General features: G+C 38.8%; 1 protein-coding gene across 2 annotated transcripts; it reads right to left on the bottom strand.

Moving 5' to 3' along the window:
- Positions 1-15,246: 15,246 nt before the first annotated feature.
- On the bottom strand, positions 15,247-69,382 carry TPPP (tubulin polymerization promoting protein). Of its 2 annotated transcripts, XR_003993538.1 has the most exons (5): positions 69,275-69,382; positions 57,373-57,687; positions 31,048-31,201; positions 28,848-29,001; positions 23,722-24,025 (listed from the first exon to the last, which is right to left on the bottom strand). XR_003993538.1 is itself a non-coding variant. In XM_030499830.1 (4 exons), the coding sequence occupies exons 2-4, from the start codon at positions 57,681-57,683 to the stop codon at positions 23,831-23,833; spliced, it is 660 nt and encodes a 219-aa protein (XP_030355690.1). In that variant the 5' UTR covers positions 57,684-57,687; positions 69,275-69,382; the 3' UTR covers positions 15,247-23,830. The 2 variants fall into 2 exon arrangements, 1 of the variants encoding a protein (XP_030355690.1); XM_030499830.1 differs by lacking the exon at positions 28,848-29,001 and having other exon boundaries at positions 15,247-24,025.
- Positions 69,383-72,089: the final 2,707 nt, after the last annotated feature.

The raw sequence follows: 72,089 nt of genomic DNA, 5'->3' as shown, positions 1-72,089 counted from the left end.
TGATGTAACCTTTGTAACTCAATCATAACACAGTAACATTTTTATCCTCTACTTAAATAGTGGAAATATAAATAATGAAAGCTGAAGAAAGCAAGCAACAAACTCTCTTAATCTGATAATTTTAAGTACTTGCTACCACTTTTAAATAAAACGAGATTGTTCAAAAAATCCATCAATAGATGACCTTGAAGTTGCAAGGATGTAGACTTTCAGGGTTAGATTGTAAGTGTGTTCAGCTTTGGCATAAATCCCATTCATATTTTGGGGAGGCTAAACTGGCTTCTGTAAAACGTCAGACTCCATTAATTCTATCAGTTTGGACTGCATCTTGGAAATACAAAATTAGTTCAGAATAAAGTTGTTTTGAAGTAGGGATCAAGGTAAAACTCAGGGAATACAAAACAATACTATATTTTGCACTTCAGCTTATATATTACTGTCCTATGAGGATATGACTTGATTAAATTCACAGGTATGCGCACACCTCATTTGCAGATTAACTGTATACACAAACGTTTGGATAAGATAGCTTATTTCCTTTTTATTTGCATTTGTTCCTTTGAAATGTCTTGATAATAGGTTTATCTTGTACTACAAGGGAAGAAAACTACATTCTATTTCCTCTGGGGAGCTGTGCTGTTTTTACTTTTTTGTGGAGCTACAAAACAAATGGCTATATTATTGCTTTGTGAACTTTGATCTGCCATCCACATTCTCGTTTATTGCTTTGTCATTGATATCAAAGGTCACAGAAAGTGAAGATAGCTACTATTAGAAGTTATTAGTAGAACTGTACTAGCGACTGACTAAACACTACAGCCAGCTGTATATTTTTAAGTGGATGTTAACTGTGAGGCCTTCCTATGTTTTCTGTGACTGTTTAGAATTATTCTGTACTTTTTTTTCATGTAAATGCTATTTGTTCAACTTTTCCCTCCTACCAAATTTCAGGAGTTTCATAGCAGGCAGTTTGCACATTTATCTTGGTATTAATAAAATCACAGCGTTTCAGGTGTAAGACTAAGTTAAAGAATAGTCATACTCAAGTGAAGTATTCAGAAGCTTTCCAATTTCCAGATGAACTTCCAATGCTACTGACAGTCATCACTTTTGGCCACTGATTCTATTGCCAAAAATTCTCATTGTACAATGCCAGCCAAAATTTTCTACATGCCTAACTGTTACCAAAGTTCCACCTTTATATTCCTAAGTAGAAAGAATCATTAACAGAATATCAGCAAGTTTGTTCCTATTGCTTCCTTTACAGCTCTAACATTTTCTATCAATGGGACACGAATGTCAGCAATTGATGTAATATAATGGATAAAATGACAGTAAAGAAGTAACCTTCTCCTGAAATCTGAGTTAAAAAATAAAATAAAACAAAATCCCTTTTCCTATGTAGAATGGTTTGATTTACAAGATTTGTCAAGATTTTGTGTACAGTTGCTGTGTTTGTATGGATTTCATGTCCTACAATGCTATCTTGGGTGCACTTATTTTTTCCATTAACATTTCTTACCTACCTCAGTATTGACACATCACATTAGATTGATAAACTGTCTTTTAATTCAACAATCTTAAAGATTTAGTGGTGCTGCTGACTTACACACTTGTGAAAATCCTAACAATGTAATCAATCAATTTTTGAAACTTTACATGACTGTCCAGTCAGTGTTAGTGAATGAAATGTATCTTTGTTGCATTTTACTAGAGAGCATACATTTAAATGAAGTCTTCCTTAGCAACATAATTAAATATATGAGATTAAAAGGTATAAATGCATTAACTGAAACAGTTGAAATGTTGTCCCGGAAGTTAGAGCTTCATTCAAAAGTGAATAGCATAGTTAGGTGAGGTCAGAAAAATTCACAGTGAAGTCTGGAAACACTTAGAAAATCTACAAGACTTCACTCACCAACTAAATTTTTCTCAAGTATTTTGGAAAGATAATTACACATAATTATAGTACTGCTGCTTCTCAGTGTGGTGAACTGGTATACACACAGCTTCATGCTTCAGTGGCTAGAATGTTCCCGGTACATCGCATGTCTCGCTTAAAAATATCTGTTTTGTAGTATGCTCAACATCATAGACAGGACCTTTGATGCATCTAATAAGCCTTGTCAGTTGCTCGTGCATAAGTTACTTTTCGGGGTGGATACCTTTTCTGTTGGCATCATGTATTTTCAGGTAGTCTCTTGATACTTATTTTTCACTTGCGAACTCATTAAAACATTCAACATCAGCATCCTATGTTGCTTCTACCTTGTTTCTAAACCTGGAATGGATTTGTAAGCATTTTGGTTACATTTGGTTTGTAAGCACTGGTTAGCAAATGAAGAAAGGATTTCTGATGTATTGAGAATGGTTTTGCTGTTTTGAAATACTTGGTTTGAGTGTAGTTCAGTTGCATTTAAATTTCCATTGTGTTGGTTCTTGGTATTCATGTAACTGTATATTGTACCTTTCAGCACTCTTCTGGCAATAATAACAATTTTGTATCATGTTTTGCATGTCAGTTTTGGTACCATTGTTTTGTAATATCAAGATACAGTACTAGATTATAGCAATTACAAGTATAATCATTTTAGTATTTTGTCTTTACATATTTATGTGAAATTTATTTTTATAACTATATCTTTTTTTATATGTATGCTCACATAAACACAGGCATAATGCAATTGATAACTTGCAATGAGTTTTTCAATTTAGCAGTGTTGTGATCTTTGCACTCAGGAAGGGGAAATACAATTGTATGACTACACGTCAAAAATAAACCAAAGCATAAGGAAAGATATAAAAAAGGTGTAGACAAGGCCAAACTAATAATGAAAAGCAATATAATTAGGTAATCTTAGATATATATGTTTTGTGAAATCTCCAGGAAAACTCCCAATAGCTTGGTAAATAAAGTTGTGGATAAAGGGAAGATAGCATAATTTCTCTGGCTTTTGTGAGATTGAGATTTGTGCAGATCATACAATAACAGAATATTGGTTTGGGTTGGAAGGGATCTTAAAGCTCACCTAGTTCCAATCCCCCTGTCACAGTCAGGGAGACTTTAAATTTTAAATTTCTTAAATGAGAATAATGATAATGATGATGATGATGATGATGATAACAGCAACAGTAATAATAATATCTTAAAGTTCTGCATTTGGGTTAATATGTGAGTTGTTTGCTATTTTTATGATTTTACTTTCAAGTGATGAAGGCAGCTGCTGATTATACAGTTGTTTGAGACATAATTTTAAGAAAGACATGCATGTTTGGTACTTACAGTCAATTTATTTTTATGTTTTTAAATTTTCGAATGTTATTTTCTTGGTCTCTACAAAACCGATAGCATAAATGTTAAAGAACTAGAAGTCTGAGATTGGACCCACCTGCCAAGTATGTTAGCAACATGGTAATAAATAAGTTCGTATTGCCATTGGCTTTTTGCAACTAGAGATTTCATAAAGAAACCTTGCACCTGTACAAGTATAGGCTTATAGAAATAACCTTTTTTTGGGTACAGATGAAATGATATTAAATGTCTGAACTTCTTTCTGCAGTATTCACCTTTTTAATGTTGTCAGCCTACTACTTGCTCAGAACTGGGAGCATTTCAGGTTACAACTGAGATACATTGTGCTATTGTTGGAATAATCTTGCCTTGCGTTGTTAGTTTGGCCTTGTCTATACCTTTCTTATCTGTTTCCTTAATGCTTTGGTTTTATTTTTGATGTGGAGTCATAAAATTTTTTCCCACTGTTAATGGTAGCTACAACGGTATTTACAAAGCTGGGATCAGCTGAATTGATGACATCTCTCTCATGACTTTTGCAAGTTTAACTTGTAACATAGGGCACAATTGAACTGAGCAGCCTGACACCACCTGCTTTGCCAGAACTAAAAACCAAAATAGGCTCTTCTTTCAAATACTTATTTCCAGGTGAATCTTCTTTTACTTGTCAAACATGTACAGGGCTTTTCTTTTTTTTTATTGCTTGAAGGTCAGCAGCTTCATACTATTTGGGATCAAAGTGTTTCTACTACCAGCTTTTTCTTTACTATTTTAGATAGTAGAACTGACATTTCCATTGCTAATAAATGAAGTAGAATTGCATGGAAAAGGAGACCAGTGCAGAAAGTGTTTCACAGTTGGCATACCAAGGTCTTCTTATATATCTGCTTTGCCAGTTAATGATAGAATCATAGAATGGTTAGAGTTGAAAGGTAGCTTAAAGATCATCTAGTTCCAAACCCCTTGCATGGGCATAGACATTTTCCACTAGACCAGCTTGCTCAACACCCCGTCCAATCTGGTTTTGAACACTTCCAGGGATGGGGTAGCCACAGCTTCTCTGGGCAAAACTGTAAGTTGAAGATGATTGGGTCCTGAATTTTTAGCAATCCTCTTGATTTTTTTCCTGATACTTCCTATCTCTGTAAGGAGAGAGATTGAGGTTTCATTGCAATAGATGATAGACTTGCATGGAGACTGTGCTGTTCTCTGTGAGTTTTTGGGCAGAGATAGAGTAAGTTTGTGTACTGGCTTTAGAGAGTTACAGTTCAAAGCAAAAGTTTGAAAGAAGAGGTTGCAAGAGCACTTAAAGATTCTTATTAGTCCATGATAAATATCAAAGATGACAGCAAAAAGATCTGTGATCTTGAAAGAACTTTCTTATAGAATTTATTTCCTAGCATTTTGTACCATTTCATTGGCAAAAGGGTATACAGTCTTGCTTACTAAACACATGTCCTTATAGTTATGGGATCTAAGATGAAACACTGCAAAAATGCTGGCATCTTCAGAATTCTAGAATTTTCCTCTGGGGAAAAAGAAATAAAAAAAGGAGTGGGGGAAAGAAATCATTTTAACCAGCATGTTTCTGAACACAATTTGTTAGATATATCCATACCTTTGCAATAGGAATTTCAGCTAATGTTAGGAAAAGATTACCTTTCGTAACACTTCCTATGCAACTGTAAATACTAGGATCTTGATTCCTTAAAGAATGCAAGCTTTCAAGTTCCATTGATTAGAATGATATATGTAATACCTTGTAAGAATTAGCTCTTGGTGCTTAACAAATAAAACCCCCAGACGGCATGAGATATTAGCATTTTATTTAGTCACCTGTATTTGGAACTTGTTTGGAATTTTGCATTAAATCCTTATGCCTAGAATACGAAATATCAGTGTAGTAGAAACTGCTGAAGATTATATTAGTGTTTTACCATGAGTACAGTATACTTATGCTCTGAATCAACAGAAAGCATTTTTTAACAGCAGTAATGCTAACACTACATGCTGTAAGAAAATAATGCAACGCACTCTGTTGGTAGTCTATGGAGAAATGGAAAAAGACAGTGTAGTATAAAATTAGAAAATTATCAGTCTGTTATCACCTAGTTTTCTTGTAATCCCAAACAATCAATAAACATGGAATACTTGGTCAGTCTCTCAAGTTTGAAAAGCCAAATGTTAGTCCTATTAAAAAAAAATGCCACATTTTATTTTGCCATGCTTGGAAAATGCAGATTGACTCTGTGATTTAGCATTCTTGTCTCTTACATATTCTATTGTATATCCATATATTATATTCTCTGTAGTTATTTGATAGCAAATCTATCTTTCTTTTTTCCTTTGCTACAGTATAAATATTTGTCTAACGTTTCACCAGCTAAACATCTTAACAGTAAACAAGGCCTGAAAAAGAAGTAGCAAATTTATATTTTCAGAAAGTAAGACTAAGGATTTGTCTAAAAAAGACCCAAATCTAAAACTTGAAGATGAATATGAAGCTTATAATTAAATTTCTGTTCAGACTAATTTTACAACCCATCCAGATATTAATTTTAGCACTTTCATTCTTTTGCTTACTTTGTCTAAGGTGTTGATTACCATGGTACCAATTATTCTTCTATCTTCTATATAAGAAATATGTGTTTATGGCTGTTTATGGTTGTTTTCTACTTCATTTATTATTCTGCGTCTGTCAGTATTTCTAGGAGATATGGAAATAAAATTCAGCCTTCTAGTAGATGGATTTTTTGAGCTTTCTAATTGGTGTCTTTACTGAAGAATAGATTGCAGTCTTTAGCCATTACATATACCTCTTGTGGCTGGCTCTGAGTTGCATACAGACTGGCCAAAAAGTGCCTCTCGCTTAGCAGGTATTGTGCCTGAGAGTACTTCAGCATCATAGCGAGGTAATGGATTAGGTGAATATTAAGTAATTTGGCTAATAACTGGAGATAGTGTTGTGGAAGAGATGCACATGGGCTGCATGAAAAAGGATCCTGAGCTAATACTGTGCTGAATGCATGAATAAAAAGAACATATAACAAAACTATAGATAGAAGGGGTCATACAGTCTGCTAGATATTGATTCACAGTTCAGTTAAGATTGCTAAATCCCTTCTACTCCACAGTCCTCAGGGACATAATGGACACACATCTTGCAGGGGAAATGACACAGAACAAGCCCCTGTGCTTCCTTCCTCCTGTGTGATAGGAGAAATGGATGTGACCTTTGAGTTCCAGCTCAATGGCATATGTCAGATATTTGGCAGTTCACACGCTCCCTGCTCTTCTTTAGGAGAAAAATCCTTTTGTCTATTTAGCAGATTCTTTTTTCCTCTATGCCTTATGCACCACCTAGTGGACTCTTTAACTCTCCCTCCAAAGATTCAGCTTTTCACAGGTCCATGAAATACAGTATTTGCTTGTTTTTGAAAAGATAACTCACACTCCAGGTACTTTGTCTAGCAACAAAATACGTCTTAATTCATACCTTTCTGTTTAACTTCCAGTTGTTTTTAGCAACATCATAAAGAGTTCTTACTTTAACATATGGTATCAATAATCATTAGTGGCAATCTAGTTTAGATTTAGCTTTCACCAATTTAGAGAATCAGGAAGAATAGTACAGTTGAAAGTCTTAAATATTGTTTGCATGAAACCATGTGAAAAGAACTCACTAAGACTTGGCAGTGAAGATATTTTATACAGTTGAAACTAAGTCTTGATATTCTTTCTCCCCCTTGCTAAGCCCCTCGATAGCTTGATGGCATGAAGGTACACTATGCACCAGTGTCAACTAGAGCCTTTATACTCTGGTGGGACTGATATGCCAGGCCATCTGATCCACACAATCCAGTAAACCCAGTTGTCCTTCTCCTCAACATGTCTGGAGGCAGGGCCCCTATAATAGTGATCATAAGATTCTTCACTTACTTCTTGTAAAAAGGGATTAGAATTCCTGTTCATAGGAATTGGAGTAAAATCACCTCTTCCACTATATCTGGGAAACTGCCCACCAGAGTTTGGAGCAGCAGTTTTCCTGGGAGGATTCCCAGGAGGGGGGATCCTTGCAATTCACGTACTTGTTCCTCTAGAATTAAGGTAGGTTTTCAATCCCACTTCGTCATGTCCTCTCTGTGATCCTGCAGATAAAACCACAGGGTACTCTGTGGCGTGTACCTTCTATATCCTCCCTCTTGATGACAGGTGCCTATATAGCTGAGATGCGGGTCTGTACAAGTGGGGAGCAGGATATATCATCTCTAAATTGCTGGAACTCCCAGCGCAGTTTTTCCACAGCTGAAATGACGGAGGGGGAAAGATTGTCTTCAAACTCCCAGAGTTGATCATCAGTTGGTCATACAGTGCTTGTTGTGGAGACTGAAGTGGCTGAAATCCTTGTTGCCAGGGCTTGAGTAGCTGCAGTGCTTGTCACTGGAGTTTGAGTCCCTCTTCTTCTTCTTGGAGCCACAGTGCTTATCACGGTGGGGTGGAGTAGCAACAGGTAGCTGATTAACCCTAAGCAAGGTCTGAACCATGTTCAATAGCATGCTGGTTCCTAGCAAAAGAACCAGGCTGGTTTCATGGGTATTCAAAGGATATTAAAAATATTTAAAATTCACAGATACTACTGTAATTATCCTGGAGGAGAAGAAGGATATTGGAAGGAAGGAAGGGGGAAAGAAAGGACAGAACAAAGGCAAAAAGGAAGCTATAGGAAATATTTCTGTTACCGGTTGGCACAGCAAGGAGAAAAGGCCAAAGGTGTAATTGTTAATAGTTCCCAACAGATGGCTCCCGAGGGACAAAGGTGACGACAATACCGAGTGCACATACCACATAGTCTCATGACCAGCGATTCTTAGTCTTATCATAGCCCAGCACTACGAAGTACAACAAAATTATAAACTTGGCCCAAGCCCCATGGATATCACCACAGGGAGCACTTAGGACAAGAACAGTATTACCAAGGAGCACACGCACATGAACTCTGAGAACAAATGAGGCAACATTGTGACCAATGACTATTACAATACAATGAATGCTTACAACAAATTTATTTTAACATGCTTTGGTCAATTCCATTGTTATCTCAACCCTCTGGGTCCCAAGTTGGGCGGCAAAAAAGGACTATTGTGGTTTAAACCCCCGTGTGGGATGGGAACAAGAATCAGAAGAATATATAACCCGTAAGTTGAGATAAGAGCAGTTCAATAATTGAAATTAAGTAAAATATAATGATAATAGAAATCATACTAGCTATAACAATACTGACAATAATAGCGAACAACGACAACAATAACAAAAAGAAATGAAAGCTCAGAAAACACAAGTGATGCACAATACAATTACTCACCATCTGCTGACCAATACCCAGTCTGACCCGAGATCGGTCCCTTCTGGGTAAATCCCCACAATTTCTATACTGGGCATGATGTGCTGTGGTATGGAATACCCCTTTGCCTAGCTCTGGTCAGATGTCCTGTTTCTGCTCTCTCCTGGCATCTTGTGCCCCTCCTCACTGGCAGATCATGAGAGACTGAAGAGTCCTTGGTTGGGGTAAGCTAAAACAACTAAAACATCGGCATGTCATCAGCATTGTTCTCAGACTAAAGCCAAATCACAGCACTGTACCACCTAGTAAGAAGAAATATAACTCTCCCAGCTGAAACCAGGACAATCGTGAATACAATTGTATTTAGCTAGTGTCTTTTCACTTCTGTAAATTTAAATTATTCAATGAGTTCATACATGCATTGTTTTCTTTAAGCAAAAATCATTTACATTTAGTAACTTGTACACAAGGTGATGGAACTGTTTGCAGTTGTGAAGAATATATAAAGTACTCTAGAGCGAGCAAAATTTACTGGAAGAATTAAGCATTTTTCAAAATAAAAAACCTAGCTACCCCAGAACTGGTCTGGAAGTACTTTTATCATCTCCAGACCCAGTTTCAAAAACTAAGTGGATTTTCATAGTCTTAAAAAAAAAAAAAAACAAAACCACAACAATATAGACTTTATTTTTGAAAGTAATTTTAAACTGAGGATATTCTGTTAACATGACAGTGTCTTTTTTTCTTTTCCAGACTCACTAGAAATAGATGTATTATCCACTTCTTCAGAGGAGCACATGCAAGCTCAGGAGACTTCAAACACACTCTTCGCATCTGAATTGCTCAGCAATAGAAAATTGTGCAACAAAACAAACTGACCTGCTGAGAATCAAAAACTTCACAGCTTTGCAGAAAAATAATGAACAACCTAATCCTTGCAACATCAATGCCTAAGCAGAAATTACTTGTCGCCTCTATGGAAACTGTATGTGAAGAGCAAAGAATAAAACTGACAGACAGGTAAGCACTAGAAAAAAGATCTGATAAGATCTGATTATTGTGTATTATATATCTCAAATGTTAAAATGGACTTTTAATGAAGATTCCCTTTTCTTAGATTGCTTGTCAGAAATTAATATTGTTCTGTTACTCAGTACCTTTTTGGCTTGCAAAAATAAGATCTGCTGAACCCTGTTCTCTGCAATGCTAGGCTTAGGACTTTCCAATGTTTTCATTCATTTGGTAAGCAGTCAGAAGACTGTGGTGATGGTGTGCCAGTCCTACATGGAAAGATCCACCATTTGCTGGGATCTTACTCAGCATCTGCCTCTCACTGTTCTGCTGTCAGGTGAAAGCGTCCTCTGCTCAGGTAGGCTGGATAAGAAGAAGGGACAGGAAGATAGAAAATTCCTTAGGTGAGAAGGCTGGAATATAATAAGCCATAAAAATCAGAGGAGAAAACAGCCTTGTTTACTGTAGCTTTTTTTCTAGATTTAAACCTGTGTAAATTTAGTATTTTAAGGCCAAGTGTAATTCCTGTAGTTCTGGAATAAATCAGATCTAAATAGATGGGATTTTTCCATGGAATGTAGGTACTTCTATCTTCATATGAAGTGATATTGGAGGGTTTTCCTAATAGAGATTTCTGTCAAGGAGATTGTAGATCAAGTGTTTTACAAAAAAAACCAAGCACAAATTCTTGCTTAGTTTTGTATTTCTGCTGGAAATAGGTTCTTCTTTTTTATCCATCTGGTGATGGTCAACAGGGCAACTGTCTCGGAAGACTGAGCAGCTCATTTGATAAAGTGAATACCATTCTTCCAGGTGCCAGCACATCTGTCCTTGCAATTAAAAAAACCTAACCCCTTAACTCTGTACTTGTTTACACATTTCCTTTTTCACTGATGCATTCAGCAGTAGTTGCAAATTAGCCAATTCTTGTGTTGCAGGAGTTCTGTCTTTTCAGAAAGACTACTGTGTTTTGTATGTTATAGACAAGCTTTTAAACCTCTTAAGGCTTTCTAGCCTTTGAACTTTATGCTGATTCAAACCAGTAACAGACATTTTGTGACAAGTTTCTAAGTGCTTATGGAAACATCTCACTTTATTCCATCAAAAAGTTAGCTTCAGGCATGTACAGATGGCCTTTCTATTAAATGCGTAGTCCTCAGGCTGGTTCTTGTATGCCTTCTCTAACTTTGCTGTGACCAGCTTTCTCTGCTACTCTTTTCTCTGAAGTTTCCACTATTTTGCTTATTTTTGGTTTTGTTGTTGTCCTTCAATCCCTTATTTACTCCATTAAAACTAATCTTAACTTTCTATAAGCATATTATATTTGCCAATCCAAGAGTAAAGCACAATAGAAATACAGCATTAGCTTTTGGCATCTGCCTCAGTCTCATGGGGAGCAAAAATGTGATGATTGAATGAATGAATGTCCCACTGAAGTCAATAAAAATCACAGCTTTACATTGTAATAGCTTTGAATGAGGCTTCAGCAAAGCTCCAGAGGATGCATCTAACTTTATCTCTCATTGATGGTAATCACACAGAATCTAGTTTAAGCCAGGCCACTACTTGCCTTTCCACTTCTGGGGTTAAAACACACCCAAACCCTAAGTCACTTAACCCATCCAAGCATTAAGTCATACAGTTTATCTCCATCTGTGCAGTATTTAATACTGCAAAATACTACTTAGTATCTGACATCACCAACATCACTTTCTATCTATCTTGCCTCTTAAAGGCTGTTACCCCCCAGTTATACTCTTCTCTAGACACTTATAAGTCAGAAGGAGCTCCAGGCTTATCTTCACTGCAAAGGCTTGTAGTCAGAATCTCCTGCGAGGGTAACAATTTGTTCAACTTTTAATGGCAAGGCTGGTGTAAGATGGCTATGGGCTTTGTTAGGTACCTACTGAGATCTGCGGTACTCATGTAGCATTCAGAAGGGTGTAGCATTCTCACAAATACTCTGCAGATCTGAGGCTAATTTATGTCCAAAGTTCAACTTCCTTTGCTGTTTCTTCAATACTCCCTTTGTAGAGCAGGAGAAGTTTGGAGAAGCAAGACAACTAGCAATCACTTCACGCTGGTGACAGTGCCTTGGAGCAAAGCCAGAACTTCAAATAATGGAAAACATACATTTTAAAAAATATATATTTATATATACTAATACATATAATTATAGTTTAAGAAACACTATATTTAAATTTAAACATTATATATATAAATTTCATATTTATATTTTTTATATTTTATACTGCATTTGGTTTAGCGACTTCAACAAGTGGAACCTACTCTTATTGGATAGATATCACTGTATGACTAAGTAATTTATAAGAAATGTGCCTTTAAAGAGTTTGCTTTGAAGTAGAAGTTCAAATTATTAGTACTAAAATAGACTAAACTGACCAAAATAGTACTAAAATCGACTAAACTGACCAAAATACTACTAAAAGGAAACATTAAAAAGATCATTTAATTTAGCTGGGGAAATGAGCAAAATTGGTTGCCTGTTTTTTTTTAATTTACAGAACTTTAATTTCTACCAAGACTTAGCAGACATGCACATGCCACATGACTCAAGTTGAGCAGTTTAACTGGAGTTATTGTCAGTTAAGAAACACAATGAATCAGCTTTTTCATAACAATATGGCAACAAGAGATGTTAGTAACACTGCAAAGAAGGCAAAGTTTCATGCCAGTAGTGTTGATCAATGTAGCCAGAAACACTCAACAGTTATAAAAACAAAGCCAACAACAACAAAACCAAAATCAGCACCAATAGCCTGTCTCTGGCTGATCAGGATGAAGACTTGTAAGTGAGAAAAATGCATATATTCAATGTAGTTCCTCCCAGAAAGTTTATGAAAAGCTATCACCTGGATCCCTCTTTTCCCTTGCTGCTGGCACCTGTACATGCAAGCCTAGGAGGGCCACAGCTACACTTCAGCTGCTGGTACGGTTCTCTCTCACTCTTACACACACCAGCATACACTGTGGATCTCTTGAGTAACTGGGCTTAGATGTGCAGCCAGCTCAGTAACCTGCCTTTGGATTCTAACATCTCCAGTTGCCTCCTGCTTTGAGACACACACCTTCAGACCTTGTGATCTCCCCAGTAGTTGGACTGGACTGCCTGATCCCTCTAGTATGCTCTTCTAGTTGTCTCAGAGACATACACATATCTGGCCCAGTCTTACAGCTGCTTTGGTAACTGAGGCTAAAGCCTCTTCGCCTACTTGCTGAGTAGGTTCAGCTTGATATTTGCTAGTAGTCACATGGTAGTATACATCCCCGCACTGGATCCAGTTTCTGACACAAAGCCTCACGCACTCTTGGTTGCTGGCACCACAGGTACCATTGGCGATTGTGACCCATGGTCTGACTTCAGTTGATGGCAATTAGACGTTCGTATGCACTTAGATGTCCATATGCACATATGTACACAGGAGTATCTAGTCTTACCCATTACAATAAAAGCACTTAATTAGACGATCCCAGGTACCCAAGCAGTTTAGGTGGCTGACTCAGACAAAATATTCCATGCTAGCCAGTTTCTGTTCCGCATACAAAATTATCCTTGTTATTACAGTGGTCATGGAACTCAAGTAAAAATGGGATTAAAACCTGTATTTTATTTTCTATAGTATAATGTAGTATCAGGGATCGTTACAGAAAAAAAAAAAAGCCTTGTTGCTACAGTAATGATACAATAGATGATAACAGTTTTTTGTTTTCATTCCAATGAGGGGGTAAAACCGATGCTCCATTTGACTAGCTTGTCTCCACTGAAGAGGAAAGACACTCTTGCACTAGCTGGAAGCAAGATTCATTCCAGCAGCCCCAGTTGGCTGTTCTTTCCTACTATCCCTGCCACTCCTTATATTCCTGTATTCATTCCTGAAAACCCCTGCAGCCCTTAAGTGACCCACGGATAGTTGTGTAATCTCTGGAGTTCACAGTTTTGGAAATAAAGTGATGGAGACCTGGAATGAACTTCAGGTTGGAATATGAACCAAAGCAGTAAATTTCAATGAGCCTGGATTAGTTTACATTATTAATAAAGCAGTGCAGCGAGTTAAATGCGAAGCTGAGGAAACAATAAAAAGTCTAACTAGAAAACTAGGTTTTATGAGTCCCCTGAAGGCTTTCATTTGGCAGAGATAGCTTTTTTTCCCCCCACCTTTCCCTGCTCTGCCTTTCTCCATGCAGTCCTGGCTGTGGTAGATACCTGGTAGAACTGGGAGAGGTCAGCTGCATTTGGCATGGACGTGATAGTAGTAGACCTAGCTGATGCTGATTTGAGTAGTCAGTCCTGAATGCTTGGAACAGAAAGCCAGCAATAGTTAGGTGGCACTGTGTCAGTCCCATCTCAATAGGACTACCTTTACATGCACAATCTACAGTATGCAACAGTAGCTATACATAGACAAAAGTGAGCCTAAATAATTCTATTCCTGGAGTAAAGAGAATACATCCTGGCAGATGTTTTTTTATTTTTTATTTTAAGGTCATGATGCTTAAGTGGTGTTTAGGGTTCAGTGGGCATTTCTAAAGGCTCTACAGGAAGATAATAAAACCTCAACTCTTTTGAAAATACAGATTTTAGTGTCTTATATTCTTATAGGACAGAAGGGGTACTATCTCCCCCTCCTTAAAGGCTTTTTGAATGGAAAAAAAAAAATCTTTGACTTATCCTTCAGTAATCCCTGAAGATTCTGTTTCATTCGGGTTTTTTTACAGTTTCAGTAACCATACATGCTCAGAGATAGAAGGGGCTTTATCTGGCAGTCATACTACAAACAGTATGTGGTCTCCATGCAAGAAGAAAAGCTACCTCAGGACACAACTCTATTAAATTTCACTTAAAAAGCATTTCTAAAGAAGGTTGTCTGGTGTGTTAGCACAGAGACCACCACTTCCAGTTAGAACCATTAAAGGAGAGACAGTGTAGCTGTGAGTTGTTTAGTTATGTTCCCTTGTAGTTGCTAATCCAGTACCTCTACATCTCTAGGGCAGCACTGTGCTTGAGTTATTGTCACATTATTAATTATGTTATTATGATGTTCTGAGTTTAATTAAGTAACTTCAGTCTTCTGCTTCTTGAAAAATCTTGGTGTTACTGCTACTGGAAAGCTGAAGAATACTGTTATTTATGAATAAAAGGTCTATATTTTCTTTTGAAAGTAACATCCTTAAAACAATGTTCATTGTAGCAAATAACTTTCCTTGGAAGTAGAACATTTTCAACTCCACTGGGAAGGTAAGAGAAGTAAACTCAGGTTTTTGAGACTGAGGACAAACATATGTTAACTAATTAGTTAGGAATAAATGGTTTCATCCCTGACAGATCTCATTTAGTGGATCATCATCATGGATCATACTAGAGTTCTCAAAATGTTAATGGTCAGCTTTACTCATTATTACAACTAGCTGAATAAATGGTGAAGAAGAAATATATTCTGCCCAGAACCAGAGGGACAGTGGTTCAGAGAGTATTTTGTGTAATTTATACATTCATTAAGAATTGCTTAACATCTGAAGTGTAAAATAACTGTTGGTAACAAAGTTTATCAGCAATACCATTTACTTCAAGAAATCCAGGAACTGATGTAGTAACACATTTATTGATCACTTTACCAACTAAAGATAAAATCTTATACAGTCAGTAACAGCAGTAATGTACTTTATGAGAAGCTATGCTTTAAAAAATGGTGTTTACAATATGGGTTTCACTACAGATTTTTCAAGCCAAGCTTTTACAGTGCTAATCGAACAACTGCTGTACTTGAACTTTTTCCCTAAAACATCAACAATAACGTTGCAGACAAAGTAGCTTTTCCATTGTTAATGTGGGTTTAGAATTTAACAAGACAACTCTAAAAGGTTTAAAACATCCATAACATTGTCATTACTTTAACATTCACACTGATAAAGTGATACATTTAATACTTTCTAGCATTAATAAACAGTGTAAAAATATATAGCATATATATATATATAAATTTGTTTCCTTTTCCTGAAAAAAACTAATACAAACTAGTAGTATATGATCCCCCCTTCAAGTTTCTTTTACTTATTTTAAAGATTGAATAGTAGTAGTTTTAAATTAACAGAAACAAAGATATGGAAATAGAGAATCACTGTTGTGCTCCCCCATAACCTCTTGTCATGGTTACTAAGCATATTAACCCCTTGGTAATGATGGTTCTGTTTTTGTTAACACCAGTTAAAATTTTGGCACTGACTGCAGTGGGGATAAGATTTTGCCCAGTATGCTTTGCACTGGATGGTGCCTGGCCCCCTTCATCAAGTGGTTAAAAAATCTTTGCTTAGGATATGTCTATCTATTATAGTTAAGATTAAGCAATGCTATGCTCAAGTTCATTCGCAATAAAGACCAAAAAAAAAAAAAAGGTTTCAGTGTTAAATTAGTGATGAAAAAAGTAAACTTGTAAGGTTAAATGATCATGTAAAATTTTTACCATGTTGAAAATTTCACAGTGAACACAGTAGGCTAATACAGCTGAATGTTAATGTTTGCAATGCCTGCAGTTATAAATATTGCAGGTAATTATTAGCACACAGCAGCTTCCTGGTTGATGAAAGACAAATGAAAATAGGAACAAGAAATAGAAAAATTCACTGAAAGTTTCTATCATACTGTACAGTGACCCAAGGAAGACTATGTCAAGACCTATCTCTGTATCACAACTATTTAATGATTAAATTTTTATTAGTGCTCTAGGTAATCAAGGACAAAACAGTTTTGCCTCTACACTTTATGATCAGGTCCAGAAAGCATGTACATCCATATTTGTGCAAGCAAAGAATCAAAACATCTAAACCAAATTAGAAATAGATGTTGGAATAGCATGGACAGATAAACAAGCTAGCAAAGGAATAAAGCATAATGTGGATAAATAAATGGTTCATGACTGAATAAATCCAACCTCAAACATTCAAAAATTATACTTCTATATAAATATATATTTCTCCTTTAATATTTAAATCTGTGAAACATAAAACCTTTGCTAAAACTTGAATAAACTTATCCAACATTGATGATTTCTCTGCTTTACAGAATGTAAGACAAATTACTTTGCATTATAAGCATTATACAAAACGTTTTCTCTGCTGCAGTAGTTTGCCAAAGCTGCTATATTCTGAACTCAGCGCAAAGATAAACAAAAACACACTTCTGTTGCATCCTGTAACTTGTTTTGTCTATAACCTTACCATTTCATACACTACAGCGCTAACAAAAGCAGTTTGCCAACAGGATTTTATACAGAACATCAGAGACTGTAGGTTAACTGATGTTACAGAAAGCCTTTGTAAAAAGCTAGTATATATTTAGCATGAATATTACAGACATACAGCATTTCAGTTGCATTAATATAACCTTATTTAACAGAGCCCAGGCTGCATTATTTCACATTATTTAACTATTTTGTTTAAAAAAAAAAAATCATTTGAGCAAATGCAAGCATACAGAAATTCATCTGATGTAAACTAGATCTTAAAATAATTCACCATTGTGGGGATACAGATTGCCACCTTTTTTCTTATTTTGTTGCTCATTGATAATATAGCTCCTGATCAAAGGATGAAGGATCAAGATGGATGAAGAATGAGTGTACTTCTAGGGATACATTTTTAATTAACTTGAATGTAATTTTATTTGTGTTCATGATATGTTCTGAAAAATGGGCCAAGTAGTAGAAAAATCTTGAATAAAGGTAACTGAAGGTGGGTAAATTACCATGAACTTTATCTTTAAGACCTTCAGAAATGCTTACAACAAAACTCACTTCATACAGTGCCATAAGCTTTACAGTAACAAAAAGAGATGCTGTATAACCATATTTGAAAATTGATTCATTGGCTATTTACCTGCAACGATTTGAATATGGTAGGTGCTTAACATTTTTCCAAATCAGGTTAGTCACTTGGGCATTTCAATGTCAATTTACAAATCTAAGGTATTAAAAGGAAAAAAGCCTCTTCTGTAGTCTTGCCACTCATAAATATGTCCCAAAGTAGTGCATGTATGCACACACATGTGCATGATTATGAAAGAGAATTTATTTACAAACAAAAATAATTTCAGACTACCAGTATTTCAAATGCCTGTCAAGAATACCTAGTAAATAGGCTGGGGTTTTTTTCTTTTATTTATTATGAGGCTCGCTGTTGCCAAAGATTACCTTGAGTTGATGATCAATTAGTTTGAATGAAACAAGACAACTCAAATCTTTTCTGACAACAGAGTTGTATCTTAAACTTGTTTTAAAGTCCACCTTTTCTATATGTATTTTTAAAAGCATGAAAAAATATCAATATATTACAGTTATTTCTCCCTGCAAAAACAAGTTACTTGGACAATTACGAAGTAAAGCTTCTATCTGCATATTCTTTAGCTTCCTGAAGCACCATTCTTAGCTGGGACATCTTTCAAAGCATTGTTTTTGAGTTTAATGGACAAGCATTAATGCAACTAAAGGTCTCTCACTAGTTTTAGGATTCTCAAGACTTAAAAAGAACATCCCGGTCCATCATTCCTACCTTATATTAGGTAAGCCAAATGGGCATTTGGGGTTGCACGGAATAAGTAACTGAACAGCTAAACACTATTTTATGGGCAAATACTCCAAATACAGCAGTCAAATACAGGAGGTATACATGTATCGAGTTGAGGCACTCCAGACTGTGAGAATTTCACACAAGTTTGAGATCTGTCATTATTCTTCAGGTATTTAATTTTATAAAAGTCTATGTAAGACTCAAGTCCACGGGCTTGTATAACAGTCGTGTTTCCTGTTCCGACTTCAATACACCATGACTTTATACCTACTGATGATGAACAACTGCATGTATACATAGTGAGTGCCAACTTGCTTCACAAAGCTGGGGCAAAGGAAAACATAGGGCCCATGCAAGGCATAATTTTAAATGGTATTTTGAGAGCACTCAGGGGAAATCTTGCTTTCATTCTCACTCCTACTTCCTCACTATGGAGAAACACATCTTGTCACATCATGTCTATGTTAGAATCGCTGAAAAGGGACTTCCCCTAGAAATAGGGACAGGGTAAACTTGTAAAAACATAAAAGCCTCCTTAGATCTTTACCTTCATGCTATGGAGGGAGAATGGCAGTGTCATCAACTGGCCAAGCTGAACAGCACTGGCTGCAGGACTAGAGTTTGGCCCTAGTTAAGATCTGAGGTTTGGATCAACATCTATATGGTTTAATTACTTAGCTGGATCCAAAGAGTATGTGCACACACAAACCAACCTGTACAAGTCTTGCGTATTACACTACTTATTACCAACTAATAGACGAACCAAGACCATAATAGTCACACTACAAACAATGTACACAAAGGTGCAGTTATTTTGGCACACACACTAACAGTCAGTTAAGAAGACACGTACTAGTGCAACACATTATATTTGCTCTGTCATGAAGGTAAAAGGTTTGTTTCTTGGCCAGTGCAAACAGAATTCTCATTCATGGATGACAGGAACATGCCCGCAGAATACATGCATCACTGAAAGGCAGGGTTATGTTTTGAATATCATACATGCAGGCACAAAGAATTAAAATATATTTTATAACTATGTCAAGCCTTAAGGAAAAAAACCTATCGATTACAAGTATAGTTTTGGTTTTGGAGAAAGATATATAAGGATTTTCTCTACAGATGGTTACAGATGCACAGATACCTCACAGATAGGTTACAGATACCTATCACTTGCAAGCCAAACCCATAGCAGTCATTTGCCTTTTAGTTCTGGCTAGTTTCAGATACCATAAAAAATATTACCTGAGCCAACAGAGAGAAAATATGGGTGGCTGAAATGGTAATTCATGAACAAAGCTTTTTATAATGACAAAAAGTTGTCAGAAAAATATTTAATTTAGGTAAGGTCAGTAAAATATATGGAAAATATCATACTGCAATCCAAAATATCTTTGAGAGACAATCTCTATGCTGATGAAAAACACAAGTTGTGACATGTGAGTACTTCTGAAATCTCCCTTTCCTTCCCTAAAGTGAAAAGGAGACAACGAATACTGTAGGTCTAAAAAAACCCCCAGAGTGGCTAGATCTTGGCCACTGTCAAATGTTCAAATATTTGGTTACAAGTAATGATAACTGTTCACAAAAGACTGCTGAAACAGTATGTTTTTTAATGCCTGCTTCTTTTGTGATAGCTTTGATAGAGACAAAAAGCAGGACAATAGTTTTGTTTCTGATATTTCCATATTGACAAGTATGTTGCAAAACTCTCAACAAGTAACTAAAGCACATGGAGTGACTAGAGGGAATTAGTAAGCAAGCACTAATATGAAAATCCTAAGAAAAATTTAAATTCTGCATCCTCAGTGAGGATTTTTCCTCACTGAGGATTTTTATTTCTTGTCCTCAATCTTCCAAAGGCTTTGATGGTCAGATTAATCCTCAAGTGGAGATACAGGTACGATTATGTACTGCCATAGTATTTAAGGGTTTGATTTTAAATGAACAGTATCATTTGAATTTGTTCTTTAAGGCAGTTATTGCTGAAAGCTACCTGAACTTTCTGATTATATTTCTTCTGGTAGCATGTTCAGCAGTAATGAAAGCATGAAAGCAAAGATAATTAGGAAGGGTTCTACAGAAGATGTCGTGTAGAAGAGTGCTACATAGTATAAGATGCTGGTAATCAGACAAGAAAGTCAGATGTAATGAGTTGAGATGCCAAAAAAAAAAAAGGAGATGAGTGTAAACCTTATTAGGTGCCCATGTCTTTACTTCAGACACGATATTTAGTTAGTCTGGAGTATGGTGCACAGGAAGAGCATATGCTCTACAATAGTTCAGCTTGAAAATAGGTCACCTCCTGAGCTATCCCTTCCCCTTGTCATTGAGGCATCAGCTGTACTTGCTGTCCTGAAAGTTGAGTGAATGGCAGATGAACTAGAAAACATACTTTGCCTCATTTCCAAGCAGGCCTAGAACTTAACGGCTAACATTCAAGCTAGTATTTAGGTTTCCAATTTGCTGCAGATCTCAGTGCAAAAGTAACAGATGAAGTAGCTGACTGAACCCCTCATACACAGCTGCATGTGGTTCTTTTATTCACAGCCTTTATCTTCCACACCAACTGTAGTAAAATGGAAAAAAATCTTTCCAAAGTACTTTTCAGCCACAACTTCTATTTGTCAGTGTCATATTAGACCGACCTCTTTTCATGCATCTATTTGATTGAATTTTAAAACTAACTGTAGAAATGAAGAAGAAATAAAGTGTGTTCCTCAAAATGAAATACTGCTATCTGAAGCATCTTCTCAGGTCCTGACCCAAAGCTTCGACACAACTGAAAGCATTTCAAAAAACTCTGCATCAGGTCCATACGTAGTGCTTTAGTTCATGGTAGGGATTTTATACTATACAAATAATGCCAAGTAAACTCTGGCAGAACCCTAGCTAGTTCTATTGGCCTCTTCTAAACAAACAGTAGCTCAATTTCTAGTCAGTGTCAGCTTGGATCTGTCCTCGCTCTCAATCCTTTGCATGCCTTTTATCTCATGAGTGCACTGGTCTCTCTCACACTATGAACTAGCAACTTAAAACCTAATTAGACTTTAAAACCTTCCCAGTAAATCATGCCTATGTAGCAACAGTCTGGCATTACTGACACTCAGCATTTGTATACTTGAGAAAGCCTGTTGCTTTCCTGAGCTTGTGCAGCTCAGGTTAAGTGTCACCTGACGTGCCACACAAGGCAGCTAGCTAGCAACAAACAGCATGTTGAAAGGGCTCTGCAGTAGACTGGACTTCACCATTCAGGCTGGGTCCAGATTTTTTCAGTTATCAGTGAGTTATGAGTCATGTCTTCTAGTCAATGGGAAGAACAGGGACAGTGGTTTTGCCTGTAACTTAGCCAAAGGATTTATCAAAGGTCAGAGGCTTAGCCTTTTTATTCATAAAACCTAGGACTAATCTGGAGCCTTCTTCAGGTGCGCAGGCACCAGTGATGTGGAAGAAGGTTCTCTATATTTAGGCAGTTCACTACCATGCTAGAATAATTTGTTGATATCACAGCATGCAATCTTCTGTCTCAGAGTGTGACAGGTCACCAGTGCAACACAGGAGTTGATAACCCTTCATTCCACGGAAATTTATCAAGAACAGTGGGTAACTCTAGGAAAGGCTTCACAAAGCTGGATGCTTCTCATCCTGAGCATCCTTACATACATAAAAAAATCTTTCCAGGTAACCAGAGCCAACTATGGGAAAGCTATTTAAATCTTTACAAGAACATGTGCTGAGTTTTTGGCAAGCTTCCCTCCCTCTTCGAAACAAAACCCAAAGTAAGTTATAAACAAACAAAAACAATCTCCAAGTTCACAAGGAAGTCCTTGCCTTTGCTGTTGTTGCTTTGGTTTCAGGCTGATACATGGGCTCAAAGGGTAATTGAAGGCAAAGTAACAATAAAAGCTACCATTCTATGTCAGAAAAACAAAACATGAACACTTCAAGGGCTGAAAACCAATGCTCTGTTTCTGGACATTGACCAAATACAGATTGTTGACCTGCATGGCACAGGACAGCACACAGTGCTCACTAAATTTTATATATTCTGAATGGGATGCTGATATGTGTTGGGAGAGAGCTTATATAAATTTATTAACCTTTATTCAGAGTCAAACATGAAAATCAGTGCATGAGCTCTTTTTGAAAGAAAGCAAAGCAGAACTGCTAGCAGCTGGTTTTGAATACTGAAAATCATTCATAATTTTAGAGAAGCATAGTAATACATTAGGGTACATGTTCAGCTCTTGCAGAAAATTGGAACAGCCTTTTCTCTCCTTTTTACCCAATATAAAAAATGAGTTTTTTTTATTCCTATTAAGGTGTTTTGGCATTCTGGGCCCCAGGCAGCTCACACTCAGCTGCTTGTACCTTAAACCTGTGGAATTGGTTCTCCTTCCATAGCAGTGGAAAGCCATTCCCATCAATATTATTACTCTCAAGTCAGGCAGCAAAAGTGAACAAAGAATCAACTCCCTTGGCTTCAAACAAATCTAACATAAAATGTGTCCCAGTCATAATAGTATATTCTTGTAGGCAAACTGCACCTGATTACATGGATATTAATTGTAAATGTCCTTATTCCAATGGGCTGTAAACTTTCTTTACATATGTTATACCTTAAAGGGAATATGTGGCCATGTATGTGCATAATAACATTCACTTAATAGCAATCTGATTGGCAGTATTTAGTCATAATCAATATTTTAAAGCATTATTAGTTTAATGCCCCCTTCATTTCAAATGTGAGGCAGTGCAAACTTGAAAACAGACTACAAAAAGCTTTAATAGACTTTCTTATTAATGTCTTGTTCCTCACCTCTCAGTTTAGTACAATAGCTCCATCCAAATCCAGCCAGTCAGAACCATGCTACAGTACATACAGTAACAAGCACAGATTATAGGGAGGAAAGTAAGGGCTGGTATTTTCCACCTCTTTCTGTTGACATGAAATACTTTAGAACTATATTGTCCTAGAACTAGGGATGGGGGTTTTTTTCAGTTTTTCATGAGTGGTGTATGACATTTATAGGCTAGAACCTTGTATGTTACCACCACTTACTCCCCAATAGCATACTGTTGAATGTTTTAAGGAAAGTGCCATATCCCATGTAAGACATTTTTAAAAAGCCCAAAACCAATAGTCAAATCAAACTGCATAAAATAATGGGATACTCTTCAGAAAGGCTGCTATGAAAGATCCTCTTTTCAAGAGGTTCTCTTTGACATTCTCAGGGCAACTAGACATTTAGGAATGTTTGAAATCTTTTGCTTGAATTGACAAAGTGTGGATAACTGCTCTTGAATTTTGTAGGTGGTTTGGTTTGGGGTTTTTTTTTGTGTCTAAAGCTCAGCAAAATGATGTAATTTTTGTACCTATATGTTTATTTTTGCCAATATACACATGAGGAATGTAATGAAGTGGCGTTGTGCTGCAAGTAGCTCAGCAGATGTTGAAATCAGTTCCAGTTCCTGAAAACAACTTCTTGACAACATAGTCTTAAGCATTCACAATAACCAAAACATATGGGATTCATCTACATCATTCTTACAAATATATTCTCTTTCCCCATCTCTTTCTCCCTCTGTATTGTAAACCCTCAACCTTACTTGCTTCCTTGTACTTTATGATCATATGTGCCTGCATGCTTATAGCCAGATACATATCCTGAATCATCCACCAGATCTTCTCGGCCAGCTTTGCCTTTTCCTTTCCCACTGGGATCAAATCTCTCTTTGTGAGAACCAGTGAATTTTGATGTATCTGTAAGGCGTGATACAGTTGGAGATGAAATGGCTTTCTGTTAGAAGAAAGAAAAGAAACAAAAAAAAAACCCATCAGAAATCAATCATTCTGAATACAGATATTTTTACATGCTACTGACACTTAAATCATGGCTAATGATGGAGACTATGTAAATAACTACTCACTTCCAGCAAAAGCGTACAAAAAGTGTTTGTTTCTTGCCATTACATACAATGACAATAATCATACAGCCAAGAACAAAACAGGGCAAGTTATGTCAAAAAACTTCTGGAAAAGACTTTCAATATGAGATACTTCTGATTAATAATTAAGTTCTAAGCACCAAAGATATGAAGAAGTCATAGGGAACAGCCATATTCAAAATCCATTATGTCACAATTCAAGCATGAAAGCTGGCTCCAGCAATGTAGAAAAAGCAAACCAATACAGCTAGAATTCATTGCTTCAAAAGAAAAATTTATTCTAAACTCTAGGATTCATTACAGTGATGGAAATGCTCTGGGAAACATATCTTTCATCAAAAACTTCATTCCCACTCTACCCATTCTCAGCCCAAATAAATGCTCATTAGTGAGACCTAACCAACAGGCTTTCAAAGTAACACATAGCTCCTGTCGTGGTTTAAACCCAGCTGGCAACTAAAGTAACACCAAGGCGTTCACTCACAGCCAGGATGGAAAAGAGAATCAAAAGAATGTGAAACCCACAGGATAAGTACAATTTAATAACTAAAGTACAATATTGCTACTAATAATAATTAAAATGCTAAGGGAAATAACAAGAGAAGAGAATATAAAACTAAAATGGGAAAGTGAAGAAAAACAATAAACAGCAGTGATGCACAACTCAATTGCTCACCACCCACTGACCAATACACAGCCCAAGCCGAGCAGCAATTTGTCTCTTCTGGGTAAATCCCCCCAGTTTATATACTGGGCATCATGTGCTGTGGTATAGAATACCCCTTTGGCTAGTTTGGGTCAGGTGTCCTGTTTCTGCTCCCTCCCAGCTTCTTGTGCCCCTCCTTACTGGCAAAGCATGAGAGACTGAAAAGACCCTTGATCAGGGTAAGCGCTACTGAGCAACAACTAAAACATCAGGGTGTTATCAGCATTATTCTCAGATTAAAGCCAAATCCACGTAGTAGGAAGAAAAATAACTCTATCCCAACTGAAACCAAGACAATCATGCATACAATGGCTTTTAGCTATTGGCTTTTCACTTCTGTAAATTTAAATTATTCACATGCTAAATTAACTCAACAATATTAACACTCTGATGGGAGATCTGCAAATACTCGTGTAAGCTATTCAGGATACAACAGTGCTCTTCAAAATAACCACTAACTCAGTAACAGTACTTCTGTGTAGAAAAGCAGCTGGGAATGCTTGCACTGCCAAAAATGCTAGTGGATGTGCACTAGGTAAGGTGCAAATATTACTCCTTACAAGAAGGGTATACATTTTAGCCATGGTCTTTGTGGCTACGCTTTGTCAACTGTAATCATCCTTCCCCAATTCGTCACTGAAACTGAATGGCTGTTTGCATTTGCTCCTTCAACCATAAAACTTCAGTATCTAATAGCATTTCTTCCTACAAAAGGTTGCCATAGAGATTTGCTTACGTAAGTAAAATGTTCTGGGAGCCTTCAGAATCAGCACCAAAGTTAGCCATCCTAGTAAGGTTTTTCATATTTTTTTTGTTTGCTGGTAACAACCAGGACCTTTATAAAGAATGAAAACTTAAAACTGACTATGAAATGGGGAATGAAAAGAAATTCTCAAAGGGAAAGTTTTTCCTTTTCTGGGATTAAACCAGGATTCCATACCAAAAAGATTTTATTTATTTATTCATTTATTTTATTATTAATGGGAATATGTGCACATGCATTAAGAAAACCTGCAGAAAGTCCGGAAGAAAGATCAAGTTTCAATGAAAAAACTGGATTTCATTCATGTTTCTTTATTTAAGCATGAAGAGATACACAGGCACAAAAGAAAGCAATAAGCAACCCCACTTCAGTAAAGCCAGAAAGTAGTAACACCATTTTAATTAATCGGGGTGATAACTTTCAAAGGAGTGGTTTCCAGTAACACCACTCAGGTGTTTTAACACTGCAAGTCCTAATGTTAAATATAGCGCCTAAAATTTTCACCAACTAGTAGTCTGGCTAGAGCTACACCAAAATACTTTAAGAGGTTGCCACTTTCAGGGACAAACTGAAATTAATAAGCTAGGCCTTCCTGCGCCAGATCTAACTCCCAGTCACCTGGTTGCTGCAGCCAAGGCTGCCTCAGCTCTTATATCTTTAACCAGTTCTTCCTTTTGATTGTGAATAAGCCCAGAATATCTCCTCAAATCATTCATTATACACATTAAGAAATTTTTTTTAAAAATTCATTTTAGAAATGTTATGGATCACTTTCAGTCATTTTAACTTGAGTACCAAGGCCAGGGACTACAGGGTTTTTTTCCAACACCTAAACAAGGCTTTATCTGTCTCCTCTTCCTGATTGGTAGGTCTGTATTAGATGCCTCCTATATCATCATCTGTGCTGGTCTGTACTCTGCCGCTTACCTGCAAGTTCTCTATTTGCGCATCACCTGCCCCAAGGCAAAGCCACATGCAGTCAACCTAAGCCTTTACATATATCACAATTCCACTTCCTCATTTTCCCCCCTGTATTTTCTGAAGAGCCACTATCCATCCATTGCAGCAACTCCAGAAGAGCTGTCTCACCACAACTCCAAAACCCCAGTGAGGCCACAGCTCTTGAACTAATTTGTCCTGCTTTTTCCCCATGCTTTTGCGTACAGGCATTTGAGACGGGCCCCAAGTACTGTTGCCTCCCTTGTCAAGCTTGCCACGTAGACACACCTGCTCTCCCCTTGTGACGTTCCCTCTTCAGGTTATGGTAACCTTCCATACCTAGTTTAACACTTTCCTCAGCAGATTTGCAAGCCTAGTTGCAGACACACTCCTGCTCCCCTGTGTTAGATTTATTCCATCCCTGCTCAGTAGTGCTTGTTCCTCTGATCACAGAAGCCAAAGCCCTTCTGCAACACAAGGTATACAGCCAGGCGTAGCCCACTTCTACACAACCTCTCTTCCTCTTTGTAAGGATTGGGAAGGCAAGACTAGAGCTCCATGCCCTTCACTCTCACTCCAGACTTCTGACGTCTCTCTTGATATGCTCCAGGTTACCTTTGGAGCACTAGTGTTGGTATCCATGAGGAAGACAAGGAAGAGGTCCATCTTAAAAGGCTGGACAAATCTTTGCAGTGCATCTGCAACAATCCCAGATCCCGCACCTACCAAACAATAATACTCCTGAGACATAAGGTGGGGTCAGAAGATACATGCCTTGACTGTCCACAAGAAGAATCTCCAGTAACTATCTGTGACTGGTACCCATTGCTCCTGACACTTGGTACAGCACTGTGGCCAGTATATGGTGACAGTGACAGGGAAGTGTAACAGCACATGAGATATTCTGGATGACAAAAGCCATGATCTCTCAGTGGTCAGGGATGTCACCTGTGACTGTTCACTCAACTCTTGTTCAGATTTTGGCTAACACACAGCTCATGCCAAAAGCCTAATGGATGCTGGGAGCAGTGCCATCAGGTCAGAGCAAGGGCAACGTGCAGGCAGGACACAATGGACAGGAAGAGATAAAGACCATTACGCACATGCAGCTTGTTGCCTCCTGCAGCCAAAATTCTTGCATACTGATTGCCTGGCAGCCTCTTCAGAATCCACTAAGTTATAGAAATTTTATAGTCCAATGCCCCAAACTGAGACGTATAAATACATCAGTTTATCCAAATGGTTTTCGAAGCTGATCCAACTGAAGCTGACAGACTGCTGAGGCTTTCATGCATCCGGGTGTTAAGCAGGGGATGCTCACATAATGACAGAAGAGGAAAGGGGGAGCACCCTCACCGTGGGCTAGAGTATCATGACACCTCCTCCATAATTATTCTTCTTCTGAGATTCATGTATGGACTCATGTAATTTTTAAATTTACCATCCAGATTATTATTCTATTGCACATTGGTTATTAAGAATTTTCCCTGGTCTGCAGAGGGTCCAGGTGACTGAGAAGTGCAGGTAATTGCCGTTTTAGGTAACAAGAAAGCTATCCCAACTGTTAGAAATTCTGTGTAACCATAACCTACGCTGATTACTAAAGCCTTCCAATAATAAGAAAGCTCTCATCATAACATCAGGCAACAACTGCTATGTCTCACTTGGTGCACTCTGTGGGCTGTGGTCTGGCTTCCTTGCTCTTTCCCTAAAAGGTCCCTTTTTGTGAGAATACAATCCTGCTCATATGACCATCATGCTGAGCACCCATCACCCAGCTTTCATAGTGCTGTCGCTGCTGTACTGCCCTGCCATCCACAACACCCTTACAACAAATTTGACTGGACTGGGCCTTGCATAACCTGATCTAGCTTTGAAGTTAGTCCTCCCGTGAGCAGAAGCTTGAATGAAATCACCCCAGATCCCTTCCAATTGAAATTATTCTACATTTCTATACCAAGGACCCTGTTGAATACACTGATTTAATTTTAGGAGACAGCAATGACCAAAGCAAGTATCTGCCCCATAGGAGGTGTAGAAATGCATTCAACATACTTACAGCACACAGCTTTTGGTACAGGAAAACAAAGAACCTCAGTCTTGCTCTTGTAGCCTTTGTATACAAGCGAGGTCAACTAAAAGGCCTTAGACTTCATTTACGTATCTGATTGTAAACTGCTAAAGATATATGACCTGTATATTCTATTACCAGATGACTATCAAATGAGCTAATAAAGCTATGTCTCAACTAACGCCTAACACTTGCCTGTTGTTTTTCTTCCTGCGTGACCAAGGCAACCATACACCTTCTGTTGCAGATTAGAAAGCAGCCCAAAATTTCACTTGGTTTCAATGTTTGGCTGCCGAGCCTTCTCAACCACATCAACTACAAGCAGGGATTTTTGTAATTCTACAACATTCTGAAGGAGAAGAAAAAAAATAAACAGAAAAAGAAAAAAGTAAATCTTCTATCACGACATGCACTAAAATCCTCATTATCTGATGTGAACGTAAACTGTCCAACTATTCTATGGAAGCTGTGGTTTCCCCAGGCTGCCATTCAGTATAGATATATTGTCCTGTTCCCTTTCCTCTCCTCCCGCAAAAAGAGAGCACAAAACATAAGATGACACAAAAATTTCCAAATGCCTCTGAAGTATACTTATCCACAAGCCTCACTTTATCATACTTTCAACTCCCTCCTTAATATGTTTAGATTAATCTGTCAGTTGTCACACTGAAGTTTTCTGGCTGAAACCTGAACCAAATCTATGTGACCTACAACAGAGTTACACAGAGCAAGGCACACACTACATGGCATGACTGAATTATCCTAGAACAGTTTAAGAAAAGCTTCATATAACTCTAGCCAGTCCAACTTAAAATTTCCAGGGCAGACTTCCCCAAGTAAACAAGGCATTAAAACGTTTGCATATAGATTTCATATTTATATTCCCTGGATGCTGGGGCGACAGTGGCCCTGTATTTATTTATTTTAATGCCTTGAATATTCAACTGTTTGGGTAATTTTTATCACCTGGAAACTACATTAGCATTATAAAACAAACAAAATTTTTGTTCTCCCCTCAGCCTGCAATCTCCCTCCCTTTAAGCTCTGCCTCCTGCCCCTTACTTTGCCAGCAAGTAGGAGAGAATACTATGATTCCCCCACTCTCCTGTTATTTCTTTAGTTCTCCAACTCTCCCCAGGACTGCACATACAATAGGAGTACAGGCAAGCCTCACACTGCTGGCTCATATTCCTCCTCCATTCCTTTCCCTCTGTTGCTGGCACGTTTGTATACCTCTAAAGCACCTACATGATATTATCCTGCATCTGCAAAGCTCTCTCATCACCCTGTCACCCACGCAGAAAGATGCTGTCCCCTTATTAGCAGCCATTGATTATTTCAATATCTGACTGCTGAAATGCCAAAAAATAGAATCAAGAGTGAGGCTTAGAAGATTGTGCACAATTCAAAGAGGGAATTGTGTCATAGACGAACAAGTTATTCAAACTCACTAAAATGAGTGAAAGACAAAAAGGAAGGTTCGTTACTGTAGCCTATATCACTTGTTTCAAAGAAAAGTACAAGAGTAATAAAGTAAAATCTTGTAAAAATCTGACAAATTGTACAACTCAAGAAATCTCACTTGACATTTCCACTGTTCATTTGTGTGTAACCAGTTTCTGGAAAGATTATTTACAATTACATTTTTATTCACAGCTCTACTGCCAAAATTCAGTAGGATCACAAATTTTAAGCAAATGAACTAAACTGATAGGACTATTCGAGTTGATGTCAAACACTCTAGTATTGCCTAAACTACAGGGTAAAAGCTTGCCTAATCTTGGCATTTAAAAGTGCAACCAAATTTATGTACACTAGGCTTTATAACTTCCTTTTCATATAAAAAGTTTAATGCCAATACTTAAAAAAGGAAAAGAAAGAACATTATATTTCTGACATACTTGGAACAAACAAAAAACCAAAGACATGGTAATTACTCCCAGAATTCCAGTGTTCTGGGATCCACATGGTGTATTAAATGTATCTTAAGATGTCTTTGCTCTAGTCTTTTTGCCTTTTCACATATCTGTTCAATGTGGTTCTAAATTAAATTCCCTTCTACCCTTTTTGATTTGGATACACTGCTCTTGATGAATATTTCTACATTCTAACCACACACAAGAGCTCACCTTGAATTTTCCTGACCATGCTGCTAGGCGGTACTACAATTCCTAGCAGAAGCAATGTTAGTGCCACAGAAAAATACACAGTAGTGCAATACTTAGCTGTTGCATAATCTTTGCTCCCAGTTATCTTAGCACAGTTGTTGCCTTCAGGCCCATGGAGGCATATTGCTTGGATTTGTGGATTGTAAATGCAAGCAGGTGAATACAACAACACTGGAGTAGAACAAAGGATGGCTAGAAATAACGCATCCACTAGACCAGTAACATACCGTTACTCCAGATATAATTGGGGCTTTTCCTTCAATTAGTTTATATATTTCTTGAACTGCTTCCTCATCACTCTTGTCCTTAAAACGCTTCTTTGAGAGTTCTTGAAGAGCTTCCTTGAACTGCTCAAAAGTGATAGTTCTGGAAGACTTTCCCCTACAGAAACACACAGAAATTAAAACAAATTACAAGACAGCGCAACAAGCATTCCAAGAATAGCAGAATACCACAGTGAACCACAGAAAACTGCAACGCAGTTGCAACACAGGAAGACCCATGCAGCCTGTTTATGGTGTCACATAAAACGTATCCCAAGAACATCACTTTCTTTATGTACATCAATAGGATAGTGCTTTAGAAACTTTCCTTGATCAATGTTAAGAAATAAAGATGAAATAAAGAGACCTGGCCTGTGTCAGAATGCCTGCAGCTCATCAAATCAAACTCCTTTTAAGCTAAAACTTAACAGATCAAATAGAAAAATTTTCAAAAAAATATTCTGATACTTATGCTGATGTAATCTTAAATAACGTACCCCCCTCTAAAGAAGCAAATGAACAAACCCAAACAAAACCAAACCACACAAAACAACACACAACCCAGACCAGTCCTTTCAACAGTGTCAGCTGTTTATAAAGAAATAAATGATAGATGCAAGGATAGAGAAAAGGTGCACTGAAAACAGAAATCTCAGGCTGGAAAAACTACCCATAGAAATCTAACTTTAATTCAAGCATCACAAAGAGCCATTTATCTATCATTGATTTATCTTTGATCTTTTCTCAGACATGTTAAGAGGTCTAATCCCCCTCAATTGGAGGGTAGCTCCACTTATAAAAGGAGAAAGTGAGATTTCTCGGTTTTAAACAGCAATAGTTAGGAAGTTGCTCCTATTTCAATTAAATGAAATTTTTTTTTCATTTTTTATGAAATGAAATTTTATCCCAGGCTTTTAAAACAAGGAGAAAATGGTTATTCACAATAAAATTCATCACTAACACAACCCTTTACATACCATTCATTCCCAGTATCCTGTATCTCCTCCAACACAGCACAATATACAGCAAATCCCTACATCCCTTACACTCCCTATTTTAGCCAGAAATAAACTTTATCCATGGTTTTGTTTTGGGTTTTTTTTTTTGACCAAACTTTGCTCTGTGCAACTACTTTCTGCTTTAGGTGAAGCATATGCTGAAGTATCCCATGGAATTAGCTAGTAAAAGAATATTGTGGAAATGAAAAATATAATCCAGTATTCCATTAATCAAAAAGACACATGGAACAAAATGCAATTAACTACTTGGAATTTGTCCAGGATTCTCATTAATAGGATTAACATCCCTCTTCTGATAAAATGTGTCCAAGAACTCAAAAGGTCAGGACTTCATTTTGTTTTGCCTCTCATTTAGAAAAAGATGGCATTAGCAATCACTGCAAAGCTTCAGCATGACACAGCACTAAGGCCCTTTTTCACTAGAGACTCACGGCCAAGTCTAAGATGCAGATCTTTCAAATGCAATTTTCTGTAGCACATTTGTTACCTGGAAGTCTCCAATAAGGATTGCTACAGTTTATTAGTCAGGATCACCACAATGGGAAAGGGAATGATCACTTTTGGCAAAATCTGTTGAAGTTCATGTTGAATCCTTTTATATTTACAAACACATGGAAAATATTTCGTTTTGAGTGTTTTTTGTTTTGTCCCCCTCTCCCGCCCGCATTAAAAGGTAAAAAATACATCAATAAGGATGCCAAAAGGAACGAAGAACATCTCTTTTTGGTCTAAGACACAGTCATTCCTAACTCTCACATTTGGTCTTTTCCCCGTCGCACTAATAAAGGAAAGCAAACGAGTGTTTTCCCCAGTGTACCATAAATTGGATACACATAGAATCCATGTAGTATTGCTGCTGGACCCAAAAGAAAAAGAAACGTGCATCATGGCAGATCTTTACCAGCAAAAAATATTAATTGGAGTGACATTAAAAAAGGAATTTTTGAACTATAACCCAGGTTTCCTAAACAAAGCAGCTTTAATTTTTCTATACTCCAGAAACATCCTCCTCTCCCTCAAACTACTACAGTATTACCAAACCGATTTGAAAAGCATAATAATTCACTCAAAAATTCTGCAGTTGCAAAGTATGCCAAGTCTTGTGTAACCCCCCCAAGAACTCGATTAAACTGGTTAACTTACAACGTGTTCTGGTACTTTTTGTGTGCTGTGTATGGTACATGTATGCCATGTACCATAGCATCTAAATTACTAAAGTAGCAATGCTACAACTCATCCTATCTCTACAGGAAGGTTCAAAAGAACTCTGAGCAGTTGCTGTCATCATTGTTACTCAGCAAGACAGCATGCGCCTACCCTTTCTTCTATCTGTAGCGTCTTGGTTTGAATGCAGAGCAGAAAACAGACTGAGTACATAGAAAAGACAGAAGCAGTCTCTCTACTAACCTACTCAGCTACAGATTGGCCCCCTCCAGGTCCACAAAAACACACTGTGGAGGATGACTTGGGGGTACTGGTGGACAAAAAATTGGACATGAGCCAGCAGCGTGCAATTGCAGCCCAGAAATCCAATTGTACTCTCGGCTGCAACAAGAGAAGTGTGGCCAGCAAGTCTAGAGAAGTAATTCTATGCCTCTGCTCTGCTCTGGTGAGACCCCACCCAGAATACTGCATCCAGCTCTGGAGTCCTCAGCACAAGAAAGACATGGACCTGTTGGAGTGGGTCTAGAGAAGGGCCACAAAAATGATCAGAGATGGAACATCTCTCCTATGAGGAAAGGCTGAGAGTTGGACTTGTTCAGCCTTCAGAAGAGAGGGCTCTGGGGATGTCTTATTGTGGCCTTTCAATAGTTAAAAGGGCCTTATAAGAAAGATGGTGACAGACCTTTTAATAGGGACTGTAGCAATAGGACAAGGGGTAATGGTTTTAAACTAAAAGAGGGTAGATTTAGACTAGACATAAGAAAGAAATTTTTTATGGTAAAGGTGGTGAAACAGTGGAACAGGTTACCCAGAGAAGTGGTAGAAGCCCCATCCCTGGTAGTGTTCAAGGTCAGGCTGGATGGGGCTCTGAGCAACCTGATCTAGTTGAAAGATGTCCCTGCTCCTTGCAGGGAGGTGTTTTGTGTATGTGTGTCAACTAGATGACCTTAAAGTTCCTTCCAACCCAAACTGTGAAAAATGACAGTACTAAGAATGCTGCATGACACACAAGGCAGTTGTATCCTCAAGTTTAGTTCCACCATTTTTAATTCTGCTTCCATTCAGAAAGCCCCTTCCTGACACCAGCTTTTCAGAAGTCATGAGCTAAAGAAAAAAAATAAAAATAAAAAAAAAGGCAACAACAACAAAAAAAACCACAAACCCCAAGTAAATCACTTTCTTTCTATTAAGCAATTGCTACAAAGAATCAGCTTCCTTGTGTATATTTGTAACTTGTTTTTAGAAGCTCATTATAAATATCTTGTTTCCATGGGAATAACAAAACAAATATGTTAACTTTCATTTTCCAAGTGTTACAAGTTCAAACAATTTGTCTACAATTAAGTATGCCAAGGGTGATCTCTCAGCTGTTAACATTCTCCTCTTATGTTTAGCACTCCAGAGAGTTAATAGAGACCTAGAAAGAAGAGAAAATATTGTACATTAAAAAAGAAAAGGGGTAAGGGGAAGGAAAAAAGAAAAAAATATTAATTAAGCGCTACAGAAATATGACACAATCAGATACTAGAAATGTAAATTAAAACTATCTGACCAGAAAATGAGACAAAAGTGGAAGAGAGCAACAATAATGTCAAGGGGAGGGGAAGAAGACTTTTACAAAAACAGAAGTCACATGGTTGGCCACCTCAATGAAAATAATACATAAGAAGGACATTAATAATATAAATTCTTAAAGCCCTGTACTTTATTATGACACAAAGAAACCTTTATGTTTAGGAAGGATACATTCTTACATGTCATTCTATTTTAAACTCTGCTTCTTACAACAAACAGAATTACTTACTCTAACTCACCATAGCTCAGGGGAGGAAACAGTGTATTCATGGTACACCCACGAAAGTTGCTTGTATCTACACCTACCATTTGAGCAGACTGAACATACTCAGAAGAATTTTAGGAAGCTTCACTTCCCATCAAAGGGGCTTCCTTGATGGGTCTCTCCACATGTAACCATTATGAATGGGAAGATTCTGAACTAAACCTTGAATTCTGCAGTTTCCTCTCCGGAACTCAAGTTCACATGTGTAAAAGCCTCATTTCTGAGCCTAGACATCAGCATAGTGAACATAGAGTATAAAAGATCAAACATACACCCAAAATAGATTGCAATAGCAAGTGATGCAGTTTTAATTTGCAAATATTACTACTAACAGTGTCCTGTGTTCACAAGATCAGAACCATACAGTGTGAAAATGTATTGTTACTAATTAATACTTCTATGTTATTTGGACTTGAACAGTATTTGTATTGAGTTGTCTACAATTTTAGCTGTAAAGCAAAGCAAAGCTATACACTCCACATACCCATTACACAAAATCCTTGAGCAATATTAGAAATCTTTATCTCCATAGCACTCTTACAGTTCAATGTTAATACAGCAAAGTCTCCAAAATAGTTTCCTGTCTTAATCTCCAAGCTACCAAAAGTCATCCCATACTCTCCTCCCGAAAGGTCACCTTTCCTTTAAATTTTCTTAGATTGAAGAGGGAAAGAAAATGTGAAAATGTGAAACTTCTATTCTGGCTAGTTTACAAGAGAGAATTACAACAGGATACACTGACCACCACTATTTTGCTGTGGGAATTATCATCTACCCAGAAAGGTATAAGGAGTATAGAAAGTCTGACAAGGGTCTGAAGGTAGCATAACTAGAGGTGGGTGTCCAATAAATGTTTTTGCATAAACTCTTGTACAAGGAGTTTTGTTTGTAGAGTTTATTTAGTCTAAATTCACTATGGACTTGGGTGCCTCAGTCAACTGAGCAGTTAAGTAAAATACAAAAGCATCATCTCTCGGAAGTCAGAACAAACAGGCTTTGGGGTACTCCCTATATTTATTCCCCTCCCAAGGCAGTCCCATTCATTCAAGAAGACAGCATGAATGCCTGGATGGCTTATTTGTCACAGTTTCTGACTTACTGGCACAAGTTTAAAGTGTCATAAGAACATTGAAAACAGTCTGTAAGTCAGACTTTTTACAACTAATGAAGTCATATTTCCTAATGGCATTCAGGCCAGATTTTGAACTTTAGCTGTTTCTGCATTATCTTAACAGACAAAAGAAGTGAAACGGGAAGTGTTTCTTCTAAATCATGTCTCCTTTTTTCTTCCCCCCCCCCCCTTTTTTTTTTTAAAGTAAGAGAAATAATAGATAAATCCTGCTCAACTTGTCCAGAGTTTTCCCCTATTTTTCCAAGAGTAAGCTGCCATATTAAAAAATCAGTACAGCTGAAACTCCCCGATTTTCACACAAATAGATTTTTCTAATTTACTACTTTACAGCAACAACTTTATGTGGTATTTCCCAAAGCATTCATTCCTGTTCAGTAGGTAGAACTGAAATCTATTCTTTTCTTGCTACTTGTGATAACACACCAAATCTTCTTGATGAAGTCTACAGACATAATGTATATTAATAGCAATAGTTAGTGGTATTTGTACTGTACAGATTGACAGTAAAAAGGCACCACAGACAAATTCCTTGAAGGAAAAAATGTTTGTACTAGTCTCTGCAAAATACACCACTCATCTAACAGATATATTCCTTTTTTCCAAGAAGCAAATGGTGCTGCAATGTTACCAGCACAAAGTTCAAGACTAATCTGTTTAACCAAGAAGCAGATTATGCTACAGGGCTGGTAGTTTATTTTTTTTCCCTTTTGTGTTTTATAGTTTTCACTTTCTGCTCTGTTTCTTTTTTGCTCAGCATTTTACTGGCCATCAGCTCCACAATTCACAGCCAAAAAAAAGTCCCATACTAAAGCTAGGTCCCTAGGTAGGGTAAGCAGGCTGCTAGAACTCTGCAATCTATTGGAGTATTTAACATATCCTATGAAGATCTGTTTCTTGCTATATTATCAGTCAAGAATGAAACAACAAAATTAAATATACAATGCAAAAGACTGACCAACTAAAAAGAGAACAGTTTCTTGGATAAAACTGAACAATGTATGACTAACCCAAAGCAGAGACTTGTGTAAAATTTTGACAAATACAGCTGAAGAGAGAAGCGGGGGTAGGGAGATACTGTAATACAACTTTATCAGGTTCTTTGTACTGCACTATCTAACAGCTCTAAAAAAGGTGGTTGTAAAAGAATCAATTAAGAAAACAAAGCTTGAGGTAACATGTTGCATCAGAGACTTCTGCCCTATTAATGGGTAGAACTGGGATACTGAAATTAGATATATGGATGTTGATGCAAGCAGGAGTAAATTGGAAATTGTTAGGAAAAAAGATCTCCTTCCAGAAGATATCCTTAGAATCATAGAATCATAGAATCGTAAGGGTTGGAAAGGACCTTAAGATCATCTAGTTCCAACCCCCCTGCCATGGGCAGGGACACCTTGCCCTAAACCATGTGGCTCAAGGCTCTGTCCAACCTGGCCTTGAACACCGCCAGGGATGGAGCATCCACAACCTCCCTGGGCAACCCATTCCAGTGCTTCACCACCCTCACTGTAAAGAACTTCTTCCTTATATCTAATCTAAACTTCCTCTGTTTAAGTTTGAACCCATTACCCCTTGTCCTACCACTACAGTCCCTAAGGAAGAGTCCCTCCCCAGCATCCTTGTAGACCCCCTTCAGATACTGGAAGGCTGCTATGAGGTCACCACGCAGCCTTCTCTTCTCCAGGCTGAACAGCCCCAACTTTCTCAGCCTGTCTTCATATGGGAGGTGCTCCAGCCCTCTTATCATCCTCGTGGCCCTCCTCTGGACTCGCTCCAACAGCTCCATGTCCTTTTTATGTTGAGGACACCAGAACTGTACGCAGTACTCCAAGTGGGGTCTCACAAGAGCAGAGTAGAGGGGCAGGATCACCTCCTTCGACCTGCTGGCCACGCTTCTTTTGATGCAGCCCAGGATACGGTTGGCTTTCTGGGCTGCAAGCGCACACTGCCGGCTCATGTTAAGCTTCTCGTCAACCAACACCCCCAAGTCCTTTTCTGCAGGGCTGCTCTGAATCTCTTCTCTGCCCAGCCTGTAGCAGTGCCTGGGGTTGCCCCGACCCAGATGTAGGACCTTGCACTTGCCTTGGTTAAACTTCATAAGGTTGGCATCGGCCCACCTCACAAGCGTGTCAAGGTCCCTCTGGATGGCATCCCTTCCCTCCAGCGTATCAACCGAACCACACAGCTTGGTGTCGTCGGCAAACTTGCTGAGGGCGCACTCAATCCCACTGTCCATGTCACCGACAAAGATGTTGAACAGGACCGGTCCCAACACCGATCCCTGAGGGACACCACTCGTTACAGGTTTCCAACTGGACATCGAGCCATTTACCACAACTCTTTGCGTGCGGCCATCGAGCCAGTTTTTTATCCACCGAGTGGTCCATCTATCAAATTGATGTCTCTCCAATTTAGAGACAAGGATGACATGTGGGACAGTGTCGAATGCTTTGCACAAGTCCAGGTAGATGACGTCAACATCAAAATGATACTAGGAAGAAGCAACGGAATTCTTCAGCTGAAATAGCTGTCACTTCTGGAACGCAAGCACCTTTGAGTGCATGGCTATTTACCAGAAGTGTATTCCCTTGAAAGAAAGATTAGGCCTGACAAATAAGACATACAGGTGACCTTCTTAATTACTGTATAACTTCTAGCACCTTGGCCAAATCAGACATAAGGAGTTGGACCGAGTGGCTTTATATACCCTATTGACCACAACGCAATGCCATCATCCATTTTTTCATCATTCCAGGAGAGCAAAGCAGCAAAAGAGGAATAATGCAAAATGCAGTGCAAAATGCTCTCTGTATATTACAACAATAGCCATGACTTGCAAAAATCTCTCTGGAGTCAGGGAGGAGGCAGCAAGGGCAGAAGAACACACATTATTCACTCAGGAACTGAACCTGGAAGTACCGGCTTTCCTCTAGGTGCTTTTTGTCTCATTACTGAGCAAGGGTAAAACACAGTGCGCATAGTTAATTCTAAGTATCTGAAACTGTGACAGCTTGAGAACTGCCATGGTTTGAAAATCTGAAGCAAGAGGACATCAGCAGCTCACTAAACCAGCAGTCAATACCTTTATCAGGCTTTATTCTAACCTAAATATTTTAGGGTTCTCTCATGAAAACTCTATTCTATATTTGAAGTTAACCTTTTTCTCCTCTTAACTTCTGTAGTATTTCCTTCCTATATGCTTCACTCAGAGCGAATATTCCCTTCCATTAAAAGAAAATCTGAAGTTAAAAACAACAACAACAAAAGAAAGGGCAAATGCAAAAGCTATGAGCCTATCAGATAAAACAGTATTGGGAAGGGAATAAAGACGGGGGCTGGAGAAGGAAAATGACTTGGCAAAAACATGTAGTGCATAAAAGCTTCCAAAGGAAAGCAAACCCCTGAATGAATTAAAGGTGCTGAAGAGATCAATGGTACTTAAGGACGATGAGGAAAAGAAAAAGTCCAAGTAGAAAGTAGGCCTGATGATTATATAGGACTTAAAGAAAGAGGATGAAATTAGCCTGTAAGAGTAGCAGAATCCACTTGTTTGGGGTTTGCTTAGTACTTTTATCACAAGCGTATTACCTTTATCCTTAGAATGCTGTCTACTTCTGTGGAAGAATCCAGTAAGCAACAGCAATTTACAGAGCATGTTTTTCGGTAACATAGAAATCTATCTTTTGGGTGCATGACTGGCACTATTTGTTAGCACAACCGGTGTGGAAGTTGTGGTGTGGAAGCGGTGCGTGACAGCAGCAGGGAAGTTAAAGTACAGGAAGATGTAAGAAATAGACAGCAAAAAAAAGAGAGGCTGCAGACAGGTCTTAGACCCAACTGGCAGGAGACTAGCACTGAAGCAAGAGGACTGTGCCTCAGAATCAGTCATCTGCAGATACGCTGGTTTCTTCTCCAGAGGGCTCAATTTATTTCCTGTTCTCTTTGGTTCTTGTCATCTTAAGGATATGCACTAGGCTGGGCACACACACAGATCACAGGGGAAGGAAGCAGAAACTGTTAACCACAGTCTAACAATGTAATACAGTTCACAGCTGCCAGGGACACTGCTGAGCACATCCAAAACATGAAAATCCAAAAGGATGATGTCATAGTGTTCATTAAGTTAGCCTTATACCAATAAATGAAAGCAGTTAAGGATAGCTGAAAATCTACCAACAATTTTCAATAGCTAATCATTTCATCTGTCAGTCTTCTGCAGCCTGTGATGAGCTTACTACACAAGCTAGTGGTAAGAAGCTATTTTCTTAAAATACTACTTAGCATTTTATCTTTCAGAGGGCTGAAGCAGCTGATAGAACTGCTACAATTTCAAAAGCTCTTTCTGCTGTTGAAGCGCAGAGGCTTATGGCAAAGGCATTACAGCTGAGAGTACAGGGCAAAGAACCAGCGTCACCTGTACTTTCTCTGCCAGTTAAAGCAGCACACATGAACCTATTGCTTGATAACCCAGTGAAAGAAAAGTAGGAAACACAGATAAAGCATCCTTCCCAGAGCTCACCAGCAAACCCATATGAGCTGACACATCCCATTCCTGTCCTAGAAAAAAAAAAGAAAACAAAAACCACAACCCAGCAGCTAGGTTTATTTTGAGTCACTTTCCCCAGCAGTATTAAAAAATTTGGTTAAAAAGGAGACCAGTCTACATACAATGAAACAATGTCCAACACAAACATTGTTGAAAGGAAGCTTAAGTACAGTCACAAGCTGCGACTGTGGACAAGGCCAATGCTGCACAGCTAAATGTCTTCCAAGCAAAAACACTTACAAAATTGCTCGTAAGTACAAGAAGAAAAAGATTCTGAAGGACAGCTTTCAGACTATTATTAGCTAAATATGGGACACTCAGAGATAGAGGAGATGCAACTCAATGAACTTTCTTGCTAGCACCCAGTTCACTCAGGCTTTTGATAGCCAGTACTTTCTTTACTGCTTTCTCTCCACATGCAGGATCTATGTTCTGACTGTGTTAACATTCAGGGAAAACAAGTTACCTCTTTGGATGAGACCAGTTAACCAAGAATAGGATGTGGAAAGAAAAATGAAATCTCCACAGTAGAAATCAAATAGTTACATAAGACAGTGCTGTTTTTACTAACGAGACTCAGAACAGAAAAGCTCAGAATCTCATGAAGGACTAATATTGTATGATTATTTGATACAACATCTTACCTGATTCAGACAAAATTAAAACACAACTACAAGAGGTCAAAGAATAATGGCATTATTAAATGGACTTGACATAGTAAGATCTTAACTCATTAAGTCTCAAGATACTAGAGCTTAAATTATGCTTTCATTAATATAATAATTCAGTTCATTAAGAACTGAAATGGACCTTAAAAGTAAACCACTGCACACGGAACAGAATAATAAGTGAATCCAACTCATCATTATGCAACAACAGTGAGAATCCAAGCTTTGTTCTAGCAACATCTCACCCAAAAGTTTTGCTCCTCTCCGTTTTTCTTAAAATCACATTTAAAAAACCTTCAATTTTATGTGGTATTAACTTTCCTTGAATTTCTTTCTTGTTTTTCTCCTGGGATCTTGTGATATTTCAGCAAAAAGCCTAGCTCCGTATCTTTCTTATGTCTAATATTATTAAGGTTTTTGAATTCCTAGGCAGGATATTTGTAGTTACTACAATGGCTATTTCACCTATGTTGGGCCAATCGACACCAGAACAGCACGAAAAGAACAATGCAAGATGGTGGCAAGGCAAAAGGTGTGTATTGCGAGGACATATTATCACTATGAAGCTCAAGTAAAACTGCCAGTGCAATTTGAACATTTTATTACTTGTTCCTATAGGGAAAGATGTCTGGAACACCCTGTTCCAGTGATGTCTCTGACAAAACTCCCATACTAATTCAGAAGTTACACTGTTCAGTATAAAGGAAAAAAAGTCACTGACTGAAGACAAAAAAAAAATGAAGGGAAAGGGATGGAAAAAGCAACCTTTAATGAATGAATATAGAGCATATTCACTCTATTATTCAGGCACTGCAGCTGTTTGTTAACGACTATACTGCCAAAATACAGCAAGCTTACTCATATTTTGTGGCCAAGAAATTTAGAAAGCACTAAATGATAGCTGAGGCACCCAGCTCCATTCCAGCTCCAGAACATTTCCCCCTACCCTCTAAGTAAATATTTCCAGTTACACACTGGTTTGGATTTGGGTTTTTTTTGGGGGTTTTTTTGAGAGAAAAGTATAGTACTACTTAATACCATACATAAGGAGTATCTTTTTATAGCTATTTCTGAAACATAATTTAAACATTGAGTGACATGGATTGACATATCTGGGGACTGTGATAGCAGCTCACTGCTTCCAAAAATGCTACTATGAAAGCCAGAGCTTCAGTATCATCCAATTCAAGGTGGGATTTTCCTTTAGAGTTTAATAACGTCAAATTGAAAACCAACACATTTTTATCAGACTGTCCCAATAAGAAAACATCATTATCAGATGGTTTTATAACAGCAACATTCCGTTTTTTCAAAGTATTTCACAGGGTTGGGCTTTTTTCCGTGTCAAATCACATATAGGCATGAAAGCAATTTCTGAACCCTGTGACAGCTCAATGATAGTGAACTCTCCTGAGAGGTCAGATATATTCAGGTAAGTAATAAAGCACGTGTATGTGGGAGGGGTTGTTTTAGTGATCCTGAAGACAGGCAGAAAACACGAATGTATGTATATCTCTTAAAATTTTCTGCAGGCAATATGAGAAGGTAGCAGTATTAAAAATAGACAGCTGGGGTTAACTTAAGAGCACAAGCTCAGTCTATGGGACTGACCATGGAGGGAGATAGTAAAGTGTGAGATTAAGAATGAAACACCAAGTGAAAGAAGAAAAACTAACTATGATGGCAGTCCATATCTAGAAGTCACATCCAGAGAAACCTACAAGACACGAGTTTGTCATAACCAACAGCCAAGGACCAAATCAAAACCTTCAAGAAAGGAGGCTCCAGACTACAGGTACACAAACAGCAGAAATATCACAATTTTTCTTTCAAATAAATAACATGTATAACCTAAATAAAGAAGAAACTGCACATGCCTCCCTTTCTGGAAGATGGCCTTCACATATGAAAGAGAAAACTGGATGGTCACAGGGAAGCTCTAAATATGCAGACGGTCTCCAATCTTCCCATTCTATGTGTGTTCCTTGCATGGGAAATTTAAATCTCTGCTAAAACTTTAACATTCACAAAAATGTGCTGCTCCCCCCCTGGATTAAAGGTTTTTCTTTACAGTGCTGACTCACATGCATCTGAAACCAATCCATAAGAAATGCAGCAAATTATGACAGTTAACACCAAAACAGATATTCTTTCATTTACATCACACTCTCTCAATTCAAAGCACTAGCTGTATTTAGAAGACCCAAAAGTTTACAATAAAAGGAGGTTTACCAACATAGTTTTCTATCTTGTGGACATCATCATCACCACCACAAACCAAAATGACAAGGAACAATTGGGAAGCCTCCAAGATGCTGGAATGAATTGTGAAAGCAGAGAGGAGACTATGAAAGAACAAGTGTACATTCTTTTGGAAATCTGTGACTTATTTAGATCAACAGCTACTGAAGGAAGGTATCAAGCGAGCGCTGGGAAAGATTCCGACAATTTTGGAGATGTCTAACATAACTTCAGTGACTGAACTAAGGAAGCAGCTAGAGTTACTGAACTATTAGCGGAAATTTCTGCCAAATTTAGCCCGTCACTTACATCTGCTGCAAAATCTATCAAGGCACAGGAACACCCAGCCTGCCAGGATGAAATTAAAGCTGTCTTTAGATGAGTCCAGTTGAACAATGTTGCTGTGATCAAATACCACTGAATAGTTAATAGCATTTAATAAGCACAAAATACCTTAGAAGCTTCTTTGAAAAAGCTTCTTGAAGAGGCATACGAACTTCCTTTTGATGCACCTCTTTCTTTCTTTCTTTGTCAGGTCTCAACTCCCTAGCTTTTGAATACAAACTGCTAAATATGTGCTGCCCTCTTGATGTTTGCTTTGTACAAAGGGCACTTTCTGTTTCATTTCCAGACAGGAATTATTACATTATTCCATTAGCAATATCTATCAGCTCTTAGTTACTTACATTCAGAAAATAAGGCTTCCCATCTTTTTTTTCCTGAATTACTACCTTAATGTCAAAGCTGACATTTTCTTCAAAGCCACTGTTTTTAGCAGCTAAAGCAAGAAAGTGAACTATTGCTCCAAACTGCCATTTGCTGATGGTATGTTATTTTGGTGCGAGAAGGATATTCAACGTAGCAATATTAATTCCCACAATGTTTGGTATAGGAGGGTAAGTTTTCTAAATTGTGGCCAGTTAATGCTGCAATTAGTATTAGAATTCTGTGCTTTTATTCCAGCGCATATGTCAGAAGACTGTCTTATCTACTATATTCTTATATACCCATTTGTTTGCAATATAGAATCTTCTGAATGAGGACTGCTGATGAATTTCCATGGGAGCTAATTCAACAGCTAGTGTCTCACACTCCGCTACCACTGCCCATAGGGTAGATTGCTGTTCATAAGCAAGTCAAATATACCCTCATAGCCTGTAAAGCAAAACTGCAAACTGTCTCTTGCAGAAAAACAGGATGACATAAAAACAATAGATTAAGACAATACCATGTACATATACACTGTTAAGCTATTTGTGCTGTACAGCAGACACCATCCTCTGCAGGTATACTGTGGAAACCCCCTTAACAAGCAACAAACATCTTTGCAGGGTTACGTGCTGTCCATTTCTAACCACAAAACCTCTATATTAGGTATGTTCATAGACAGTTAATTTAAAACTAGCTTAAGTACTTGATGCATGTATTTATAGTTAACTTCTCACAGTAAGAATAGCAAAACCAGCAGGAGCTCAACAGCAACTAGTTCAGGCCAATGTTGTACTTTGCTTCAATTACTAAACAGTCTGATAAGGTAGAACACAACCAAAGCAAGCTTTATGCACTCCTAAACACCTTATCCTACACCTTCATAGGTCAAAGCAGCCCTGTGAGACCACAACTACAAAACCTGTCTTTGTACCTTTCTACCCTGCAGCAGAAGTAGGGCGTCTACCCACTTGGAGGCACCAGAAGGCAAATCCTTTCACTCTTCAAAGCTCCCAAGAGCCTCACAGATTTTGAAATGGAGCTCAATGAAGATGACAAGCAGAAATGTTGGCCAGATTCTTCCTAATACATGCAAATCAGGCACACTTCAAGTGCTTCATTTTTTAAAAAAAAACAGCACATGACAATTAACTCAAACACTGTTGAGAGATTAGTCAATACTATAACTACTGTATCATTGCGTATGTTGGAGAAGTTCTGCTGTTCCGCAAGTGGCTTCTTCCAAGATTAAGAGATTACACTGGCAGCAAGCACATACAGGAATCTAATCAACACTTGGCATAAATTGCTTGGATAACTGTCTCCAGAAAGTACATCTTGTCATCTTCTTTATCTCAAGGCCTTGACAAATAGAGTTGAAACACTTCCAAAAATTGCAACTGTCATGGTAGATAACATCAAGTCAGTGTCCCTAACATTAAAGGGATCCAGTTCTCTACAGGTAACCCTTAAGTCTTGATAGCTCTTATGCACCTTTACTATTTACCTTACTATTATGTCACTTCACTGTCCATCTTGACTACACCCTTATTGACATCTTGACTACACAGATTAGTACTTAAAGACATAGAACTATAATTTAAGGTACCCAAAGACTGGGCGACACTGTGTAGCATCTAAAAAGGGAATAAAAGGAACAATCTCCCAAGCATGCATGAGACACTGTACTGCTGGTCACTGAAAACAGGACTAAGTCAGACAAACTGTTCAAAATGGCCAGTGTTGACTGAAGTTGCAGTCAGCTGGATTTGCAGGTCAAACTCAAAATCAGACTGTTACATCAGCAAGCAGAGCTCATCTCAGGATGAAAACCAAACAGCTTCTTTAATTGTCTGCTGAGTATCCTTTCTATAGCTTTCTTCATCTGGCTAGAGAAGACCCAACAGGCCAGTCTGTTGTCTTGACAAAAAAGATCAAGTTAGTTCTGTGCACTTCAGTCCAACAGCTTTCCCAGCTATGCCATCCACTTCAGCATAATATAAAGCTCTCCTATTGCTCTCATCTGAGGTGAAATGATGAAAGAAAAGCAACCTGCCTGGAAAAGGAAACCACAGTTCCAGCTTTTCTGTAAAAGGAAATAATTTCTATTTATTTTTACTATAAAAGCTTAGAAAACCAATCATGCTAGTTGTGCTGTCTTAATAGGATGAACTGCTGACAAATGGTAAATGTATTGGTCCTCTTAAGGCAATACTAAACTAAATACTCTTCACTGTTCATTTTAAATCAGTACCAGGATTTACTGGGAACAAAAAACACTGAATCAGATTATAGTCATTACTCTCAGATTTGCATGCAGCAGTAGTAGCCATTCTACATGGGGAAGTTATTGGACAGGATGGTAAACAGTGCAGTCACCATTTTTCATCTATCCCATACGACAGAGCCTCATTCTTGCAGAAGTGAAAACACAACACCTTTTTGTGAAATACAGACTGCACGTGATGACGAGTAAGAGCTGCCGCCCCTCTCCTCTACGATCCCCTCATCAGTAGCCTCTTGTATTTCACCCACGCTACTCTGGGACAGATAAACTCTCCATTCTCAGATCAGTTCCGTTCAGAAGCTTAACAATCACCACTCCACAATGAGTAACAAATACCTCAAATATCATGAGGCAGATAAATTCAGGGTTAATTGATACTGCACTAGGAATTACAATGAGTATATCTGGAGATCTCGTATAATTGAGTTAGATTCCAAACAATACACACAAACCTATCTTGTTTTCTCATACTGATTTTTTGGTTGTGATGTGATGAACTACTATCATGTTACAGTATCACTGTATATCTGCTGTTAACTGAAAGAAAAACAACTTATCCTTGTACGCACTTTTCTGATGATGTAAAAGCTATCAGTTTCATCTTTTACAATGACAATGAGCACAACTGCTCCTCTCATTAGCTTACTTTCATTTTTAAACAAAATTTGCAACTAAAGGACGCAGAATAAAGATCCAAGACATCTGGGCAATGAAGCAAGTGCTGTCATGTGTCATGAGAGTCACAGCCTGGTGCCAAAGATCACCACTGTTCTGCAGCTGCTGGTGCCCATGATCACAAACAGCACTAGGCTGTACAATGCTCTGCTGTATCAGCAGAGACAAACAGACGAACAGGTCTACAGCACAAACTCCTTCTCACCAGATGATGGTGGCTTATCCTTTTCTTTAGAGTCTTGTACTTTTCTGTCTGCTGAAGGAGCACTCTAGAAAGCTTTTTGCCTTTCTAAGTAGCCTATGAAGATTGTGCCACAATCGTGAAGAAAGGCTAACAGTGTAAGACTAAAAGGTTCCCCAAACTTTCAGGACTCTTCCTTCCAGAATAAATTTTGGGAAAAAAAGGAGGAAAACAATTCAGTGCTGCTTAGGTCGTATTCTTCATTAGGGGATCTGGGCCTTCAACACAAGAGACACCTACTTGAATGTGTCCAGAGGAGAGCCACAAAGGTGCTCCAAGGGCTGGAGCACCTCTCCTGTGAAGATAGGCTGAGAGAGTTGGGCTTGTTCAGCCTGGAGAAGAAAAGGCTCTGAGGAGACCTTACAACAGTCTTCCAGTACCTAAAGAGGGCCTACAATACGGAGAGGGACTTTTTACAAGGTGACAGGACAAGGGGGAATGGCTTTAAACTGACAGAGGGGAGATTTAGATGAGATTTTAGGAAGAAGTTCTTCCCTGTGAGGGTGGTAAGGCCCTGGCACAGGTTGCCCAGAGAAGCTGTGGCTGCCCCATCCCTGGAAGCGTTCCAGGCCAGGCTGGATGGGGCTTGGAGCAACCTGGTCTAGTGGAAGGTGTCCCTGCCCGTGGCAACTAGATCAGTGCAGCACCACACAGCTGCAGCTGCATTGCATCCATTTCTGCAGCTAGCATAGTTCATGGCAAGCTCTCACTAGCCATGCAGCTTTGCAAAGAACATGGCACCATTCCCAAAAAGGATCTCCAGAACCCATTATGGGGAACTAAACACAGCAAGAAAAGCTACTAGACTTCAGGAATAGTATACATTCTAAATAGACATGAAGTGAAATGTTTTTTACAATGAATTCTTGTCTCAACTGAAACAACTCACCTGAAGATATTTTTCACTGCTTTTCACCACTGAGAACGATTGAGGTTTGATTTAAAGCTGTTCCACAGCTTAAGCAGAAACTTACTCGCTTGATGCAAAACACTGCAGTAAAGTTTTCCCCTTACTTACGAAGGTCCAGAGAGTATAGAAACATTCCCTTTCTGCCTCAGGGATTGTGTCTTTTAGCAACTACTGGATCAAACGAAGTAGGAGGCAGCAACCATTACCTAACACACGGACTCCTCTACTTCTAACTGGCTCAGTGATTCTTTATCTTCCTTTACTGTGGGTACTGCTTCAAACCCACGGGCTCTGCTAGCAGACTCAGGGACCTGGGAATCCTGAGGGCACACCCTACTGGTTGCAAAGGGAGGCAAAAGGCAACACAGAGTATCTCTGCTTTTTCCACTTGTCACTAGGTCGCCTGCCATCGCGAGCAGCTGGCCCACATCTTTGCTCCTTCACTACCCTTGCTAGTTTCAACTCCAGCTGAACTTTCAACTTTGGCTTTCCTCACTCTGTTCCTTCATGCATGGGCTATATTCCTCCCACATAGGCTCTCCCTGCTTCCACCTCCTGTGTACTTCCTTTTCATGTCTGAGCTCAGTCAGAAGCTCCACGCTCATCCATGCTGGCGTCTTGCCATGCTTGCTTGACTTCTGCACATGGGAATGGACAGTTCTTGTGCTCTGAGGAAGCTGTCCTAAAGATTAACCAGCTCTCCTGGGCCCCTCTACCATCCAGGCGAGTTTCCTGTGGGAAACTGAACAGGCAAGATCTTCCTTTCTGAAGTCCAGGTTTGTAATTCTGTTATTCATCTTGCTAACTCCTCTCAAAATCTTACAACTTTACAGTCAGCTGGTTGCTGCAGTCAAGGCTGTCCCAGCTCTTACATCCTTAACCAGTTCTTCCATTTGATTGTGAATAACAAGTCCAGAGTATCTCCTTAAATCATTCATCATACACAAAAGATTTTTTTTTTTTTTAATTCAGTTTAGAAATCTAATGGATCACTTCTAGTCATTTTAGCTTGGTTAATGTCATTAATGAGTACCAAGGCCTGGGATTGTGACCAGAGCTAAATCTGCTTTACTCTCACTCTCAGATATCTGAAGTCTCTCTTGATACACTCCAGGTTACCTTTGGAGCACTACTTTTGGTACCCATGAGGAAAAGGAGGAGGAGCAGGAAGAGGTCAATCTTAGAAGGCTGGACAAATCTTTGCAGTGCATCTGCAACAATCCCACATCCTGCATCTACCAAACAACAAAACTCCTGAGACATAAGGTGGGATCAGAAGTTACACGCCTAGATCGTCCACAAGAGGAATCTGCAGTAACCATCTGTGACTGGTACTCACTGCTCCTGACACCTGATACAGCACTGTGGCCAGGATATGGTGACAGTGACAGGGAAGTGTAACAGCACATGAGATATTCTGGATGGCAAAAGCCACAATCCCTTGGCAGCCAAGGATGGCGCCTGTGACTGTTCACTCAACTCTTGCTCAGATTTTGGCTAACACAGCTCATGCTAAGGCCTGATGCATGCTGGAAGCAGTGCCATAAGGTCAGAGCAAGGGCAACATGTAGGCAGAACACAATGGACAGGAAGAGATAAAGATCATTACGCGCATGAAGCTTGCTATCTCCTGCAGCCAAAATTCTTGCATACTGATTATCTGGCAACCTCTTCAGAATCCACAAAGTTATGGAATTGCATAGCCCAAAGCCCCTCTGTAGGTGGAACAGATCATGACTCCTTGTTGCCAGAAGTCACAAGCTTTCGGCCTTTTCCATCTTGACAGTCTCCATCCACTTGGTTTCCAGCTGTTGCTTCTTCCTCACCTGGTGTAGCTTGGGTTTTCCAGAAATACCATGTCAGTGTCATCTTCCCCTTTAAAATCTGGAATCTCAGGGCCTTGGCCACAGCACATCTTCCACAAGAGAGGCCACCACTGCCCTGACCCCCAAAGACAGGCAGCAGCACTCTGCAGACAGCACCTGGATCCTTTATCTCTCAATCAATTTCTACTTCAATCCATGAAAAATGAGAGACAAAGTCCACATTGATGTTTAACAGTCTAGAAAATACTTGCTTTCTAATCAGTAAAACTAACACAGATTTCACATAGCTGCTGTTATAAATGAAAACCAGGCAATTTTTAATGATGGTGAAATTTGATGCAATTTGGCTGACTAAAAAAAACGAAGAAAAGGAAAAAGAGGCACAAGCCAAGATCTCATACCAGAGGTCTACTTCTACTGCTCTATAGTAGTGCTCTATAGTATATAGTATCATGCAGCATTCCATATCAGCTGAGAAATGAATCACCCACCACTGCATTTGTAGTTTTTTTGTCTACTGTGATGTCTACTGACACAAAAAAGGCATTTTTTAAAATCATAATAAGCATACATCATTATGGGTACAGGACTTACCCATTTTACATGCACAAAACAAGCCTGCATATCTGCAAGTGAATCTACATCCATCTTTCTTCTCATAAGTGATCACTGTTTTACTTTTAGAATTGATGCCTCTTGGTAGAAGGAGGAGAAGAGTTGCTTTTGTTTTTTTAAATAAAAAGCCTTTCAAGAATAAAGTGCAAAAGGCAACATTAAATTTGGCATTCTTGGGCAAGAAATGAAATTGGATCTTAATTTCAATTCACACATAGAAACTGTGGTAAAGAACACTTTCTGTTGTAACTTACCTAAAGTTTTATCTGTAACTGCACTAGTACTTCACAGTTTGAGAAGTACCAGGAGAGATTTATTAGCACAGATTATGCTCTGCATATCATTCTATATCCACTTAAAACTCACTTCCTGATGCAGACATATTAAAGTACACAAGTTAACTGTTATGCCTACTTCATGCATAAAGTAGGATTACACAAATCAGATTCTGTGTCACTATTAAAAGAATCTCTCCAGTAGGGGAGTAAAACACAACTTACAACTACTATGTGCTTCATTTATATAAAGACCACTTCATACCTACTTACATATTAAAAAAATTAAGAGAGGCTTCAGTAAAATCTGTTAAATACAAATTACTTCAGAGAAAGCTAATGGAGAGATACTTGTTTTGAATGAGTGCAGGTATCAAAGTACTACTCCTTTCAAATACTTTAAGAAAACAAGAAGTATCATAATTGTTCAATACAAAGACAAGACAACAATTATACTTGACAAATAGGGAAAGCATGTACTCATTCTTGCCAAGTTATCCTGCCAGCTGCTTAGAGCAAACTATCCATTTTAATTCTTCCACAGTCTTGGTGAACTACTGCTGAAATAAAATCCAGCTGATCTCAGGTGGAAGCACTCCTGTAGAGACCTGACTGATCTAGACTGTGGGAACTAGGCTAAACAGCTGACTGTGCAAGATGTACTAAGGATAGAGTATGGGTGGGACTGCTCAAAAGTCAGTGCACAATAAAGTGTGTTGTGAAGATTCTCCATGGGAACAAAACCTTCCCTTCTCAAAAAGATGGAGGAGAGTTTCTGGCCTTTAGAACACATGGCTTCCTCAGCAACAAGAAAACATGTCAAAGCAACATAAGAAACTATTAATGGAATTTGAGAGGACAATTATGCTTTCACTTGATCTTTCACTGAAAAAATTTTATAGGGCAGGGTGTAAGGTATATTTACAAAGATTCTGTAGATTAACTAGTCCTCAATAACAATCCAGTATAGAACCACAAAAATTTGTTTAAAATTTAACACATAGTAACATCAAAACAAACAAATGTTTCCATGGAGACAACTACCTAAATAAATGCTCACAATGGATCCAAGGCATGACGTCACCCAAGCCTGCCTGCAACCATAGTAACATGCCAGTGTAAACAGAAATATTTTTATTTTTCTATCTAATAATGTCATAGAATTAGCAGTTTTATGGCAGTGCTTAAACCATATTCTTGCAGTGCTGAGTGGTAACACTTCTAAAATAAGAGCAGAAGTATTTACATCAGGGCTATTACTATTACCATATTAACTACATACAACAAGTGGAGTATGTGTATGGCATAGCTAACATATCAAATTTCCCAGAGCAGTTGTTGACCCCAATAAACAAAGAAATTTAAGTTCCTAAGGCAACATGCCGGAATGCTGGTCAGAGATCAGTAACATCTATTCTTCTTGGGTATTCTGCTTTCCTTAATACAAAAACTCTGAAGTTCTTATGCTGTTGTGTCTCACTGTCTTTCTGAATGCAGCCACATGTTGCTTTTCATATCAAATACAGAACACTTCTGCACCCTTCTCCTGTTTCACCAATGAGCTTGTTTTCTCCAAGGCAACAAGATTCACTAAGTCTATATTTGCACTCTGCAAGCATAACACAAGATACACAGCCTACAAAATTTTGCAGCTCTGCAAGAGTAACATAAAAGAAACAGTTACTGAGGGAAATTTCCAAGGCAAGTAATTGTTCCAGTACTAAAAAGATACTCATGGAATTCCCATTCTCATGAAAAGCCTCCATTTTCAAATGCTATTGCATATCTGCAAGTTGTATGTCTCTAAATTCAGTAGACCCCACCATGCAACCGTAGTGTTACTGTTGTATGCAGTTCAACAAACATATGAAGAAAAGAGCCCACAGTTTTGACTGTGAAAGTATAAAATACAGTAAGGAAAGCTTACTACATAATTGTATTTACAGTTATGTACACTTTTGTTGGTTTCGCTGCATTTTTAATAATTTCATCCCATAGATATTTTAAAGCTTTGTGATCACTTTTCACAATTTCTTTTGCTTTTCCAGATGCAACAAGCATAGAAAGATAGTATCATGTGAGATGTCTTTATTGTATGCTTTTATGACCTAAGGAAAAAAAAAAAAAAAAAAAAAAGAAAAAAAAGAAAGAAAAAGAAATGGCAGTGTACCCCAAGTGTATTAATGCAATCCACATATTTGGCACAAACGTTGGTGGCTTTCCTCTGATCTCTAGGGATGCAAATTATAAATATTCATACATGCGGCTACTCTCAGAAGTGGGCTTTGGCTTTTCATTTCAAGTAATTCCATTGCACAATTCATTGCTGCTTAATTTCTTGTATATTTCTGAGCTGACAATACGAAGTTTTTAAAATAGAAAAAAGACAGAAAAAGATATCTATTAAATCAGCTTTAAACACACAACAGCTTATATTACAATCCACCAAATTAGGAGGATTTGTGAGACTCTTATGAACATAAAAATCATGGCTGAACAAAAATACTTGGCAGGGGAGGAAGGAGGGGGGAGTGCGGTGTGGGGGGGAGATCATCCAGTTTACATCTTTTCTTGCCAAACAATGCAATTCTAGCAATTCTTCTTTCATGTCTATTACTCTGCATTCTTTGCATTCGACCATTCCTTTTTCTTATCCTAAAGTACATACAAATGTTGTGCTTACATGAAGGCTTTCGGTGGACCTTTTATGCAACATAAATAGGCAAATTACACTTCAGTCTGACCTGACATCCTCATGCAGAAGGAAAACAGCACTCTACACTTATTTTCTTATTTGTAACAAAGGTTCAGCAGAATTTCCTCAACCTTTATAGCAACATAAACTTAACCTCAAATGAACTAATCTCTGAAAGACAGACACATAGTCCCAGCTTTGAAGAACTATTATGGACTATTCAAAACTTTCAGGAGTTTTGTTCACCTGGTTTGGTGGAGGTGGGTAATAGGGTGTTAAGTCTACAAAAATGTTCATTACTTCTCAGGATTGAACTGATAAAATCTCTCCTGCAGTAGAGAAAGCTACCAATCAGAGAATAAAACACTATCTTTCAGTAGCTCTTAGGTAAACATATCTGTTACTAATTTCCCTGTTACTTTACCTTATTAGCAACACACAGTTCCTATCTATTTTGCCAGTTATCTGTAGCAGAACAATAAATGAAGCCTGGGAAAGTTAGCAAGATGACAAACACGGGCTTTATACATAGACATAGTAATTCATAAATCCGAAGAACAATTCTGCTAGATTAATTATTTTCTAGTGTTTGAACAACATGTGCTGTTGTCATAAACTGCAAGCATAGCTGGCTAGAAAACAAACCTTGCTAAACACAGTGGCTCCCCAGTAATATACCCAACAGAAAAGCTGTCTGGAAGTTTCACAATGCTAGATGGCAGGTGTAGTTGGATATGACGAACATTTCTTCTTACCTTTGCATGTGTTCCATGGCCAGACTACAACTGCCGAGACCCTCCAGCCCCACCCCACTGAACCACTATGGCTGACCATAAGAATCTCAGGACAAAGTACATCTTTTGAGACACAGTCTAGCTGAAAAATCTAAAAACAACAGTGAAGTACAGAGCCTTCTTATAAGCATAACTCAATTATTGAGGCATGGAAGCAGTACTCTGCACTTTCTGGGGATCAAGAGATTCTTTTATAGTGTTTAATGTTTTTAATTCAACACAGATAGGGAAAAATTTGGGTTGTCAAGAAAACCTTAGTGTTCTACTGGGAAAAAGCTGCTGGTAAAATGGAAATGAGTAGGGGTTTATTTTGTGAGCATGACTGTTTTGATGCATTACCAAATCTATTATTATCCTCTAGTTGAGGGTTAAATGTGAAGCAAAAGAGAAAGCAAGGAAAAGCAGTTGTCTGAACATGCTCAAGAAACCCTGTATACCCAGCCTATGCATAAGCCTCCGAAGTTAGAGCATGTTACTAACAGTTGAGCAACTACAGCCATTAAATCTTCCCTTGTTAAAATTTAAAATACTATATGTGAATAAATGGGATCTACGCTAAAAAGAATTGCTGACATATGCTCTCAAGGATAAAAATACATATAAAAAAACCAAACAAAACCCCACAACAAAACAAAACCCAACACTTAAGAAAATGTGAAAGTATACCTATCGAAAACGTGCACATGAAAAAACAGACCTTCCTAGTAAAGACAGAAAATCTCAGCTATTTTAAGTTTCCCCATCTGCCACTTAAGCAATATTAATTTAAAAATAAAAGAATTTTAAAAGAGAAGAGTTTATAAAATACATGTTTTATGTACATGTGCAGGTGAGGAATGAACAAGTAATTAATAAAAAAGATAAAAATACCTTTTCGTTTGATACAGATACCTTCTAAACTATGAAATACTAAAGAGAGGAAAAGACGGTGTGCTTCTTCCAAGAGAAATTACAGCATTTTGCACTGGTCATGGGAGGAATGTCTGAGAAACTGCTGAACAGGCACCTCCCCACAGAGGCAAAGACAAGAACCCCAGAGCTGAGCCGAAACTGCTGAACAACCTCAAGGGGATATGCTGACATTCCCTTTGACCTTCAGGTCCTCACCACCTCGCAACTTATTCCTGCAGAATAGGTCCAAATTCCTTCCACCCCAGCAGGCACCAAAACTGATACTTCTTTATATCTGCTAATGTTGCACAATTGTTTATGCCGTATCATTGGGTTGTCCTGTCACTAACTTGCCTAGATACTGACATGAGAAAGTAGCGCTAAGATTTATTATCTCCTATGATGACAGATACAGAGAAATTTAAGTTGATGAAACCCAAAGAAAAGTTGAAAATAAATGCCAGCATTGCCTATCATAGCAATTAACAAAAGACCATATAGCCTAAACATCCATTTCAAATAACCTAGTTCACTGATAGGTACCTAACTCTGGCCACACAACTTCCGAAAAATAGAGCTAGGGACTCAAAGAGAAAGTGGACTGATGCAAGAACAAGAAGGTTGAAGCATGCATACATAGTGTTCTCAGTTGTCTAGATAAGATCCCTGAGGAGGAAAGAAAGAAAGAAATCAAACAAGTAATTTCATTCTAACTATGCATGTTAACACTAGACAACCATTCAAGATCAAGGGCCTTCTCTGCCTTTCTATGCTTTGATGCACTCTACAGGATCAGTGCTTGTAGGAAGTTTTTCCAACTACCCTTGTAAGCCACTCAGTTTGCATGTCCTCCTCAGCATTACACCACAGTAGCTGAGAGCACAAGCCAAATAAATGTTCCTACAAGCTACAAGTACAATTAAGGGGCCCTTCTTCAAACACGTCCCTCAACACATGGAGGTGTGAGACAATTTAAACAGTTACTGTGGTAAGAAAAAAACATACTAAACAAGGCTATCAGATCATGTACCAGGAGAACAGGGAAGGTGAAAATGATCCAATTCTACGCATAAAGCAAGAACAACAAATTATCTGGGGTTTCATACAGAATATGTCTGAACAGTTGAATGTCTTCCCTTGATTTGACAAGTTTCTAGATCAAGCCTGCCTAGGTTTTCAATTTCGGGAGAGAGTTTCACTAAAGCTCTAATCTGCTTACAAGAATAAACTAGGATCACTGAGATAATCCTAACCAATTAATCATAACCATAGATCTGCATCACAAATTCACCATCAGTTTGATGTGGCCCTACACTTTAAACTTGAGTAGATGTTGTTAGAATAATGGATTTTAGTAATATCCCACTTCAGCCTCTGAGGCTGAGTTTTGGCAAGATGTAAAACTACATCCTGACTTCATTCAGATACCCTTCAGGAAACATTCACATCATTCGCCGCAATCAAAAAAAAAAAAAAAGAAAAAAAAAGAAAAAAGAATTTCTTGGAATAACCTGCATTTGTCCTGATCACATCATACCTCTTTGTAAAGTGCAACATCTGTGACACTGAAGTCAGTTTAAGATAGAAGGACAGAAGTCGAAAGCTTTATTTCAGACAAAACGACAGAGTTTGATAAAGGAACAAGAAAGACTGATTGTGACAAAGACAAATAGTGCCTCACAACATCTGTAAGCAACATATTTATATGATATTTACAAAACATGTTGGGGAGACAAGGAAACATTGGCAGAAACAAACTTACTTGATCTTACTGAAGACAATGTCAACATCTGTGATTGTCACGTTCTTCCCATCTATCACATGACAGTCCTTACATAGCTTTGACCAGTTCTTCCCATGCATTTCTTTTCCTGTGGCCCTTGTATCACCATGGATAGCAAATTTTCTAAAGGCCTCTTCCAAAGCACTTAATTCTCCTGCTATGGCTCCCTCATGGGAGCTGTTTGAATCATACGATAATCGTTTTGCAGCTCGGTCTTTTGCTGGATCTGAAGGAGACTTTGGAGGAGTCTTATTCACAGGTTTAGTCGACTTCGCTTTATTGTCAGCCATTGTGCTACAAAGAAGATGAGAGTAAAATCATTACATTAAATTGCAGTAGTTTATTTTCTAAACTACAGGCTACAATCCATGTCACAATGTATGAAGAATAAGAGGTCTATAAAGTTAGTATGAACTCAGTGCCCTCCACCACCAACCAACAGTCTATATACATAGAACTGTTTAACACTCTGACTGCCCAGAATAGAAAAAAAAATGTTAACATACTAAAAAAAAAAAAAAAAAAAGGCAGGGAAAGAACGTTCCAAAATGAGCAAAAACCTAATTTCACCATCATTACATCAGCCAACAATAGAACACTTACTTTTCTTTGGTTTTAAATGGCAATCACCACAGTCATTCTACTGATTTGAATAAAAATATGCCCTTTACATTGTAAGCATTGCTATCTATTTTTATTTCTGAAGATAAAATCATAGAATCATAGAATCAACTAGGTTGGAAAAGACCTTTAAGATCAAGTCCCACCATTACCCCAGGACTGCCAAGACCACCATTAAACCATATTGCTGAGGGCCTCATCTACACAATTTTTGAACACTTCCAGGGATGGTGATTCTATCACTGCTCTGGGCAGCCTGTTCCACTGCCTGATTACCTTCCCTGTGAAGAAATTTTTCCTAATATCCAATCTAAACGCCCCCTGCAATTTAACCATCTCAATTCCCAGTTCCGTTTCCTCTTTGCCCTGCCTGCTCTCCAAAGATCAGCAATTTTACCTCAAGAAAGTTTTCTGAAAATCGCCCAACACAAACACCAAAACAATAAGCACCCATAGTAAACTGTAAGGTCCAAGTATTACAGATGTACACATTTTTTTCCAAAATAGATTGGTCTAAATTGTCTAACGCATCAGGCTCATACATTCTTTTCCTACCACAACAGTAGTGAGAGAACATAAGAAGAAAACAAAAACACTGACACAATCTATTAAGATCTATGATCCGTCTTCAAGGAAGCTTGACTTCCAAAAGCAGAAGTCTCTTTCAAGCTTATGCCATTTCAAATCCACTGGAGCTGGAACCTAGAACCAGAAATTTTCCAGGATAACACTAACTGGCAAGAGGGAGAATGAGGGAGGGCACACATCAGCAAAAAGCTGTATAGGATATCAAAAACCAGCTACATCTGTAAGCAAGTAACAAGACAAAAGGAGGTGGAGATCTGCTACAGTAAAGTATGTACATCTCTCATCATTTTGCAATTTTATCTTGTGCTAAATAAACCTTCCAAGACATTTTCAGGTATAACACCCTCTTGCTCTTAGAGGGTGTTATTCTGTCAAGAAGCTATACTCAGTGTGAATATCCTTGAAAGATTCAACAATTGCACAATCTACAAACTATAAGAAAACATCTATTCCACTGTCTTGTCTAAAATTAGAAAAAATAACAACATGCCTACATTTAAGTATCTTCTGAAGAAAAATCTTTCTTCAGCCAGTGTCGGTAATTTGCTTTGCCTAATCCCATGTCACCCACAACCATAATTCAACTTTGCACAGCACAGCAGAAATGTTTGTTAAAAAGCAAGTTGTGGTTTCAAATCATAAGCTCAAACCCACATTGGTTGCCAAAAACTGTCATGGATGCTCCTTTTCTTGCTGAACCATAATTACAGTTTACTTGTTAAAATCCCACCTAAATGCATGAAATTTAGTAAAAAGCTACTTGGTTTATGAAAATACTGACCTAGTCTCACCTTAAAATTTGTTTCTTAATACTAGAAAGAACACACTCGGAAGAGAAATATATACATTAATATACTGTATTAGAAGGTAAAGAATTGCACAACACAGGATATGAAATAAGATGTTTAATGGGGTCAGCTCCTTTAACTTTTTTTAGTGATTATTGATGAGGAAGGAGATCACGTCATGTTGAAGAAATGATCTCTGAAAGAGAAATACAGAATAACCTGTTTGCCAAAAATTCAAGATAAATGCAGTTTTGAGTCTCCCTTACCCATTTTTCCCTGGACAAAGGGATCAGAAGGTGCCTGCTAACTTCTGCTAGAAGTAAAAATTAGCAGTAATTTGGGGAGAGGCCACAGTAGGGTGATAGGTGGAAGTGACAAAAAAGTGGCTACTCTAAAATGCCAATTCTAAAATTCTGTAAAACGAAATTAAGACACTGTTCAAAAGCATGAGCTGTGTAGATGCCAACTATAACAATTACAAATAACTAAAGAAACACCTTTCACCACCATCCCAAAAGTCTAATTTGCACTCAGATAACACTACCTTTCCAGAGCCAGCAGAGGGAAGGAAGGCAGTAATAGCAATCAATCCCATCCTCTCTATATACTGCTGACTCCAACCTAGCAGGTCCACATCACCAAAAGCAGCCATGTAAGACATTAAGAAAAGGCTATAAGCAGATGCTAGAGTTCAGAAGGCTTTGTGAAAGAACAACTGTCACAAAAAATGGAGTACAAGAAATCCACAGAATATTTAGACAACTAGGTGTTGTGTTATGAACTGCTATAGCCTGTGTCATGTAATACTCCTTTGGTATCATGAAAAAAAACCAGTTCTTGTGCCTCCTCTCACTCTACAATAGGTAAATAATACAGCGCATTATACAGAGATATCTATACAGACAGATTAAGCTAGGGATTAAACTGACTGAGGTCACGACTATTCATGCTAAAATAGACGGAAAGTGCAGATCTGTGCTCTCAGCACATGCCTAACCCATTAGAAAAAGTTTTCTCATATCACCAAACTTCCTTCCAGCCAGAGACTACAATACATACTCAAATGCAGACAGATAGCTGGGAGAATTCCCCTAGATAAAGTCACGTATTAACATGGATTCTTCCAAGACTGAGGGGACATGCAGTTATTGTTTCTGTGAATTTCAGTTGCCAATTCTCTACAGCTGCATGAATACCAGGAACGTATAAATAAGCACAAAGACTCAGTACTGACCAGCTGTCAGCTCTACTTAAAGATTTATATTCATTTACACTCTTTCACTTACCCACATCCTCTCCAGGTGTCAACATACTGCAGGAATTCTGGTATGGCTTTGATTTAGACTTGGGAGAATTGCTCCTTGAAGTAACCCATCTCTCAGCACCAACAAGGAAGACCCGAATCCTGACTAAAACTCAGAGCACTTTTGCCAGCAATTTCAGCAGCTTATGCAGCTCTAAAGAATATGCATGTAACCTTGATGGTCAGAATTCACTGTAGCACCTTACCTGCCCTGTCCCTGAGAACTAATGCATGGCTAAGCTGCTCAGGAAGCACAGACAGCTTAGTATTTGTAACAGAAGTTATCATCACTGCCATGTCACAGACAGGGAAACCAAAGAACCAAAGCAGAGGGATAAACAAAAATATCTGTTCTGCTGCCAGAGATCAGAACATAATGATGACCCTGGGACCCATACTCTACACTGCTTTAATTATCAGGCAGGCATAAAGCAGGTAGATGATTGCATGGAATGCTCTGAAGAACCAGCATTCTCTGACACTATGAAGGAAATATAAACATAGTCTCACTAACTGCAAATGTATAAACCCAGTTTATGATCTCCACACTAAAGAATGCTTTTCCCACAACGACAAAAAAAAAGTCAACAGGAAACTATCAAAGGTGTGACCACCTATCTTTTCAGGCTCTGCCATGTACTTTCTTATCTGCTTTGTCCAGCTCGCTCCTAGCACACTAGGAATATTCTGTCCCAATCTAAGTTGAATTGCTTTCATTTGCAGCAAGTATTACAAAATCAGTTTTTAATGGAAGTCTTGCAGCATTAACTGCCATGGAAATGAGTAAGACTGTATTTGTCTAAGCACGAAAGACCAGAACACTATAGTAGTTACTTATTACTGCCTCAGTTACAATCCAGTTAATAGGAAAGGCAGCTTATTTTGAAACCATTTGTTCTTTAAAATATTTACCAACCAAGATTTGGATAAAATGAGGTCAGAATTCCTGTGAACTAAGGAAAACTTCCAGTGCAAGCTATTTAATGGCAGAAAGCATTCAAGCATCAAGCAGATCTCTGCTCAGGAGACTGCTAAGATTGATGATATGCCCCACATAACTAAGCAGCAAAAATCTGCAAATTCTGTCCTCAATTTACTTGTTCTGCAAATCTTTTTGCAGAAGTGCAAGATTCTGCTTTGCTTACAGTCACATCCGAGGGCTTTGGCCAAAAGGTAGAGTGGAGATAGTACCCTAACTGTGCCCTAAATACTCACCAAGATATCATCCAAACCAGAGATTCCCCAGACAGTCCTTCTGCAGCCTCTTTTACCACCCAGCAATTCTGTTGTACATTTTGTCTCCATGATCCGTTAAGTGAGAAGGGAAGGTAAACCACAGCACAAACCCTAGACTTAGAAGCAAAGATGCCATTCTACTACCTGCAAAATGTCACCGGCAGGTAAAAAAACCCAATCTTTCAAGCATTCTATTCCATTTTTGTTAGACCTCAAAACAAGTAGGAACATGCAGGCTTTCCAACACTCTTGCTCTTTCTAATGGGTATTCAGACAAAAAAATTCCCTAGCTCATGGGCGAATTTTATCCAACTGATCTTCTTTGCATACTCAACTTCCAAAGGAGGGACAATACAAGAGATTAATCTGCAAAACCATCCATACATGTATTTAGTTGGCCAAGAAGAACAAGATTCTACATTCAGTGAGATAGCATCTCTCATGCATGTGATCACATCATACATTTGAATGAATGCTCAACAAAATAGCATCCAGGAATCTACTGATTTTATTTAGAACTAGAAACAAAGTAGGGGGAAAGTAGAGAAATGGTGGGCCCCTTGCAATGCAGTTAACACAGCCAGCAAGTCGATATAAGTCTGTTATCACATAAAGATCTGAAGAACCATATGTTGTTAACATTCTGGTTTGACCTCACAATAAGCTTCCTATTTCTCCACCATTCTCCTAGAAACGCATCAGCCTCAAGCTCTCTGCACCCATGTTCTCAGCTCCTCAGCCTAGCCAAACTTCCAGCCTTCCTAAACATATTTCTTAGATGGTCTTAAACTTGAAAAGTCATTGGCTTTTAGAAAAAAGGTATACTACAAATTCTGCCCACAGGCACATAACCTAGTAGTTTTATGTTTTTACCTGTTCTTACCTTCCATTCTCCTGCTAATCCTTCCTGCACATCAAGTGTTGGTAGGCACACAAGTGCTTAAGCTGTAATTTTTATCAGAATCTGTTTGCATACAGTTGGTAAAACTTATCCGCTGCGCCACAAATAATTGCCATCTAAACCTTCTCAAGACCTTCCAGCACAAATTTTCAATGAGGATGAGAGGAGCTATTTTTATGAGTGAAATGGATTCATAACATTATCAATCTGTGTAAGGCATTTGAATTTGTCTGACTGCATCTGTTTTATTTTAGTACTTGATCTATCTTTCCCTTGTTTTAAAAATATTACAGAATTGCAGTTAAAGGGAATTCTCATTTATTTTCTGTCTGTAATTATTTATGCCAAATAAAAACAGCAGAGACAAAGTACAGCAGATGGAATCTTTATCCCACATTTTTACATAAACATTCAAGCTGAAAGAAGGGATAAACAGCTGGAGAAATGCAACATCCTCCTAATAAAATGCAATGCTTTAGACAATGCTCTTAAACCTTCCCTTAAGCTTCCTTCACAGCTATCTGTAGGAACCAGAATAAAGGCATCTCTCTTCCAAGTTCTGCTCTGGGTAAACTTCTCCACATCTGATGTTCAAATGAATGAGAGCCAGCCATTTTCTCTATCATATAACACAGAAGGAAAATGAGCAGGGAACGCTGCACACCAAGCAAAGCTAACACATCTCTATCTACATTCAAACCCACCCTTGCTTAAAGAAAATTAAATCCATTCACAGGCTTTATGAGGAACTGCACGGTTAAACCTTGAGTTCTCTTAACAATATATATGTATCTATGGACAAGGTTGGTTATTTCACACAGCTACATTAAGACCTTTCGCAGGACACACACACAGAGTAACAAAAAGGTGGTTACTCAAGTTGTCCAATGTTCCTCCTTAGCAAAACAGTATGTCAGACTGTGGTGAAGTTATATATGCCATTAAAGGAACAACCTTAGAAAACACATTACCAAGCACAGAGATTACTGACTGCTGACAAATGGCTGTTACTGTTCTATTTCCAAAAACTATTGCTACCCATCTACATAGTTACTGCTACAATATCACTTATATACAAAATGAAATTTAGTTCTTAGTAAATTATATTCCTCCATTGCAAAGAACCACTTCATAAAATATCACCTCTTTACATATGTATAAACAAAGCACCTATACACAGACACACACACCTTTATCAGCAATGGTTCTATTAGAACTTTTTCTTTTAAAAGATGTATGTTCACCTGACAATATTTGAAACTACACAAAAACTCTTTATCTACCTACATAACTCTTATCTAGCTCTACAATATACTATAATACCACTGTATCACACACACAAGGTCTTGAAAGCACTGTAAGATTTAACTGTCACACAGCATCACCTTTGATCAAAGAACTGCAGATGGTATGAGAGCTACAAAATCATGAAGACAAGATGTTTTACTGTAAGAGACAGAGAATTCCACCAGTGTAATTTGTCAGGTGACTGAAGTCACTTCAGTGAGGTATCCAAATACCTTTGTAGAGAAACTGCATCACATACAAAATGGCTCTTTACTGTCAAAGATATCAAAAAACTCAACAGTTGAAAATTCAGGCTATGCCAACACAAATTAGAAATAAGACTTTCTTAGGGAGAGACAATCAACCAGTGGAAATACTAAAGGTAACTTCCAAGAATAGCTGAAAATATTTCACATCCTGACGTCCACACATTAGGCTCCATTTAACACAGAAGATACACTGCCATCTCTGACAGACTTTATCGAATGTATGTTACTCATCTCAGATAACTAACTGAAAGTAACTAATACATGAGTCAGATTAGACTGTCTGAAGATCCCTTATGGACTTAAAGTGCGCTGCTTCAGTTTTGTCTGAATCCAAAAAAATAAATTAATCTTTCAGCAGTTTTTTCCAACTACCCACAGCTCAGTACAAAATAGGAGGAGAATACTTCCCTTTCTACATTACCAATGAATTCTTTCACATCTATGAGGTCCTGCAGGATGAACTGTTTGGGTAGTGGCCCTGGTTTCTGGGGGTTGGAACTAGATGATCTTAAGGTTCTTTCCAACCCTAACTATTCTATTCTATGTTAGTGAAATTGGATGAGACAGGCAGACACAGATTTGGTTTTAATTTAAAAATAAGCAGTCACCAACAATGAAAAAATGCTTTTGTGAGCAAGACCTCTAAGCATTTGAATTTCCACTGCAAGAATTTCCTTAGCACTGACCCAATAGATTATTCTTCAACTGTGCATTTAAGAACTTCTTTGAACTAGAACTGCATCCCTCAGAGATCCAACCTAAAACTGTTACATCCTTAATTTTTTTTTTTTTTTAAGTTTCTCTATGCTCATTTTGATGAGTGCTCCAATATATATGAACACTGACACACAAGCATACTCTTGAGTTTAGCCAAACTGGGAAATGATTAACTTTGTAACATTACTTAAAACAGTTGAACTGCAGATTTATTTTTGTCTTTTCATCTGCCACATAATGCATTAGAACTTTGGTCTGTATACTCTTGGTTTCTAGCTCTCGGTTTTCTATCCAGGACAAGGTAAGTTCACATCACACGCTCAGGTCACTATGAGGCAGGGGAAAGATGAGGAGGAAAAGAAAAAGAAGAGGGAGCCTTAAGACAACTGGCAAGAGTAAGAACCTAGACTTGTCCACATCAGTCTTTGAGTCCCGACACAGACTTCCCTTTTAGTAGAAGCAAACTGAATTGCCCACCCACTACACATAACTAACAATATAGAAAAACTTCCCATCTGTTTTGGTGGATATACCACTGTAAGCCAAGAAAAATGACTAGCACAAAATCAGTCTTTTCTGCTCTGTCAGCACTTGAGATAAACACCCAGTCAGAAAATGTATCCTGAAACCTAAACAGGCTATGCATATTTGTCCTGTACCACATGTACAAGCCCTGTCACTGAATGACCATTTTTTAGTGGGGTATTTTAGCAATAATATCTTCTCAATGCCCAGTAACTTTCACTACTATTTCCAAGTATTCTAATAACTGGACTACACTGCAATGTGAAATTCTTGCAGTACTTTTCTGCATGGGTAATTTGGGATGGGCAGGGTGATACATTCACCAAGAAATTTCTTTCTGCTGAAGGTGTATTTCTTCCTATGCATTTTTTGTTGGCTTGGACACGTGAAGGAGATGAAGCAAATAAAGAGCTGAAGCAGCTTATAAGAAACACTGGCAAAAAGAAAAAGCAATGTGATTTTTCCTGTGTAACGCTTGGATTTTGAAATAAAAACTCAGTCTCAAAAATTAAAAAAATACCTGAAATTTAAAGAATATTAAAAACTAAGCAGCCTGAAAATAAAATGTTTCATATTGGGTATGTGTAGGGGTTTTTTTAATTTTAACTTTCAGCATTTAGCCAAGTTAAACACATTTTAAAAATCCCCCAAAATCAAGCCGTTATTCACAGGTCCCAAGACTGCCCTTTGATATCAGAACTTGCCTCAGAGAACTGTGCAAGTCTTACATGAAGTTCTACAATTCCCTTTGGTCTAACATACAAGAAAGATAAAATACATAGCTGGATAATGCACACACATACCATTGTATCCTTTTAAACAGCTGCATTCCCCTTTTTGTACCATTTACAGTGTCTTGCTCTATTTTGGTTCATCATATTTTGGGGGCCAGGCCCAAAATTTTGTTCTGTGATTACACTGCACCTAACATACTAGTTAAGGTCCCTGATCACAGCTCCCAGATGCCATGGCAATACAAACAGTAAGCAAAATATTTCTTTTCAACTGACGGAGGCACCTAGAAGCACTTATGCCCATAGTAGTCATGCCAGTAAGGCAGAGGAAAAACCTAGGGGTGAAATTTCCATATCTGTATTTGATTTCAGTTACGCATGGCATAAAAGTGGGTTTTGGAGGAAGAAAAAACACCCCAGTCTGTTGCTTGCTGAAGAGTCCATTTCGTTTATGCAAGGGCTGCAAGCAGTATGCATGTACAAATAGAGAGGACATGACATCATTGAGTGACTATACCACAGGAAAGACTGTTCTTGTTACAAGTTTTTCTTCATACAGTGATACAGGCTTGTGAATACAGTCACATTCTCACACTGAAGAGTTACATAATCAATGTATGCAAAGCAAGAAAAATATCTGATATAATTTTAATTTACATCTTAGCTTATCATCTGAGAGCAACGTATCAAGTTTAAACATTGTTTGGTTTATTCTCTAAAGCATGCTGAGATATATGAATTGCAATTAATTGCCTCTACCTACAACCAGAATACACTAATTCCACTAATCTTAACATAAATTGACATAATTGCCTGCCCCTCCCTCCTTTAAAGAGCCTTTTTTCCTTTAAAGCTTTTTTTTTTTTCAAATTAAGCTCAAGATAGAAAAAGTAAAAATAACTTCTATGATACAGCTGAACATATCTACTAGAAAAATTAAATAAAAATACATTATTTTGCACCACAGTCAATACACAGCTTAGATTTGGCACAGAAAGAACTACCTGCTGGATATATATTTCCATTTATAAGGATCTTTTCTTACATTTACGAGGGTCGAGTGCAAGCACTGCAGGAGATTCCAATGTGAACTTTATCTGCAATTTGATCCTTGCATGGCATGCTGTCTAAGCATTACACTGTACTATGATTTAATACTGGGCATACACTTCAGCAGTTACAGATGATGGACTATTTAAAGGAATATGACTGTGACCCAGAGATGTACAAAAGCATGCAAAACAGCATTTTATTTTAGATTTGGGAGGGGTGAGACTGAGTTAGGGATAGGCCTGTAAAAAACATAACTTGAAAAAGAAATGCCTCATCACTAAAGGATTAGAAAAATGGTCATTAACATTTTAAAAATAAGTAATTATATACACTCAACAAACAGTCATGCTATTTTAAGCTTGAGACTATGAAAGTGTATAGGTGTCTCTCCATTTCCACCCCAAGTTTTCACATCATTAGAGGACAAAAATAAATAAATCTTAATATTTAATTATCATGCTAATGCTTGCCAACCTTCTGAACCTATTTAATGATACTGGTTGATAAAACAGCATGAAGTCCCAGTCAGTGAAAACAGTCTCATATCACGTGTTTCACTTCAGGCTGGGGGTTGGTTTTGCCCCTCCTTTTCTTTTTAAATAAACATAAGCGGTTATGCAATTCTCTGTAAAATCTAAGAATTTCCCCTGTGGACCCTGCAAAATACGAATAGGGAAATCGCTTGTCAGCACATGCTGCAAGATTCAAAGCCATTGATGTTTAAGACACACATTTCACGTGTGTTCAACACCTTCTAGCACACTTACTCGTGGAAGGATTTCACACAGGTACTTTCACTCAGGATTGAAGAAATACTTGCAACCGCTGCTTATTTGTGTGTGCGTGTGTATTTGTTTTCAGACTACCTAGCCGGGGTCGCAGATTAATTCACAGGATTGTGTTTCATCCTGTTTTTCACCCTGCAGTATTGCACTTGGCTTTCTACGTGCGGGTGTTACACTGCAGTCCCTCCAGAGTCTCCCACATCTGATGCTGGTTTTCATGGACGACGCCATATAGGAGAGGCGGGCAGAGACAAAGCCCCTTCAGCTAATATCTGGGCATTAAAAAAATGAAAAAAAATAAAAGGCAAATCGTCTTTACCCATCAATCTCCATAAAAGGGGACCGCTTGCTCTGCACGACAAGCAGCAGCTGCAGCGGTTTAGGCTTTGTCATCTATCGACAACAGCTAACAGCAGAACATGTGTGTGCGCAAGGTGGATCTTTCCCGCAGCTCCTCCGGGAGCCGCCCGCAGGCAGAGGCCGGGCTTGCCAGCTAGCAGCATCATCCATCCACGGTCGGATCTGCTGCTGCCGTCAACCAACCTCCTCTCGTCCCGCAGACGTTGCGGCCGCGCATCCCCTCCCCGATGGCGGAGAGATGCGGCTGCCGAGGCCCATCCCGACGGGCAGGCACAGGACTGCAGCTCCGTACCAAGCTTCTCCCCACCGATGCCTTCCCCGGGGCTCCCGCAAGAGGGATGCAGAAGAATGGGGGGAGGCAGCGAGGGGGTTAATGCTGGTGCGGGGAAGCTGCTGCTCTCGCCGCCGCCGTGCCCACAGCCCCCCGCGGGCGTTGCATAACGGCAACGCGCAGCAGGGCAGGGCGCCCCGCGCCCCTCCGAGAGGGAAGGCGGGGAACGGCAAGGAGCTGCCAGTCCCACCGTGGCCCGCCAGCCCGGGGCAGCTCCGCTAACGTGCCCGCACCCTCCTCTTGCGTCTTCATTAACCGAATAGATCAATCAGCCAGCGTACTGAAGAGGAGGGAGAGGGCAAGAGACACATCCACCCCACACCTACGCACACCCCCAAAAAGAGAGTCTTGCCTTGCCCGCCTCGCAGGAGGTGCCCGCTTACCACCGACTCTCGATGGGCGACAGGTCCCGCCAGCCCAACCTGACACTCGCCCAGGCTCCGGCGCTATCAGCAGCCCGTGTGAAGCCGGCGCGCTGGCTTCGGCAAGCGCCGCCCTCGCTGCCCGAGCATTGGCGAGAGCCCGGCACCGCCTGCCCGCCCTTCCGCCGCTCGCCCCCATAGGCCGAGCGGGCTGTCTGCGGGCGGTCGCTCCCGCCCCCCCCGCAGAACCTGAGGTAATGAATTAGAGCAGGGGCAGCTGCTGCCTTTGCTGCCTTAAATGGTTGTTTACGGCTGGCGACGCCGCTGCCCTCTCCTCCCTGCTCGCTGCCCGGTGCTCGGCAGCAAGTGGGTAGGGGCAGGTGGAGGGGAAGCCGGGAGGCGCTGGCTCCCTCAACGTTCGCATCGTCGGGAGCTGGGGGCGACGCGGGACTAGGCAGTGACTCCCCCGCCCCAGCGGCGCCAGGTCCAGCAGTTTCTGCCATGTCGAGCATCCTGTTGCTCCTCGAGAGAGAGAAGCAGAGACCAACTGGCCCGACAGTCCTCTGTGTCCTCCCAGGCTGTGGCAGGTTTGGGTCCAGATTGCTGCTCGGCTGTGGTTGTTGACATAAAGTAAATGAAAATCACGTAAAAGACTGGGCCGTGCAGTGCAGTAGGCGTTCCATAAAGCCTCACGTTCCCTCCGCTTGCAAATTGGCTAGGAGCAAGCCTAGGGTTGGCACAGCCAGGAGGTGCAGCTTCTAACCTAATCTGCAGCAAGCCTATTCAAAATCTGAGAGTACAGAGACACTTCAGGCGTCAGCAGAAATCTAATGAACTGTTTTGCATTCCTATTCGTGAATTTATAACCAGGCTTCAACGACCCGGCAGAGCTTGGTGGACCATAACTTGAGAACTGCTGTGCTGGAATGAAGTTAAAACAATCTATCAGCAGAGGTGAGGAAGAAAAGCAAAATGATCCAGTAAATGTGCACTGGAGTCCCAATTTTTCAATTGCAAGATAGTTACATAGCTAACTGTTTGAAATAGTCATATACCTGTACTTGCCTTAAGACACTCAACAATAGTTTATAAACTATTATTAAACTACTTTATAAACTCTTATTTCAATATCTTAAGGCAATTATTGAAATGACCCAGAATGTCATAAATGGTTAAGACATTCACATTAGGGTTGAATTTGGCTGCACTACTGATGAAGGTTTTGTGGTAGAAAATGGCAGAAGCAGTTGTGATCTCTCATGAGAGCACAACCCAAAATCTTATATTTTGTTTTCAAGTTTTCTCACTCACCTTGCAGACACAGGAAGCTGACCCTTTATGAAGCTCGAGCTGGCTTAAATCTGAAGAAGAATCCCTACTATACAGCTGAAAACCAGGTTAAGACCGGTACAGCTTTAAATCGGAGCCTAGTTTTGAAGGCAAAAATGAATGCAATATAGATTAACATAAAACAAGGTATGGTAAATAACTCAGTGGAGACTATTTTCCTAATATTTATTATGGGGCTAGTCCTTCATCATTGTTAATTCTTTCTGCCACTCCACACAGTTTAGAATAGAATTTTCTGTCAGAATACATGCCATCAATTTAAAAAAAAAAAAAAAAGGCAGAATCAGAATGGCCCAGATTTGATTTTATGATAGAATTCAGACAAATTTCACAATTCGTCTTCATTTAAAAAAAAAAAAAAAAGAGAGAGAGAAAGAAGTAAACTGACAACAGCTGTCAGTTCTCTTTTGTGAGAGTCCTGAGGGACACTGGGGCATAGAATCTCTTCCTCTGAGTACCCCATAAGAATGGAGGTTCCGCTGCTTGCCATTGTTACTCTGTGCTACATTTAGTGTGCGGACATGAGTTTTTTTCCAAATAGCAACACTTAATTTCTGGTCACACTTTGAAGGCCCCCTGTCCTCAAATAGAGAGGCATTTAGAGGTTTAATTTAGCAATTTAATTTAACTAAGTTTATGAATTTAGTTTCTAGTCCTGAATACTGTTGAAAATGTTCCATCATCCAGTTTTAGTAAAGACAAATAAGTCACAAAAAGAAATCAAGGATACCTTAGGGCAAGCATGTTCTGCCAATCTAATCATTGCTGGCCTTCATTCCACCATTGGTTTCACAGTCTGCCAGGTAGCTCACCCTCCAGGGGCCAGGCTGGGGATAAGAAAAAAAGGTTAGTGTCGTTATTTCATTCTTCAACTGATGTTTGTTGTTCAAGGTGCTTGTCTTTTACACCTCCCAGACTCATTTTACGAAAACTGTAGTATAAAATTACAAAACCCCATTTTAGGGTTGTCTGCATTGGGTTTACGTGGCAAGGTTTTGGTAGTGGGGGGTCTACAGAGGCTTCTGTGAGAAGATTCCAGAAGCTGCCCCCGTATCATACAGAGCCAGTTCCAGCTGGCTCCAGGACAGACCCAGCACTGGTCAAAGCTGAATCCCATGGTAGCACGCTTTGACAGCATATTTAAGAAGGGGAAAAAATGCTGTACAACAGCAACAGCCAGAATAGAAGAGTGAGAATATGTGAGACAGACAACTCTGCAGACACCAAGGTCTGTGGAAAAGGAGGGGGAGGAGCTGCTTCAGGTGCCAAAGCAGAGATTTCCCTGCAGCCTGTGGTAAAGACTATGGTGATGCATGTCGTCCCCCTGCAGCCCATGGAGGTCCATGGTGGAGCAGATATCCACCCTGTAGCCCATGGAGGACCCCACACTGGAGCAGGCAGATGGTTCCTGAAGGAGGCTGTGACTGGAGCAGACTCCTGGCAGATCTTACGAGTCTGTGGAGAGCAGCTTACGCTGGAGCAGGTT

The sequence above is a fragment of the Strigops habroptila genome, chromosome 1 (genome assembly GCF_004027225.2).
Source record: "Strigops habroptila isolate Jane chromosome 1, bStrHab1.2.pri, whole genome shotgun sequence".
Classification (NCBI taxonomy): Eukaryota; Metazoa; Chordata; class Aves; order Psittaciformes; family Psittacidae; genus Strigops; species Strigops habroptila.
Note: the sequence above shows the minus strand (reverse complement) of the source record. Positions and strands in the feature narration are given on the sequence as shown.

What these genes read in the sequence shown, in the direction of transcription:
- TPPP (XM_030499830.1), bottom strand. Translation starts at nt 57,683, where the DNA reads ATGGCTGACAATAAAGCGAAGTCGACTAAACCTGTGAATAAGACTCCT. An exon ending in ATTGTCTTCAGTAAGATCAA is followed by an intron (nt 31,202 to 57,372) that starts GTAAGTTTGTTT and finishes GTGTTTCTGTAG; the next exon opens with GGGAAAGTCTTCCAGAACTA. An exon ending in CAATTATATCTGGAGTAACG is followed by an intron (nt 24,026 to 31,047) that starts GTATGTTACTGG and finishes TTCTTCTAACAG; the next exon opens with AAAGCCATTTCATCTCCAAC.